The 68,737-nt window shown below is 55.4% G+C and overlaps 2 protein-coding genes across 7 annotated transcripts; one reads left to right on the plus strand and one right to left on the minus strand.

Annotated features, from left to right (window-relative positions):
• Positions 1–9,534: 9,534 nt before the first annotated feature.
• Positions 9,535–33,249, minus strand: TMEM63B (transmembrane protein 63B). 3 transcript variants are annotated; one of them, XM_070418511.1, is made up of 24 exons: positions 32,954–33,249; positions 26,595–26,777; positions 26,239–26,318; positions 25,964–26,002; positions 24,940–25,030; positions 23,532–23,569; positions 22,470–22,612; positions 22,325–22,376; positions 21,744–21,852; positions 20,887–20,957; positions 17,749–17,829; positions 17,145–17,268; positions 16,408–16,541; positions 16,130–16,267; positions 15,843–15,996; positions 14,851–14,957; positions 14,531–14,617; positions 14,267–14,332; positions 12,900–13,062; positions 12,271–12,376; positions 11,168–11,335; positions 10,817–10,932; positions 10,567–10,647; positions 9,535–10,325 (listed from the first exon to the last, which is right to left on the minus strand). In XM_070418511.1, exons 2-24 carry the CDS (start codon positions 26,751–26,753, stop codon positions 10,134–10,136), a joined length of 2,499 nt encoding a protein of 832 aa, XP_070274612.1. In that variant the 5' UTR covers positions 26,754–26,777; positions 32,954–33,249; the 3' UTR covers positions 9,535–10,133. The 3 variants fall into 3 exon arrangements, with proteins under 3 accessions (XP_070274612.1, XP_070274611.1, XP_070274613.1); XM_070418510.1 differs by lacking the exon at positions 32,954–33,249 and adding an exon at positions 32,357–32,455; XM_070418512.1 differs by lacking the exons at positions 25,964–26,002; positions 32,954–33,249 and adding an exon at positions 32,357–32,455.
• Positions 32,621–45,339, plus strand: MRPL14 (mitochondrial ribosomal protein L14). 4 transcript variants are annotated; one of them, XM_070418514.1, is made up of 3 exons: positions 32,621–32,686; positions 42,329–42,420; positions 44,838–45,339. In XM_070418514.1, exons 2-3 carry the CDS (start codon positions 42,350–42,352, stop codon positions 45,202–45,204), a joined length of 438 nt encoding a protein of 145 aa, XP_070274615.1. In that variant the 5' UTR covers positions 32,621–32,686; positions 42,329–42,349; the 3' UTR covers positions 45,205–45,339. The 4 variants fall into 4 exon arrangements, with proteins under 4 accessions (XP_070274615.1, XP_070274614.1, XP_070274616.1 ...); XM_070418513.1 differs by lacking the exon at positions 32,621–32,686 and adding an exon at positions 40,927–41,116; XM_070418515.1 differs by lacking the exon at positions 32,621–32,686 and adding an exon at positions 41,899–41,917.
• Positions 45,340–68,737: the final 23,398 nt, after the last annotated feature.

Below are 68,737 nucleotides of genomic sequence, written 5' to 3' on the forward strand. Positions count from 1 at the left end.
GTGTGTGTGTGTGTGAGGTGTGAGTGTGTGTGTGTGAGGTGTGTGTGAGTGTGTGTGAAATGTGTGTGTGTGAGGTGTGAGTGTGTGTGTGAGGTGTGTGTGAGTGTGTGTGAAATGTGTGTGTGAAATTGTGTGTGTGTGTGTGTGAGGTGTGAGTGTGTGTGTGTGTGTGTGTGAGGTGTGAGTGTGTGTGTGTGTGTGTGTGAGGTGTGTGTGTGTGTGTGAGGTGTGAGTGTGTGTGTGAAATTGTGTGTGTGTGTGTGTGAGGTGTGAGTGTGTGTGTGTGTGTGTGTGTGAGGTGTGAGTGTGTGTGTGTGAGGTGTGAGTGTGTGTGTGTGAGTGTGTGTGAGTGTGTGTGTGAGGTGTGTGTGTGTGTGAGTGTGTGTGTGTGTGAGTGTGTGTGTGTGAGGTGTGTGTGTGTGAGGTGTGTGTGTGTGTGTGTGTGTGAGGTGTGTGTGTGTGTGTGAGGTGTGTGTGAGTGTGTGTGAAATGTGTGTGTGAAATTGTGTGTGTGTGTGTGTGAGGTGTGAGTGTGTGTGTGTGAGGTGTGTGTGAGTGTGTGTGAAATGTGTGTGTGAAATTGTGTGTGTGTGTGTGTGAGGTGTGAGTGTGTGTGTGTGTGTGAGGTGTGAGTGTGTGTGTGTGTGAGTGTGTGTGTGTGTGAGGTGTGTGTGTGTGTGTGAGGTGTGAGTGTGTGTGTGAAATTGTGTGTGTGTGTGTGAGGTGTGTGTGTGTGTGTGAGTGTGTGTGTGTGTGTGAGGTGTGAGTGTGTGTGTGAATGTGTGTGTGTGAGTGTGTGTGTGTGAGGTGTGAGTGTGTGTGAGTGTGTGTGTGTGTGTGTGAGGTGTGAGTGTGTGTGTGTGAGGTGTGTGTGTGTGTGTGAGGTGTGTGTGTGAGGTGTGAGTGTGTGTGTGTGAGTGTGTGTGTGTGTGTGTGTGTGAGGTGTGAGTGTGTGTGTGTGTGTGAGGTGTGAGTGTGTGTGTGTGTGAGTGTGTGTGAAATGTGTGTGTGAAATTGTGTGTGTGTGAGGTGTGAGTGTGTGTGTGTGTGTGTGTGTGTGTTGGGGGACACGTGGCTCACACACACCTCACAGCCAGGGGAAGGCTGTGGAGGGAGACCTGCAGGCCTTTCCCGAGGAGGGTCGGAGGCGGGTGGAGAACCCGAGAGGACGAGCGTGGAGAACCTGTTGGCTTCGTTGCCTGGCCCCATCGCAGGGCTGGCAGGGCAGGAATGACTCCTCCGCGGGCCCAGGAGCCTCCCAGGGCCGCCCACAGAAGTCAGGTGGGTCAGTGGGGTCAGTGCTTATCAACTGGGGATGATCGTGCCCCAGGGAATGCTGGGAATGCGTCGGGGCGTTTTCGGTTGGCATAGCTGGGGAGCGGGGTGGGGTGCTCCCGGCATCCCGTGGGCAGAGGCCATGGCTGCTGCTAACCACCCTGCAGTGCCCGGGACAGCCCCGGGACCCTGATCCTGCACACGTGTCAGGAGCGGCGAGGGTGGCGAACCTGGGTTAAGTGAGTGGCGAAGGGCACCCACATGCCAGGCGAACTGCTCTGTGGCTGGGCTGTCCCCCGGCTGTGCAGAGGCCTCCTGGGGGCCTGGAGGACCCCGGAAGGTGCTGGTGCCAAGGGAACATCGGGGGGCGGACAAGGCGATGACGGTGACATCTCTTCCCTCATCTCCCTGGAGGCCTCCGCCCCAGGCAGCACCCAGCTCAGGAGCCTTCTCACCTCCCTCACTGCAAACCTTGCTTGACATCCTGGACACCTAGTCCCCGGGGCACTCAGCCTGCTGGCAGGGAGGACTCTCTCACACACACACGCGCGCACACGCACACACATGCGCGTGCACACACGCACACACTCCACCCCATTATCAACAAGCTTTCCCCAGAGAGGGCACAGGCCCAAGCCCTGTAGGTGGGCTAGGTGGGGGCATGGCCAGCTGAGACAGACAGACAGGGCAGGGTCTGGGAAGGACAGGCAGCCGGCGGAGCATGAGTGGCCAGGAAGCCTCTGTTCCAGCTCGTGTCCTGTCTCCCCCCTCAGACTGGGCGTCATCTCAGAGAGTGGGGGCAGGGCTGTCCCCCCATCAGACAGGACAGCTGAGGACCCACAGCTGGGAGGAACGAGGATGTTGACTGGATTCCCAGTTAGGGAGCTTCTGAGGCGCCAGGGCTGGGCTGAGGTCTGCTCCTGGGGCCAGGCCCGCACTTCCAGGGCTCAGGCCCAGGTGAGGCCCGAGAAGCTGGGCGGCGGGGCCTAGGGTGTCCCTGAGGCTGGCTCAGGGGCAGGGCTGAGCCCGCACAGGCTGGGGGGCCGCCCGCTGGCCACTTCCCTCCCACCCACAGCACAACTCAGCTCTGCCCAGCTCTTCCTTTCCCCACTGTGTAAGGTGTGTGTGTGTATCATCATCCCCAGTTGATAACCACAGCGTGGTCTGCTGTGCTCCCCGCGTTCCCCAGCCCCCCACCCGCACCCCCAGCCCTGAGGCCTGGTCCCTGTGAGCCTGCTCCTGTGGCCGCCGAGGGCCCAGCCGCGGCACCGAGGGCCTGCTTTCCAGGTTGAGGACAGTTCTCTCTGTCCCCCAAGCTTTATTTCTGTTGCTGGGGTTCCCTCACGCCGGCCTTGTCCCCAGGCAGCTGCCACAGTGGTGAGCAGTCCCCGCCCTCGCCCCAACGTCAGCCTCTCAGTGGGGACCAGGAGAAAGCTCCTGTGTCTGAACCACAGCCTGTTTTCTCCCCAACTGTCTGAGGAAGAGGACCCTCAAGGGGACACAGCCCCTTTCCGGGGGGGCCGGTCTGCAGAGCACAGGCCTGGGATGTGCCCCGGATCCTACCTGGGGAGTACATCGTTTTGGTGGCTAGTCTGGTGCTTGACAGTTGAAGGTTCTGGGGGGAGGGGAGGAGGACCCCACCCCCGCCCAGAACGCTCCAATTGCTGTGGGTTCCTAGGTCGGTGGCTCCTTTTAACAGCTGCCTTTCCGGTCTCTCTCCTCCCCACCGCCCCCAGGGGGCGCTCTGAGGCCCTCTCCCCGCAGGGATGGGAGACTCAGCACCCACCCCAGGGGGCCTCGGCCAGGTGGGCTGTCCTCATGTACAGGATGGGGCAGAAGTAGGCTTACAGTTGTTCCTAGGAAAATAATACAATAATTAACAATAATTCAAAAATAAACTGCTTTGCGGACTCATAACTGTAACCTACTTTGGCCCCACCCTGCGTATCCAATCAGGACAAGTTCTAGTCCGGCTCCTTCAGCCCAGAGCTTGTCCCTGACATCCCAGCCTGACTTTTTATCCTGAAAACTTCCTCATTTCCAAAAGCCACTTTTCTGCTGACACCGCGTTCTCCCTGCCTGTCTGTTCTGTCGCTCCTCTCACAGACGCCAGCTGTATAGGATGAGGGGTCATCCACCCCAGCATGACCAAACCTTAACCCATTCCTTCTGCAATGACCCTATTTCCAAATAAGGGCATGTGCGGAGGTCCTGAGGTAGGACTTCAACGTATCTTTTTTGGGGGGACACAACTCCACCCTTGACCTCTCTGGGGCATGGTTAGCCTGCTGGCCTGGCTGACAGGCCTCTCCCTGGGGAAGAGGGACTCTGGCAGGGAGGGCTGCCTGTGGCACAGTTTTCTAGCACAGAATGTAGGGCCATTGAGGATGGGGATTGTCCAGGTTGCCCGGTGCTCCTCGGCCCTGCCGGGCAGTGCATCAAGCACAGGGCGGACGCTCGGGCAACCGAATGGAATCAGAGCCTTGTTCCAAGTGGACTGCAGGCAAGTCCTCTCTGCCTCCCTTTTAGGTCTCAATTTCCTCATCTATAAGAATATAAATGGCCCGGTGCATGAAATTCGTGCACGGCCGGGGGGAGAGGGGGGTGTCCCTCAGCCCGGCCTGCACCTTCTCCAATCTGGGACTCTTTGGGGGATGTCTGACTGCCTCTCACAATCCGGAACCACTGGCTCCTAACCGCTTGCCCGCCTGCCTGCCAGCCTGATTGCCCCTAACTGCTCCCCTGCTGGCCTGATTGCCCCTAACTGCTCCCCTGCTGGCCTGATTGCCCCAACTGCCTCTGCCTTGCCCTGCACCTAGGACCCAGGATTCCCTTCCACTGGCTGGCTGCAGGCACCTAGGACCCTAGCCAGCTTCACCTGGGCTGGCTGCAGCCGCAGGGGACCGTGGGGCAGGCTGCTTGTCCCTATCCCGGACTGCAGCCTGGCTGGTCCCCATTCCTCTCTCACAAGCTCATTTGTGCCTGGCTCAGCCCCATTCCTCTCTCCCTAGTGTTGAGTGCCTGAGCTGTTACGGTGTGAGGGTGTGAGGGTGTGAGGGCGTGATGACCATTTGCATATTAGCTCTTTATTATATAAATTATAATTTACTAAATTCTTTGTGTGGCAAACACTGGACTAAGAACTCTTCACTTCTTGAATCCTTAAAACAGCTCAAGGCCATGGTATCATTATTCCCATTTTATTGATGAAGAAAGTGAGGTCCAGAGGTGACACAGTAAAAAATATGTATTTGGTCTCTGCCCTGGTTCCTGACCTAGAGCTCCGAAATCCCTAAGAGTTTCCTGAGGGATAGGAGCACCTTTTGTTTAATGAGGTGGCTCTTGGAGCCTTCTTGATGGCCTCAGGATGGGGGCTGTCGCCAGAATGTCTAAGCCATGAACTTTCAGCCCCAACCTCCTCCTCCAGGGAAGGGCAGGGGTCTGGGGACTGAGTTAATAAGCCATCATGCCTAGACACAAGACGGAAGGAAGATGAAGCAGCCAATGAAAAGCAGGAACGTACAGGAAGAAGAAGAAGTGGAGGCAACAGAGAAGGGAGCTAAACCCAGCACCTGATTCCTCCCTTTGTCTGGGATGCAGACCAGGGATTGTCAACCGCTGTGCCACAAGCATTTTAAAACATGCAATACCTGACTATTTAGTCAGGGCACTGGCCTCTTTTCCCTTAGATTGTAAACAATATGGCAACAGCCAACACAACAATAGCCATCCTGTGTGAATGAATAAAAATTACACCTATTTTTTTTTTGTCAGGTTGGCAAAAAATTTAATGTATTTTTTTGTGTGCCACAGAATTTTAGTAATTAGTTTATGTGCCACGTGAAGAAAAAGTTTGAAAACACCGATGTAGACGCTACCTGCCTGTTAGTCACGAAGTAGCCGTCGTGGTTATCGGAGAAAAAGAGACTACATTTACATAAGTTTTATTACAGTATCTTGTTCTAATTGTCCTATTTTACCTTCAGTTACGGTTGTTCATCTCTTCCTGGGCCTAATCCATAAATTAGACTTTGTTATGTATCGGAAAACACAGCCTATATAGGGCTCAGTACAATCTGCAGTTCCAGGCACCCACTGGGGCCTTGGACCATGTTCCGTGGATAAGGGGACGGCTGTAGTCGAATACAGTGCATATGTTATAATGCTGTTGTCACCAGGAACCAATACTTTCATTGTAAGAGACAAAGACACGGAAAATCAAAGAAATAATAAAAAAAAATCTACCTTGTCTCTGTGATGAAACCTCCATAAAACTTTCGGAAGTACTGGGCTTAGAGAGCTTCTGGGTGGGGGACGTATCCACCTGCTGGAGGGTGGCACCTCCCAATCCCACAGGGACAGAAGCTCTGGGGTCCCTTCTGGGGTCCCTGTACTTCCTCATCTGGCTCTCCCCTTGTACCCTTCATCATGTCCTTATATAACACACTGCTACATGTAAGGAAGGTGTCCCTGAGTTCTGTGAGCTGTCATAGTGAATTATGGAATCTGAGAAGGGGGTTGTGGGAACTCCTGCTTAGAGCTGCTCAGTCAGAAGTACAGATGACAACCCAGGACTTGGGACTGGCGTCTGGCGTGGGGGCAGTCCTGCGGGACGGAGCCCTAGCCCCACGGGATCTGATGCTGAAGCCTCCATCTTATAGAAAAACTGCTGTTTGAAATTTTCACCCTGCTATTTTGGCTTCTGTAAATACTTGCTTGCTTAAATAATATGGAAAATAAGCCTACTCCCATTCCAGAGAGGCCATCAACTCTGCCCCAGACAGAGTTGTCAGTGCTGGCACCAGGCCAGGCCTTGGGATATGGTCTCATGGCCCCTTCCCAGCACACAGGCCTTCTTTCTCAGGAGGCCCGGAAGTCTCATTCCAAATTTGGGAGACAAAGAACTAGGAAAAGTATAAATAGGGAAGGTTTCCTCCATGTTGGGGGCTCAGAATTTGAAAGACACATTTTTCTCTGGGCCCACGCAGAATTATAATAACATGTAACTCCCCTTTCTCTAAGTGTTGCTTGGTTTTTCTCTGGTCTTCTGTAACAATGCTATCTTCAAGGAAGACAGTCCAGAGCTGAACTGGATTGCAGGACTCCCAGCTGGTGCCTGCAGAGCTGGAGGATTGGTTGCTGTGGGAAAAGCAACCCCCTCCCCGCCACACACACACACTTTTGGCGTCAGCAGTACTTTGTGTGTAAAGGACACGAGTTCTCCTTTTTGAGACACCTTGCCCAAGGTCACACAGCTGGTAAGTGGCCGAGCCGGGATTTGAACCATTATCTTCTGCTGGCCCCACTTAGAGAGGAAATGAGGTGGGCTTTGGGGCTCCCTGTGGTCTCCGTCTTCCTTCAGGGATTCCACCATTCGCCTCTTGGCTCCTTTGCAGCACCCAGCACTAGGCTGGCACTCAATCCCTGCTCGGGAAATATTTGTCAAATGACAGTGTGGTAATCCCTCCTCGTGACCCGGGTTCTGCCCATGAGGAGGTGCCAGGGGCAGGGTGTGGGTGAGAGCAGGCGTTCTCCTCTACGACGGCCTCCCAACTGGGGCAGGGCTCTCCCGGGGCCTTTGTTCTGTCTGCTGTTGGGGCCTTACCTGGAGTTTCACGTCGGAAACACTTGAACTTGGCCTTCAGCTCAGGTGCTTCCAGAAGACCCTTTAAGGCGGGGTTAGGGGAGACCCTCCCCCGAGAAGGGAAGGCATGCTGAGCAGTGAGGAACCAAGGGGTCTAGGCTGACGGTCTAGAGCCCAGGCTGAGGTCTGTCCAGGCCAGGCTTGCAGATAGACAATGGGGCTTGGCAGGCGGGTGACGGTGATGTGCCTGCCCCCTGTATGGACACAGCCTTCGAGAGCCCCGAGGGACCTTCACGAGCCCCGAGGGGCCTTCACGAGCCAACATGCTCGGTTCACAAGCACTTCTTCAAGCCTGCCCTCCGGCTGGCACTGCGCTCCCGCCCCTGGCCTGGCAGCTCCTGCAGCCCCAGGACTTTGGGACTCGTTTCCCAGATCTGCAGATCTGGCCTACGCCAGAAGGCCAGGCCCAGCCTTCATCTCCGCTGTGTTTGGCCCACGCTTGCCCACAGCCAGCCAGCAGGAAATACTGGCCCTCCAAGCAGTTCCTTGTGCGGGTGGCTTCTCTCACCCCAGGCAGTTTGCTTCTGCCCCTTGCCGGCTCCTGGGCGATTGTTACTGTCTGCTGTCTACTGTCTGCTGCTCCCACTGCTTGCGGTCTCTCGTAGACAGTCCGCAGGCCTTGGCAGACCTGTTCCTCCTCCTCCTCTGAGCTCTCTTCTCCCCTGGGAGTTCCTAGACTCACTTTCTCCTTGTGTGGGTCCTGCTGGTAGGTGGGGGGAGGGTAAGAGGATGCCAGGGCCTTAGGGGTCACCTGGTCACTCTCCCTGATTTTGGAGGAGAGGTGGCTTTCCTGGGCTTGCACAGCGTCAGTGACAGAACCAGAGCTGGGGTCCACGTCTCCTGGCTCCTGCAGCACACACAGTGTACGCTCTTGTGCGTGTGGTCGGGGAAGGGGGTGACCACATGGCTCTGTGGGCCTCTGGAGGATGGACTACAGCTGTCACAGGAAATTTCTGTCTTTTTTTTTTTTTTTTAATATCTTTATTGATTTTAGAGAGGAAGGGAGAGATAGAAACATCAATGAAGCCGAAACTGGTTTGGCTCAGTGGATAGAGCGTCGGCCTGCGGACTGAAAAGTCCCGGGTTCGATTCCGGTCAAGGGCATGTACCTGGGTTGTGGGCACATCCCCAGTAGATGTGCAGGAGGCGGCTGATTGATGTTTCTCTCCCATCGATGTTTCTGGCTCTCTATCTCTCTCCCTTCCTCTCTGTAAAAAAATCAATAAAATATATTAAAAAAAAAAAAAACATCAATGAAGAGCCCTAGCCAGCTTGGCTCAGTGGATAGAGCGTCGGCCTGCAGACTGAAGGGTTCCAGGTTCGATTCTGGTCAAGGGCATATGCCTGGGTTGTGGATACAGGCTCCATCCCCAGTAGGGGGCATGCAGAAGGCAGCCAATCAATGATCCTCTCTCATCATTGATGTTTCTATCTCTCTCTCCCTCTCCTTTCCTCTCTGAAATAAAAAAAAATATATTAAAAAAACAACAAACATCAATGAAGAGAATCATTGGCTGGCTGCTTCCTGCACGCCCCCTACTGGGGATGGAGCCTGCAACCTGGGCACATGCTCTTGTCTGGAATTGAACCCAGGGCCCTTGAGTCCACAGGCCGACGCTCTATCCACTGAGCCAAACCGTGTAGGGCCATAGGAAATTTCTTAGAGAAGGTGCATTTGAGCTGGGTCTTAGAGGATGAATAAGAGTTGATGGAGGGTGGGAGGGGGCTTTGCGGGGAGGGCCTTGAACACTCATGAGGGTTAAGGAACAGATGGGCTGGGGGCAGTTCCCTGAGAGTCAGCAGGACCTTTCAAAATCCCTATCAGGCCGGTTTAACCTTGGGCCAACCCCAAACCCTCCCTGGGCCTGTGTCTTCATCCACAACAAGAGGAAATCCACACGACTTTGTAGGTGCTATTCATGATCATAGTATTAATTATAATGGATGTTTATTGGGTGCTTATAAGTAAGTGCCAGGTGCTGGGCCAAGTGAACCCTTGACATATATTGTGCAATCCTTGCAGCAAACCCACGCCCGACTCGAGCAAGGTCTCTGAGTAAATGCTTTACAGCATGTCATGGCCATTCAGCACAATCCTAGGCACATACTAACCCCTCAGTAAGTTGTGTAACAATGACAACAAATCATGACGACAGAATTTGGTTGACGACTGCCTCGCTGTTTTCTTGCCTCTTCCCCTCCAGCGCGGTCTGCTGAGCCCCTTCCTGGAAGCAACTTTCTTGGGAACTTCCTCCTCCAGGAAGCCTTCCTAGACCAGCATGGCACCTGAGGCCTTTCACAGCCCTTCTACCCTGCATCTCTATTCTATTTGTATGGTTCTCGGGGATCCAGAATGTTGGCCTGTGTCCCTGTCCCTCAGTCTGAGTGGTCCCACAAGCTCCTCAGGGCAAGGGATGGAGGCAGAGTGGGCAGATGCAAGGGGAGGGGGGGCAATGTGAGCACAGCAGGCCCCTCCCCTGAGACCCCCATAAGTCTCTGCACAGGAAGTCTACCCAGGGTCATGTGGGGACTCCAAACAGATCCTCCAGACTCACAGGAGGGTGGCTGGACCCCAGCCACGAGTCCAGGGCAGCAGCACAAATAGGACACCTGTCTCAGAGCTTTTCTTTCCATTTTTATTTTAAAGGAAAAAAAAAAAAAAAACCAGTGCAAAAACCCATTTTCCAGTGTCAGCCATGCCCATCCCCCACCCCAGGTCACCCCCTGGTTCAGGCCTGGCTCTTCCTCCCACTCGGCACCCCCCTCCCCTCTCATGCAACCCTCAGGGGCTGAGGCTCCATTTCCCTGGAGTGCCAGATCCCAGGGGGCCTTGGGGGGGAGGACAGAACTGGGGCTGCCCTGATCTTCTGCACGCCCCCCTCGTCTCCAGCCATGGCACCAGGTACCCACCTTGGCTCTCATTAACCCTTTTCTGACCACACGACTAGCCTGGGGCGGGGGGCACTGATCTGGGGGAACTGTGTCCACACCCCTCTGCCCCGGGGCCGGCTCGGGGCTCTCCTCACTGAGGTTAGGGGCTCTCTCTCCCCTCTGTGGTGGGGGAGAGCAGCAAACCCCCAGGTTTAAATACCTTAATGAAAGCAGGGATGGGGGAGGAAGGGGCTTTAGATCTAATAAATTATTAGCGTTTTTTTAGTGTCCATGAGGGGTGGACGGGTGGGGCAGGGCGTGGCCTCCAGGGCCCTCCCTCCCCTTACTGGTGGATCTCATTCTCTATGAGGCTGTCCTCGCAAGACTGGAAGTCTGTGTCCGTGAGGCCATCGGGTGGCATCAGCAGCTCCTCATCCTGGGACGAGGTGGACGGGGGCTCGTCCCCCGAGCTTCCAGGACCCCCATCCCCATCCCCGTCCGCCTCTGAGTCCTGCAGCACCTGAGCGATGTATTTCTGAAGGGGAAAGGAGTGAGGCGTGAGGGTGGACAGCTGCCCCTTGTGGGGAGGGGTGACGGACGGAGAGTCTCGGGGCCTGCAGGGGACGGGGCGGGACCCTGTGCCCAGGGGAGGCGGGCGGCCCCCAGTGAAGCAGGTCGCTCCTGCCCCTATCCCCTTTCTGGAGGGTAGGGGGTCAGCCAGCGCTGGGCTGTCTCCGAGGCCCCTCCCCACCCTGGCCACGGAGTGGAGCACTTACCGCAGATTTGGGGACAGCGGCAACAGTGGGGGGACGGCCATTGCTTCTGGAGTCCGCGGTATCTGTCTCTGTGTGCTCAATCTTGAGGGCCCGGGATGAGTCAGGGATTGGGGGGTGTCCTTCCCCTCAGCCACCATCACGACCCCTCACCCTTTCGGCACCCACTGCCCCTGCCCTCAGCTCCCAGCCACCCCCCTGCACGCCCTGGAGCTTCTGCCCTCAGCCGCCCCCGGACCCCCTCGCCCCACACCTTGTAGTTGTGGGCACTGAGGTATTTGAAGTGTCCGAAGCAGACGTGGCAGAGACAGATGACAATGGTGATGACCAGGACCACGAATGTGAACATGGACGTGGGGGCTAGGAACCCTGTTATGGGGGGGGGGGGCAAAGAACGAGCTGCTACCTCCCCTCTAGGCCCCTCCCAGGGGCTCCCACTCTGTTTTGCTACCTTCTGAATGCAGCCCCACACTCCCTTGTGCTGCTGCCTCTCCCTGGCCTGCCTGTGCCCCCTCCCCCACCACGGACCTTCCTGGGGCCTGCTCTGCCTGGACGCCGGAGGGAGCCCCGCGGCCCCACCCCAGCCCCAGGGGAGGGCCCTCACCCGTGCGCATGGTGGAGAAGAAGAGCAGCCAGAAGAGGCAGAGGATGGGCGCAGCCACCACCTGGTTCACAGCCCCCGAGTGGATCTTCTTGTCCAGCTTGGCCGGCAGGTAGGCGTAGTAGAGGTTGTACCTGTCTACCAGGTGCTTCAGCAGCATGTACATGAGCCCTGGGGGAAGCCACACGGGCCCTGACCTTGAACCAGTGCTGCCAGACCTCTGTGCGTCCGGCACAGGGTGTCCCGGTCCTTCGTGGCCCCTGAGGAGCCGGCCTCCCTTCTCCTGCCTCGGCCCCACACAGGCGTGTGCCCCCGGCCCCAGCAGGCCCAGGCCCAGCTTCCTCTGCTGCCCTCCCTCGTTCTGCGGCCCCTCACTAGCCACTCTACTGTGAGAAACCCGCTCGTTTGGGTCAACAAGCATCCTGTTAAAATCCACAGTTTTTTCCTGCTGCTGTTCCTAAACAGACGAGTATACATTGGGAGGCACGTTCTATCTTCCTGGAGGCCGAGGGGATGGGAGCTTTGGGATGAGGACAAGGAGGTTAGTTTGGGAGTTTGGAGCCTTCAATAACCAGGGAGGGTGGTTAATGGGTTAGGATGTTTTTTGGGGGGAAGTAGAGGCCACTCGTGAGGGCAACAGTTGAAGAGAAACTCTGCTAAATTTCAGAAAGAAGAGGGACTGGCCTAAGTCACACAGCTCAGCCAGGCGCTGGAGGGATCCAGCCCCACCCTGGACGCAGGCCTTTCCCGAGTCTACAGGGCTGTGTACAAGAGTGCCCATGGCTCCTGTGTAGTCGTGTGTGACGCCTCAGTGGGTATGTGACGTGTGTCCCAGTAGATCCCGCTGAGTGGGAAGCCCTGGTGTGGGCGAGGATGGTCATGTTGGGGTGACTGTGCCCAGGGGTCCAGCCTGAGCTGAGATGGCTTTTCCCCTCCTCCCCCCAGGCCGGGTCCCAGACTGAGCCAGGAACCGGGTGGGAGGCCGGAGGGGCCGGTCTCCCAGCCAGGGCCCTGTCCACTCGGGGCGGCCTGCCTTACTAGAGTGGAGGGCGTGAGGTCCTGGGTCCCCCCGAGCAGGGCCCAGGTCCCGGCGCGGCGGTGCCTACCGAAGGGCACGATGATGGGGCAGGTGATACTGTAGGTCATGACCACCGTGAAGACGCACATCATCCAGGCGTAGGCTGCGCCAAACTGGAACTCGTAGGCCTGATGCTGGGGGGGAGATGGGCAGGAGGTGGCTCAGGGCAGGGAGGGAGAGCCTGGAGGGGCACAGGGCAGGTGGGAGGGGAGGGGGCCAGGAAAGGCAGTGGGGAAAAGGAACCCATTTCCAGTGCAGGGCAGGGCAGGGCAAAGCAGATGAAGAGAGGAGCTGTGGCCGAGAAGGAGGTCAGGGTGGAGAGCGACAGGGCATGGGCAGGGGCCTTCAAGGGAGCAGGGACTGGCAGGGGGTGCACTTGGGAATGGATGCTCAGAGTCCTGTGGGGTTAGGACCAGGGGCCCTAGGGGTAGGGACCTGGATCTCCCCCAGCTCCCACCACAGAGCACTAGACCCTCAGAACTGGCCAGGGCCTTCAGGGTTATCTGTGTTGACTCATCACTGTTCCTACGGGAAAACTGAGGCCCAGACGGGAGGGGGACAGCCCAGCACCCAGAAGCCCCACACCCTAGCACTGCCGCTGTTTCTGGTCGGGCCCACCAGGGGCGCTGTGCAGGCCGCTGCGCCGGGCGGCCGTACCCGCTTCACGTTGCGCCTCTCCGCGGCCGAGCGCGCCAGGCAGAGCCGGATCATGTACATGAGCAGGCCTGGGATGCGCAGCAGGTCCATGGCGTTGCCGATAAAGGCCGAGGCAATGACGTAGTTCACGAAGAAAGCGCCGTTGTCGGGCAGGAACACGCACCTACGGGCACCGGGTGCTCCAGCACTGTACCCTGGGGGGCCTGGGGGCCTCCTGCCCACTGCACCAGCACCATAACCCCCCCCCCCCGACCCCCCCCCCCCCACCAGCTGCCTTGTGAGCACCAGGTGTCCCAGCTCAGCCCTCAAGCGCCTGGGTGGCCCAGTCCCCCCAGAGTGTGAGCCCCATAGGCAGACGCCAGGGTGTCAGTGACACTTCGGACACCTCCATGTGCGTGGACACCCAGAGGTGCCCTGAGAACCTGTGCCCCATAAAGCCCCATGGAGAGAGTGCTTGAGACCCCCTCAGGCCACCAGTATTCAGGGTATGACTCCCGAGATCTCCAGAGACAACCCTTGAGACCCCCCCCCCCCCCCCCTGCAAAGATCCCTGAGAGTGTGCCCCGGAACACCCAGAAGGCTCCCCTCTGTAGGCCTTAACTGAACCCAAAGTTACCCCCGAGGATGAGCCTCAGTCACCCCTAGAACACAAGCTCAGAAATCCTCCCCTAGAGATGTTCAGAGGGAAGAGACCAAGATGCTCATGACACCCCAAGTGTGAGCCCAAGATTCCCACAGGTGGCCCAGAGCAAGACCCCGAAAGCTGCACCCACAGTACAGCCATGGCACACACCCCTAAGACACCCTCCCAGGGACTCCCCGAGCAGGTGCCCAGAAAGAACGCCACAGTCACACCTCTGGACAGGAGCCTGAAACGTGAGAGGTGTTCCCAGAACTTGTGCCCCGTAAGTACCCCAAAGTGTGAGCCCGAGTCCCCCACAGATACTCAAAAGTGTGGGCTCCAGAGACCATCAAGGATACCTCTAGGGACCCCCAAGATCCCACCACGCATACCTCTCCAAACCTCCCAAGGGACACTCTAGACTCCCAGAGTCCACCCCAGAATACAAACCCAGAGCCCTCAAGCTCCCCCCCCCACCCCCACCCCCCGCTACCGTGTGGCCTTAAATACACCTTGAGGGTGACCTTGGAGTGAGCCCCAACACAACCCCAGGGACAACTCCCAGGCATCGCCTGAGACACGTGAGGGTCCTCTGGGATGATCCCGGCAGCCTGTGACGTAAGCCCCTCTTCCTCCCAGCCGCAGGGGTAGGGAGCGTTCCTGTACCCTCCCAGGGGAAGGAGGGATCTCCCAGGCATTCCCATCCTCCTTCCAGTCTTCTTCCCTGGGGGCCCCGGTCACTCACTCAAACCGAATAGCTGCCTCAGCCAAGAATTTCTTGTCAAAGAGCCAGCGGAAGAAGAGGTCCAGGCTGGAGAGGAGGAGAGGTGTGGTGGGGGGCTGGAGTAGGGATGGGGAGTCCCAGCCAGGAGCCTCTGAGGATGCCCCTAGACACAGGGTCCCTTGCTTGGGAGGGGAGGTGGGAGCCTGAACTGCTCCCTCTCCTCATCCTGCGACCCCCCCGCTCCCCATAGCTCCCCATAGCTCCCGTCCCTTCCTGCGGACCCACCTGCTCAGTCCCAGCGAGGGCAGGAGCAGCACCATGAAGATGAGGAAGGTGTAGCACTTGTGCATGGTGGTCCTGTTCTCCCCGGAGCTGAGGCCGGGGCAGAGGGGCCGAGGTCAGGCGGGCCAGTCCCCATGCTGCTCCCCCAGCCAACACAGTGTCCCAGGAAGGACCCCTGGGAAGAGGGGGCTTCCCACGGTGAGGATGCTGGCACCATCCCTTCTCTGCCAGCTCTGGGACCCCGGGGGCAGGGAGCCTAAATGGCAAAGGGCTGTCCAGTGGCACGGGTGTGCTCTAGGGGTCAGTATATGGAGGGGTCTCACCGTGTCCAGTGGGCTTCGAAGAAGGCAGAGTAGTAGACGATGGTGGGGAGCAGGGCAGAGAAGCACCACAGCAGCAGGGTGGGGAAGAACTGGGTGATGATGGGGTTCTGCAGTGGTACATGGGTGGGGGAGAGTCAGGTGAGGGAAGTCTAGTGGGTCTGCCTTGCTTTGCTTACCTGCCCCCTCCCCCACTGAGCCCTGGGCCCCATATCAGAAGTCCAGAACACCTGGAGGCCAAGGGTTGAGGATTGGGGCCAGGGCCATATGCACAACCCCAGGGTGAATATATTAGTATTTGCTGAGTTTGTACTACGTGCCAAGCACTGATCATGCACTTTACATGTATTCCTCGTAACACTATTACTCCGTTTTACAGATGAGCAAACTGAGGCAAAGCCCCCACACAGTTCAATAGCTAATCCAGCTAGTAAGCAGAGGGGTGGGGATTTGAACCTAGGTAGCCTGGGTCTTATCTACTGTGCTATTATCGCTCAGAGATTCCCAAACTATCCTCCTTTGAATGATGTGGCAGGAGGGGGGAGGGGAGACCAGGTGGAGTGTCCCCCACTCTATTGTCATCTGAGGAGCCTTGATTTTCCATATTGGGTTTCATGTAAGATTCCTTCTGATAAAAGCTCCAAGTTGGGAAGCCAACGACCTAGTCTGAACCTTCTATTCTACTGTTGGGGAGAACGAGGGACGAGGGGTAGGACGTATCCAAGGTCACATGGTCAGTTAGGACCGGGCCTGGGCTCCCTTTCTTCCCCGGGTCTCTCTGTGTGTGCACATGCAAGGGGGGCTCCCTGGGGGAAGGTGGTGAGGAACCCAGGGAAGCACACAGTGGGATTTGCAGCCCACGGTCACGGGGGAACCTCTTGGTGGCTGGGGCTGGGCAGGAGGCATTCTGGTTCCCGCCCCTTCCCAGGAGGGATTCAGAGCCTGATTTCTGTGTCTTGAGACACACAGTGGAGGGGTGGGGTATGTGGCCTCACATTGAGGTACTCCACGGGCTTGGTGACGTTGAACTTGTCCATGGTGGTGATGATGATGGCCGGGGTAGTGAGGAAGAAGAGGAGGATGAAGAGGATGACATTGATGACCAGGCAGCGCAGCCACCAGATGAAGCCGCGGATGGAGAGGTGCTCCCTGGGAAGGAAGGGGAGGCAGTCACTCCAGGGACCAGATGCCTGGTTGGTCCCCAGGGACACCTAGCTCTCCCTCCCCTCCCCTCTGCCCGCTGGAGCCCACCCAGGTCCCATGAAGCCTGCCCTCTGCTCACCAATAGATGTTCTGGGGGTCAGGGGCGTAGGTAACGGTCCAGTTGGAGATGTGCAAGGACTCGCTGCAGGACGAGGAGCGAGGCTCCCCGCGGCAGGTGCAGCCCTGGCATTTACACACGTTGAAATCCTTCAGGATACTGTGGGGATGGACACCAGTTACCGGGGCACCAGCCGGTGGGGACCCCACTGCCGACAGCTGATGAACCCAGGGACCTGGGAGTCCCTGCTGATCACTGGGGGCCTAGGCTGGGGGAGGGCAGGCTGGGAGGAGGCTCACATGGCGGTGATGGTCTCATTGTGGAAGGTGACGAAGGCCATGCCAAGAGGCTTCTCGTTCACCTTCTCCCTCTCCCGCTGGTAGTCCTCCTTCAGCTTCTGCTCCAGCTTCGTGTAGTACTCGATGGCCTCCACCTGCCAGGGAGGGGGAGGCAGATCTGGGCAGAGAGCCCACAGCACCAGCCGGCACTGACCTACAGCTTCCTACAGGCCAGGCGCTGCTTTGAGCTGTCCGTCTCTCACAATCCTATGAGGTAGGTACACTTAGCCCCATCTTACAGATGAGGAAACTGAGGCACAGAGCAGTCAAGAAACTTGCCTAGAAGCCACTGAGCCAGTAAATACAGCACAACACTGTCCTCTCGGCTCACCTCATCTGATTCAGGGCTTGAAAATTTGGTCACTGTAGGGACAGGGGGCAACCCAACCGTGGGGATGGGGCTGCAAGGACTGTAGGAACAGGCGGAGGGCCGCTGAGAGAGGGGCTGCGCCCTGCCCTGGCCTGGCTCCAGCCCGGCCTGGCCTCCTCTGGGAGTCTGTTTACCTTTGGGTGTTAAGTGCAGGGCCCGCTGATGTGTGTGTTCCTAGGGTTGTGGGACATGCATCGCAGGGAGCATCCATGTCTGCTGTGACCTGTCCCCCCAGGACCTTCCGACTCCTCCCCATGCCACCTGCAGCTTTGGGGCCCTGCGGTGTGAGCCCAGGCCCGGCACGCCCCTTGGCCAGCCCACCTCATACCTGCTCACAGCCTCGCACCACACAGCAGCAGAGGTGGCCACAGGGCTTGGGGTTGATCATGGTGGGGACGTTATCTTTGCTCTGGAGGTTTGTGAAGTACAGCTTTCCCCGCTCAGCCTTCTTCCTGTGGAACCCAGGTGCCCAGTCACAGCCTGCCTGGCTGGGGCAGGGGCGGGGGGTGGGGAATAGGGCTGGGGCAGGGCTGGTACTGGGAGGATGGGTAGGGGGCCCAGCTCAGGGATCATCTAGTCCACTCCCCAAGGACGGGGCTATCTTGCTCTTGGGTTTGTTTAGGATGCATAGTTCAAACATGTCCCCATCCCTTGAAGGCCAGAAATTCTCCCTATAGTCTGGCCCCCATTCCTGACACTGTAGTTTAAAGAAGGGTCTGTCCTCAGAGGGGGTGGAGACGAGGAGCCCCTTCCTTTTGCAACCAGCTCTGATCTCTAGGCCTCACTCTCTCCAGAGCTAAACTGATAAGCACTCCAGTGCCCTGGGAAACACCTGGCAGGGGAGCCAGGCTCCTCTGTGAATCCAAGACACCCTCCTCCATGGGCAGCAGGCCCTCGGGGGTCCCTCCCCACTCCAGTCCCGGGCCCATTACCTCTCTGCGTCGAGGAACATGAGGCGAGCCACGTTGTAACATGGGCGGGCTTCCAGGACCGTGCAGTTGGGGTAGGCCTCCCTGAAATAGAGTCCACCATCATTTTCAGCGGGGGCCCTGCCCACACGCCCCAACTTGCATGCAGGACCCCATCACCTTCAAGACACACATCCCCAATTCAAGCAACCTCTTTCCTAGTCTACACAAATGAGAGTTCTCCGAGAATACAACTCTGAAATTCCTCCTCATGTGGATCTGAGTTGGGGGAGTGTGCACAGAGGTGTGGGGGCTGTGTGAGCGCGTGTGAGCCGCCACGACTGTGGTCTGACTCTTGTCCAAGGCTGTGAACTTTACGTCGAGAGACTGTTTCTCCTCATGGATAGTTCCCTTTACCCTGTCCCCAGAACGTCTGGGTACAGTTCAACATTTAGCCTTGACCATGGACTGACCCCAACCAACCCCCAGCCCAGGCAACAGAGTGATCTCTGCCCTAAGCCCAACCAGAGATTGATCCTGAATCCTGACCTAAGATTGACCTCTAACCCTGACCCTAGATTGACCCCAACCTTGACTTGAGACTGACCACAGACTGTTCTTGGCTCTCAGTACCTGGTACCTGGCAGGGCCCACGGGGTACCTGCTGACTGGTCTTAATCCCTAATCTGGACTGAGCCCCATGAAACATTGTTATGAAGGACCAGTAAGTGTTACAGATGCATGAGACACGGTTCTGAAGCAACCAGATGGACCACACAAATACACGAGAACCTGGAAACTGAAATCTGGGGTGGGGTTCTTGGAAAGCACTTCCAGGACCTTTCCCCTGACAATGTCGTTTTCAAACCATTTTAGGGTTCCTCTTTGGAAGGGCCTCACCCCTGTGGCAGGGTGAGCCCTCATTCTCACCAGACTAATCTCTAATCCCTTAATCCCCGCCACATAGGCTCCCTGATTTTGCACACAGGATATTCCCTAACTCTGCTGGGCCAGTCCTCCAATCCAGACAGACCCCAGGCCTGGACGACAAGCCCTAATACTGTCCACTGGCCCAGGGGCTCCATGAGGACAGGCAGCCTGTGTATCACCACATACCCATGCCTGAGCCAATAGCTCGCACACAGTAGGTGCCCGATGAACATGTGCTGAAGCCTGGATCAATGAAATGGCTACGCCATAATATTCACCCCATGTATCCCCCAAACTCCAATTAGGACCACCCCTGCTTTATAGGCTAACCACCCATTTTAATCAAAGGCTATTTCCTAAACAGAACCACAGCCCGACCCTTAACACAGATGACTTGGATCACGAGTTCCCCACAGACAGCCACCATGTCTGGATCTTTGTCTTCCTGGTATGATGCACACAGTAGGTGCACAACAAATGTGTGTGGAATGAATGGATGCTTGGCTGTGGGGTTCACTCCCTCACTGCATGCATCAACTGCTCAAATGTTCCCCTGTCAGAGTCCCCCCACTCACCCCATCCGAACACCCTTCCTGACTCCTTTACTCTGCCCCTCTTCCAGCTTTGGTTTTCTTCTTTTTTAAATATATTTTTATTGATTTCAGAAAGGAAGGGAGAGGGCGAGAGAGAGAGAGATATCAATGATGAAAGGGAATCATCAATCCGCTGCCTCCCGCACTGGGGATGGAGCCCACAACCCGGGCATGTGCCCTGACTGGGAAATGAACCGTGATCTCCTGATTCATAGGTTGATGCTCAACCACTGAGCCACACCAGCCAGGCTGGTTTCCTTCTTAGCACCAACCCCTACTTGACACAGTGTCTATTACCAGTTCATTTGCTTACTGTCCTCCTCAGCCCCCTAGAATGTAAGCAGGTGAAGGTGGGGACTTCTTCTTTTCTGTTTATTGTTATTTCCCCAGTTCCTACTTCAGCGAAGCCACAGGGCAGCTCAAGAGATACTTGTTATTAAAGGACTCATCAGAACAAGCCGACAGCTGATTCCAATTGGATGGTAATATTAAGATGTCACCTAATTCTGAGCATTCCCTGTCCTTAATCCTGACCCAGACTGCCCCCTAATGCTGATCACGGCTTGAATGCCAGATAGGACCCAAATTGTTCTCTCATACTGACCAAGTTTGATTTAATGTTGACTGCTGTGAGGGCGGGCCTGTTTCTCATTTACTTATGCCTGGGGTATAGGAGGTGACTAATAGATGCCTATTGAATGAATGAGTGTTTATCTGCCCATGCTGATCACAACACAGTCATTTTCCCATAACACAGAGGGAGGAACCTGACCCTGACCAGACTCACTCTCAACACTGTCCTGACCGGGAACAGCGCCTGACCTCTGATCCCAGCCAACTGACAGTGAGTCCAGACCTCACCAAATCCCGATCCTGACACAGATAGCCCTAATTCAGACCATCAACGCCCCTTATCAACTCCTAATTCTGACCACAGACTGACCCCAGGCCACTCTGTGATCAGGCCCTGGACTGGCTCCTAGAGCTGACCTCCATACTGCGAACCCCCGAGAGTTTGTCGATCCCTTTTTCACCCGTATAGTCCCGAGGCCCACCACGCTGACTCGTGCCTGAGCACCTGAGGAAGTTTGCTGAGTGGCCAGATGAATGATGCTAGGATCCCTGATCCTGCACACAGACCGTCTGGCACCTGGGGCTCCTGGAGGTGTACATGCCCCTCCCGGCTGAGACAGCCTTCCAGAGCTGGGAAGAGCCTCAGAGAGCACACGGCCAGGCGCTCCTGGGCTCCATGATGAAGCTCTCCCCGCCAGGCTACACACAAACTCCAGACTTTATGAAAAAGCTACACATCATGGACCCTCTGGCAACAACCCACGATCCAGCTCATGTCGGAAAACGGCGGGGGATGGAGGGGTCGGGGGTGGTTGTGTGGCACAGACTGGACTCATTCTCAAGTATTTCAAGTATTTCTCTTGTGTTCCTAGAGGTGCCAATCACCCAGCCCAAGTGTTAGGCCTCCCTAGAGCCAGATAATTCTTTAGTCCAACCTCCACCCTCATGCGGCCCAGGCCTTGGAGGGAGAGGAGTGGGAGGCGCGTGAGGAGGGTCTTGGGAGTTGAAAGGCAAAGAAGGGTCTGCAGGGCCTGGGGTGGGGAGGTGGGGGGGTGTGGCTACTCACTCAAAATGCTTCTTGATCTTTTCTGACTCTGCATATTTGGAGATTCCATTGATGAAGAGAGTCCGCTTCACCTGGCGTGAGAGGCAGGTGAGAGGGATCGAAGGTGCAGGGAGGGGTGGGGAAGTGGAGAGCAGAGAGAAGCAGACAGAGGTGGACAGGCCTTGGTGAATTTCTAGTAGAAATCAGGCAGTGAGCCTAACGAAAGAGCCATCTGGCCCCTGCCCTGTGAGGGCTTGCGGCGAGGAGATGGGGTGCCAGTCTCGGGTCCACAGGCCGTGAAGACCCAGAACAATGGCTGGCACAGAGTGTGGGCGTTTGCTAATAGTTTAGGGCCGTGGTCGGCAAACCGAGGCTCGTGAGCCACATGCGGCTCTTTGGCCCCTTCAGTGTGGCTCTTCCACAAAATACCACGTGCGGGTACGCACGTACAGTGTGATTGAAACTTCGTGGCCCATGCGCAGAAGTCAGTATTTTGTGGAAGAGCCACACTGAAGGGGCCAAAGAGCCGCATGTGGCTCTCGAGCCATGGTTTGCCGACCATGGGTTTTAGGGAATCAGTGGAGAAGGGGAGGGGATTTCACAACCATGGCATTTCCTGAGTGCCAGGCACAGCACTGGGTGCTGTCCATGCATCGCCTCACCTCACCTTCCCACCACCCTCAGGAGAGGCACTGCTGTTACTTCATTGGTCGGGAGAGGAAACCAAGGAGGTAACAACTAACTTACAGGGTGGGGGCTCCTGAGCTGCTAGACCAGGAGTCCAACCGAGCTGGCCTGACTCTGGGGCTGATGTACAAGAGAGGTCTGGGGGGGAGGGAAGAGGCGGGCACGGGTGGTCCCGGCGCTGCCCCACTCACCAGGTCATCCTCCTTGTAGCGCATCTTGGACGTGTGTCTGCGCATGCTGTAGACGGTGAGCAGCAGGTACAGGAAGGCGAAGGAGGTGTGCAGCCAGAGCAGGTGGTTCCTGGCAGAGCAGAGGGCGCAGAAGCCACAGGGGCTAGAAACCCACTCAGACAGCCCCGACCTCTCGGTGGTAATCAAACCCCGGTACAGGGCCCCTCCAGGGCCACGTCTTCTGGAACGGATACCCCACAGAGCGGGCCCACACCCCACATCCTCTAGACTCTGAGACGGTCCCATTCCAACGGAAATGTCCCAGAGGTCACCTCTTCGTGCGCTCCCCCCTGGCTACGCTGCCCTCCCCCCTGCCCCCAGGTGGTCTCGCTGGCCTGGCCTGAGGCGGCATCCTCCTCTCTGTACCTGGTCCTTCTTGGCCACCCACAGCCGGTTCTACCTCTTCTGCTTCCACTCCCAGCCTCCGGGACCCACAGCCTCAGCCTCAGCCACTGTCCCCCCACACTCCCTCTCCTTCCCTCCTTGTCAGGGCTCAGCTCTGACCCGGACCCTGGCCTCACGGGCCTGCTTCCCAAACTCACCCTGATTTCAAGTTGGCAATGGTGGTTCTCCCGAAGCTGTAGGCATTGTTCTCTGGGGGGTGGGGAGAGGGAGAGGATGGCAGGGGTCAGGGCCTGTGGCCTCCGGCCCCTCCTCTCCGCCCCACCCATCCTGGCCCTCACGGACCCAGCAGGTCCCCTGAGAAGTTGACAGGCAGCACGATGCCCACGGAGAGGACGCCCACGACGACCAGCAGCCCGATGATATGCCTCTGGAAGGACAGGTAGTGCACGGCGTCGCCCCCGCACTTGTCCCGGATCTCGTCATCCCTGAGGTGCAGTGGACAGAGGCGGCAGGTGAGGACCAGGCCACCAGGGACTGACTTGCCTGCCCTTGCCCACCCCACCCCATCTCACCCCCCCCCCCGGCCCCTGCCAATCTGGCATCAGTGTGGGGCTGAAATGGGGCCTGAGTCTCCTGTTTGTTGGGAAGGGAGGGAGAAGGAGTGGGAAGGGAAAGGGGAAGAGAAGGATGAAGGGAGAGGGGAGGAAAAGGAAGAACAGAGAGAAGGAGAGGAATAACTGAGGGAACAGGAAGAAAGTTTGGAAGGAAGAGAGGAAGGAGAGAGGAGTAAAAGAAGAAGAAAGACTGCACAGAGAAATGAGGGATGGAGAGAAAGGGAAAGGAACAGAGGAAGACGGGAAAAGGGGGGTTGAGGCAAAAGGAGGAGAACCGGTGACAGGAAGAAGCAGCCGCAGGAGGCTGGAGCGGGGTTCGGGAAGCAGGCCCCTTATGGGTGCTGGTGCACGCAGTACGTGGCACACGTGGGGGGCCTGGGGGCTGCGGGTGGTGGCGGTGCTGACCTGTGCGGCTTCCTGCCTCTCTCAGCGCTCACTGCCTGCCTGCCGCACTCGCGATCTGCCTTCTGCTGGACACTGGCTCCTGCCTGCTGCTGGCGGGCTGCTCCCAGCCTGCCTGCTGCTCCCACCCACAGGGGCAGGGAGAGCGGTGGGTGGAGTGGGCCTCCCAGGCAGGGGGCACAGGAGACCATGGGTGGTCGTGAGGCTAGCTCAGGGCTCCGCGGAAGCCAGGGCCCCAGGGCCAGGCTCCTGGAGGAAGGAGGAGGGTGCTGGGCTGGCTAGGAGCGCTAAGGCCCTCAACGCTGCTGGCCTCTGGATTTTGTGGGGAGATGACAAGTTCTGAAGTTTTTCTGTTTCTTTCTTTAGAGCCTGAAGACCATTCACTTACTTTATCCTGAAGATGGCTGTCAGCCAGGAACAGAAACCCTGGGGGGACAGAGGGCCATCAGCAGCAGCCCCAGCCCCCGCCGCCCTACCCCCCCCCCCCCTCCAGGTCCCACTCACCCTGGTGTAGCTTCCACAACCTCTCCCCCGACCCCCAAGAAACTGGCTCACCCCAGGGAGGGAGAGAGGGAAGGGCCAGCCTTCAAGGAAGAATGGGACCAAGGGCAAAGAAAGGGACCATGCCCAGAGCTACGATCCCCGCAAACACCCCACAGGGCGGCAGACTGGAGCAGGCCTGCAGCTGTGTGGCCAGGGTAGGGATGGGTGGGATTCGGGGATCGAGGAAGAGCAGCGGGGACCTCCAGACCTGTAGCTAAGAAGGAGAGTTGGCAGCATGGCTGCCACAAGCAGCGGGCTGGGCCACACTGCCTGGGATCCTGCCACTTGTCTGCGGGCACACCTCAGAGGTCGCTGAGCCCCATCTCCCATCCACAAGTCCCCAGACCCGCCTTCCGGCAGAGCCCACACTCAGAGCCGGGGGATGCGGGGGAGGGCTGGGCAGGGAGAACCCTTCCCCACCTTCCTGCCAGGGAAAGGTCCAGGCTTCACACAGGCTGGGAGAGAGAGCTACCCTCTGGCCAAGATGCAGGACTGTGCTACCTGTTGCCAATGTCACCGAGTCTGGGGACCATCTGGGCGCCTCTGGCAGGCAGGTGACACCTTTGCTTAGCCACTTACCAGCAGGCATCCAATTCAGGAAGCGGACAGGCTTCTTCTGCTACAGCTATCTCAGCGGTTGCAGCCCAGGGGCCGCAGCCTAAGCGGGACTGACCAGGGCCACCCTAGGGCCTAAAGATTAGGGTCTGACCAGGACACTCACCCTGTCAGAACAACAGGGCCAGGCAGGGAATGCCAGGGTGTTGGGTCTGATGTGAAAGGGGGTCTGGAGACGGCTGTGAATCCCCAAGGACAAGCCGTATCTTCAGGGGCCCCTGCCACTCGGCTCCAATCCGCCAGCCCGTCAACTGGCCCCACCCAGCCAGCCAGCCAGCCAGCCAGGGGCTGCCTGCCTGCCTGCACCCTCTGAGCAGCACAGTGAGTTCTGTATGTCTTGTAAGCAGCATGGAAAGCTCATTATTACTTCTAAGACCACGTCTAAGGAAAAAGGGGTCCTTAGAATTAAGCAAGAGGCGGGCACTGAACGCTACAGTGGAACAAGTCTGAAATCACGAATTAAGCTGGTGCCAGCGTGGAGGCTGGCATGGAGGACAGCGCCAGGAGTTCCGGTCTGGGTGGTTATCCTGTGGCTCCCATAGCACCACAGGTCGGACTGGTCACCGGAAGCTAGAGGCTGCGGAGCCCCCCTGCCCCCGAGGACCAGGGTGGCTAAGAATTCCGGGGCGGGCACTCACGTTGTCTCTTTGGTCAAAGTCGACGGAGCTGGAGACAGACGTGAGACGCTCATACCGGTCATGACTGTCCCCGTGCATAGCTGACGCCACACTGGGGGTGAGGAGACGAGAAATGAGAGAGCCTGGTGAGTCTGAGCCCCTGGCGAGCAGGGGTGAAGCGGGTGGGCTCCCCCTCCAGAGCTCCAGGCGTTAGACAAGACACAGAAAGCGCAGTGGCTGAGCAGGAAGAAATGACTACCCTCTCCCTGCCTCCCGTCAGTCTACCTCTTCCCTTCAGCAGGGTCTGGGAAAGCAGACACAGGCCGCAGGGGGAAGGGAGGAGGGTGTCTTCATCATTGCCCCCTGGAGGTTGAAGTGAGCGTGTGAACCGGCCCTGCAGTTCCGGAGCTGACAGGGCACAGGGCAATGGGGAGGTGAAGGAAAGGATGGACTAGGAGAGCCCCAGAGGGTGGGGATAAGGGGGGGGCTGGAGTGGGGGGATGCCTCCCAGGTGGGTCCTGATCCACCCTCTTCCCTGTCCCCAGCAGCTGCCGAAATTCCAACACTAGTCCTACAGACAGAGACTGAGACGTGACACACAAAGGGCCAGACTGGGGGCTCCTGGGGCAGCTCCCCTCTCAGGCCTCCAGGAGAAGTGAGCAGAGAACCCTGGAATATGAAGAACCAGCTGTTAGGGAAGCCACAGGTGACACCCAATCTTGTCTCTGCCACCCACAGGGTGAGTGTACTGGGAATTTCCGGGAGGATGGCCCCTCCACTCCAGCCAACCAGGGCCACGAAGGCTGGGTGCACGGGGAGGGGCTTCTCCCAGGCAGAGAGCCAGGGAGAGAGATGGGGGGTAAGGCAGAGACAAGTTGGGGAGCCCCCTGCTCTGCAAAGCACACCGCCTGCGTTAATCCGAAAATGAGCCTGCAGAAGAGACAACTGCGAAGAGAAACCAGCAACTTGGCAGGAGAGGAGAGAAGCATGAGAGAAGGAAAGAGAAAGCTGGTTTAGTGGATGAGGGGGCTGGTGCCCCACATACTATTCCTGTTCCACTCGGTCCCTCTCCTGCCGCCGGAGCCTGGGGGCAGAGAACAGACAAAGTTAGGGAGGGGGGGGGTGGAGGGAGGAGGGTCCCTGGATATGGCAAGGGACAAAGGCCCAACTGCGGGTCCTCATGCCCCCCTTGCCTGCTCTGGGATGGGCCCCTCTCTGTCCCCCCAACAAGGGGGGATGGCAGAGGGCTGGCCCTTTTCTAGAGGCGTGTGGAACAAGCTGTGTGCATGTGTGTGGGGGGGAGGAGCTCCAAAGCTTTACCTGTCTGCATCTGTCACCAAGGCCAGCCGCCCATAGTCCCAGGCTACCTTCCGGAGGATGGAGAACAAGAACAGCAATGCCTGAGGGAAGAGGAGGGGTTGGCGGGTGGAGAGGCCACTCACGCGCTGGACTAGCCAGAAGAGCAGGGGCAGAGGGACCAGCATCTTGTCTTAGAGGGGGTGGCCCTGGCCTGGGTGAATGGTCAGAGGCTAGGCTTGGGCTGTGTGATGGGGATCCCTCCTGCAGCTAAGCCTGGGGAGTCAGGGTCAGGTGGGAGAGTGGTTAGAGCTCCAGGCATTAGCCAGCTCTGTACAGAGCGTGGGTGCCAAGGATGTGGGTGGCATGCGAGCACTCACGAGGAAGCACATGAAGTCGAGAGCCAGCACGGTGGGGACGCCCCCAAAGGGCAGGCCCTGCAGGACGGTGCTGCGGATGCGGGCGCTGTAGCAGTAGTCCTTGGGGTTGCTGTTGTTGAGGGCCGTGGTGCCCAGTGTGGCCAGCAGGAAGGGCAGCATGGCTGCTACTGCCGCATGGTCCTCCTGGGCAGAGGGCAGAGTGGTCAGCAGAGGCTTGGCCCCGTCCCTCTTAGAGCTCTGGCAAGGTGGGTGAGGGGAGGGGGAAGCGAGGGCAGGTCACGGGGCTCCCTGGGTGGGTGGAAGCTCTGGCCTCCAGAGATAAGGGCCTGGGAAGGGGAGGGTTGAGTCACATACATTTACCTTCACTGGCTCTCAGGCTGTGACGCCACCCGGGTCTGGGGAAGTTGGCCCAGATCTGGACTGGGGAGACTGGTTTTTCTAAGCTAGAAGTCGTCTGCGGGCCTCTAACGCCTATCACCCACCACCTCCACACACACTTGCAAATACTCTCCAAACACAGTGCCTCTGTCTCCTTCTTTCCTTGCATGAGGCAGCGGGTGGGGCTGAGCCTGAGAGAAGACGGGGAGGGGTCCTAGGCCTGAGGATCCAAGGCTAAAAGGAGGGGTCTCTAGGCCAAGGGAGGGTGGGCCAGGAGCCAGCGACCGCACCCTGATCTTCTCTTTCTACCCCTGTTAGGAAAATGGCACGTTTTCATTTGCTTAGAATTTTCAAGTGTTAATCACCTTCCCAATATGACTGACTTCAAAAATAAGATATTCATCTTTAGAGCTGCCCCCTCTGTCCCCAGAGTAGGGGGTCTGAGAATAGGGCCAGAGTGGGAAGTCGATTAAAAAGCAGGACTCCTGGATTTGCGTTGCTTACTCTCATTCCTGTCCCCCTGCCCAGGCAGCAGCTACACCCTTCTCCACGAGACTGCCTCACCTCTCTCCCATTATTTCTGCACCGGAGTCACCTGAATGGTGTGGAGACTACAACTCCCAGAGTGCCCTGCTCCAGAGGCAGGAGCAGGGCAGGCTGGGAATGCCGTGCCTCCAGCGAGCTTTTCCATTGGCAAAGGAAGGGCGAGTGGGCGGGGGCCTCTTAGCCGGCCCAAAGCCCTGGCTGCCGGGTGCTGCCATCCAGTCTGGTTCCCTGCTAGGGCTGCCCAGCCCTGGATGGTCCGACGGTCCAGGCGGAGGGTGGGGAGAAGAGAAGGGACAGGCAGCCCAGATGCCTGGGTTCTGGAAGTGCCTGGGGACGGCCACGCAGGGCTCTGGGGAGGCGCCCAGGGAGAAGTGTGGCTGTGGCATCACTGCCCCACCCCGTTTTACTGGAGGGCCCCTGGGGCCCCCTCCTGCTGACAACACTGCCGCTCTGCTTTGTGGGGGTGGGGAGGGGTGGTGTCTCCAGGGAAGAAAGGAAAGCAGACAAAGAGAACAACAAACCCAGAATTGGTGACTGCAACGCTGGGGTCGTGTCCCCACAGCCCCATGGGGTGACTCAGAGTTTTTCCTGCCCACCAATTCCTGCACACAACCAACCCCCCCCCCCCCCCCCAACACTTAAACACAGGGCAAGAGGCACGAACTCTTAGATGGAGGGAGAAGCGGGGCTGTTTATGTGTTCCACTTGGTACCCAGGAGTCTCTGAAAGCCTGGTAGGAAGGCTAAGGGAGTAACTGCCCCGTGTGATTCGCCTCCTCTTCCTTTCCAGCCTAAGTTGCCTTCCCCCCAACCCCCTCCACACACACACACACACACACACATTTAGTAATTATAGCAGGTGTCATTTAGAGTACCGATGGTTTCAAGAATACATACATGATTTCATTTAATCCTCGACAATCCTGAGTTAGAGGACACTGGCATTTTAAGATGAAAACATGGGGGCTCAAAAAGGTTAAGTAACTGCTGAAGTCACACTACTAACAAAACGATGGGCCTGGGATGCAAACCTAGTTCAACTTCTTTCTAAAGCTAGACCACTCTTCAGGGCACCACGGCGCTCCTCTGGTGTGCCTAGCATAGGGCTCCGCAGACCACGGAAACTCGGTATATGCTCATTCATTGTCCTCTGGCGAGAGAACACGGGAGCACCGTGGGTGTGCACCTAGGTTTGTAAATGCATGTTGATGTATTTATGTGTGTGGGGTGGGGTGGGGTGGGGGAAGCTAGGTGTCTGCATGGCAGCCCACAGAGATGGAGTGAGTCTTGGGCTATAAGTGGAGGTATGTATGTGGGGTTGTCTGGGAGCCTGGATGTGTAAACACAGGGTGCCCAGAACTCTGGGGTACCAGGGGAGGTTAAAGGTAGGTACAGGTCACTTGGGTCTCTGGCAGTTGAGGGGCATGTACATTAGTTCCCCCTGAACCCCCAACTCCAATGCAATCCAGAAATTAAGATAGCCCATTCCCACTCCTTGTCTGTTTCTCTCAACTCCAAGGCTCCACCAGGTCAGAAGGTAATGGGTACAAACCCCTGGAGCACCCCCCGACACGAATCTTCTCCAGTTGGAAAGATGTGGAATATTCTGGGAGCTTCTATATTAAGGGAACCAGGTAGGGTGCATGAGGAGGGTCCAGGTAGATGCTTAGTAACTGAAATCACCATGTGCATCCGGGGACTTCCTTTTTACAGTCACAAAGCACTCTGCCCCCCGCCCCCAAATTGCACTGATCTCCCCACCAATCCATGAGGAAAGCAGGGCAGGCTCGATCAGAGCACTATCCTCATTTTCAGGGACCCAGGGAGGAGAAGCCCCTCAAAGGAGGTCACAGGGCAGGTAGGATGGAGCCAGGGCTGGTGGCTCTGTTTGCTGACAGGGTTACTCCACACTCTTAATTGTGGGGGTGGGTTTGCTGGGCTGTTTCACCCGGGGCAGCTGTTTCTTCACTGAGAGCAGCACAGAGGGAAGAGAATGAGGCAGACTTTTTTTGGGGGGGGGGAGGGGGGATAGGTAGTAGGGGAGCAGGAGAGTTCCTCCACTCCATGGGGTTGCCAGAGCCAGCTGTATCCCGGAATTTCTCGTCTGATGCAGGCTTTTAGCTGGAAGTGTGTAGAGAGTGATGGAAGATTTTATTTATGGCTAACTGAAGGCTGTTATTTTACCATTAAGAAGAGTGTGCACGGCAGGGGTGGGTGAGTTGTAAGTTACAAGTCTTTTCTTACAGAGTTACTTGGGAAGATTTAATTTAGGGCTTAGAATCCTAGGAAGATAGTGTGATCTAATGGGAGGAGATGAAGACGGAGGCTACTCTGTTACTATGTAACCTGGGCCTCAGTCTTCTAATCTGTAACAGAATAGCCTCTCTCTGTTCCTACCAACTTCAGAGGGATGGGCAAAAATGTATCCACAAATGAGCAGGAAAAGAATGCATTTATCAAGTACTTCTTTAACTCTTATTCTGTGCCAGGCACTGTTCTAAGCACTTTACAAATATTAGCTCATTTATTCCACCTCACAACTCTGGGAGGACAGTGAGGTACCGAGAGGGCACATAACTTGCTCAATGTCACACAGCCCGTCTGTGGTAGATCCGGATATGGACCGAGGCAACCCAGTTGAAGTCTATGCTCTTAACCACTGCACTTTGCTGCCAACAGAGGAGCCACTTCTACCAGGGAGCTGGGGGCTGCCAGCTATCACTCTGGAAAACACCACACCCTATTTTCTACCTGTTTGCCTTCCCTCTTGCTTGTAGCTCCAAACCCCACCCCACTCAGGCCTTGGGTTTGTGATTTTAGGTTCTGGGGCAGGTGTAGGAAACAAGGCACAGAGCCAGGTGGGTAAAAGCACAGGCTCGAGGATGAGACAGATCGGGCTTGATCTGGGCAAATTACCATCCTGGGCCTCAGTTCCTTCATGCGTAAAATGGGGTAATAATGCAGTCGTGTGCTTGTTTTGAGGATTAAACAAGATGACTTACGTAAAGCTCTTAATACAGGTCAAGGTACATAATTGGTTCTAAAAAATTACCTTCTGTTATTAATAAAGTGTGGGGGAAAAAACTGTTCAAAATAAAAAGAAAAATAACACATATAATTTAATATGATAGAGCCCCTCAGTGAGGATGGGCTTCTTGTTTCCGCCTAAGGGCTTATACCACATTCGGGACTCTGCCACTGAGAGGCAGGGAATGTTCCCAAACTCTTCAATCGTACCCACTCCCTGGGTAGCGGGAGGTGGGAGTACAGGAGGGTGATGCTATGCTAGAATGGGTCAGAAGTTCAGAGAAGAGAACCCATTATTGATCAACTACCAGGCAGAGTGCCAGACTCTACCCGTGTTGTCTACTTTGATCCCCACAATAAATCTTGAAAGGAAGTGATAGCAAACACACTTTTTAATTGAAACTGAAGTTCAGACAGGTGAGGTAACTTGTCAAGGTCACACAGCTCAGGAGTGGCAGAGCCGGAATTTGAACTTAAGTCTCCAAGACTGTTATAATTGGAGGGAACTTGTGGGATGTCTAAAAGGGGGCTCCTAGCGACCCTCCACCTGCCTTGTGCCTTGCAACATCCCCACCCACCCACCCATGGGCCAAGACTGGGTCGGATGAGCTAACAGCAGGCCTCAGCATGTGCCACCTGGGGCATGTCAGGGCTTGGACCCTCTGGTGCCCTGAAGGCCAGCCATGCTGCCAGCACACCCCCACTGGAAGCCTGGCAGACACTCCCACTCCCCTACTCACAAGTGCCTGGGAGGTAGGGCCAGGGGCCCTCCTCGGAGAGGTTGGGCTCAGCCTCCTTCTTCCTAGGCTGCTGCAGACCCAGAGGGAGGCTAGAGAGTGGTATGGAGCCGAGAACCCCAGGCCCCCTCCCTTCGCCCCTGGGAAAGCGTAGTGCTCAGCGGCCAGACCTCTGCCCGGGGGACCCAGGCAGGTGGCAGCACAGAGCCCCAAGGGCAGTCGGCCCCTCTGACCTCTCCTCTCCACTTCCCAAGCGTCCTACTCTTCTGGGACACAAGGCGCCAAAGCTGTGAGCCTGTCCTCCCTCGGTGGTCAAGAAGGCCAGGAGGGACAAAGCGCGCCTCCTCCCCCCTGGGCCTTTGCCCCACTCCCGGTTCCGCGCTGACTCCTTTCTCCACCGCAGGCCCGGGCGGCTCATGAATGAACTGCACTGTGTGGGGCGCAGGGAGAGGACGCACGCTCCCGGGGCTCGCCGCCTCCCCAGCCTGCCGACCAGTCCCCAGACCGGCTGGGGGCAGCGGCCGGCCTCGTGCCAGCACCCGCGAAACCTGCGCTTCCCCGAGCTCGAACCCCTGCCCTGGGATCGGCCTCGGGGGTACTTGGCCCCGGGAGCACGAGAAAATATAAAAGAAACCGAGGCCATCGGACTTGGAGACCCTGGAATCCAAAACTCGGGGGCGGGGGCGGCGGGTTCCCCACAACGGCGGCGGGTGGACTGGGCGCAGCTGGAACCCCGGAGGGCCGCGGAGGGGAGGCGCACCTGGACCGGGCAGCAGGGAGAAGAGTGGCTCTAGGGTGGTGGGGGTCCCACCCCTCCGGATCTCCGGAGGGGTGGGGACAGAAGGCGGTGCACATCTGGAGCCCCGGCAGGGGTCGGAGGGCTCGCATCTGGCTCAAGATGGTGTGGGGTTAGGGGCAGCGCGCGGCACCAGCAGGTCCCGCGGGCCCGGGCACCTCTGGGTCCAGCCGGAGGTGGAAGGGAGGGGACGCGCAGCTGAGTCTGGGGTTTTTCCTTGGGTGGTGGCGGGATCGTCAAAGAGGAGAGAGGGGGGCTGGGGAAGGGTCGCGTACTCACCCCCAGGCGCAGACTCGGCTCCGGCTCGGAGCCCCTGGTTGGGGCGGGGCGGGGCTGGGGGAGGGGGAGGGGGAGTCGCTGGGCGGCTCGAGCTCCCGGCTCCTGCGGCGGCCGCGGCAGTGTCCCGGGAGGGGGGCGGAGGAGGGGGACGGGGCGGGGCCACGCAGGGCCCACCCCCACGCCAGCACACGCAGGGCGCGCGCGCACTCGGAGCGGGGCCCGCCCAGCCGAGCCGGGCGCAGGCGCAGGGAGCGGCCGCGTGGGGTGCGGGGGGGAGGCGGCGCTTGGCCGGAGGGGACCGCGGCGGGATATTCCGGGGCGGCGAGAGCGGTACGGAGGGGAGGCGGGGGTGGGGGCGTCCTGCTCCGAACTCTTTACTTCCCCCGCTTTCCCTGCCGGCAGTGGGGGAGGCGCACTTCCCGGGGTGGGTGAGCGGAGGCCGGAGAGGGAGAGGGTAGGCGCATTGGGGCACAGGGGCTGTGGGAGGGGAGGGGAGGGGAGGCCTCGGGCCCGGACCCTCCTCCCTCCCACCCCCACGGGCGGCGCGGGGCTCCCGTGGCTTCTGCGCCCCGCGCCCCGCGCCCGGGCGGCGCTCACCTGCTTCCCAGGAGTTTGGGGCCGGCGGCCCGGGCAGGGGCGGGCTGCGGTCAGGCCTTGGCGAGGTGTCCTTGGCCGGTCCCTTCGGCGCGGCGCGTCCCTCCGAGTTTGTCTGCTTTTCTCTTCCCCGCTCCCCTTCCCAGCTTGGATCTGGAGATAACTTGGTGACTTGTCGGTCAGGCGCTCTGTGGTGTGGAGCGTGAGTCCACTGCTTTCGCTGTCATGCGAGGAGTGCCTCCGCGGCTCCCGGGGGTTCCCTGGTTTCTCATTTCATCGGAGGCGGCGTCTGCCAGGGATTAAGGCTGGATGGAGAGCTGAGCGAGAGATGTGTGTGCGCGCGCGCGCGGGGGTGCGGACACAGGCACAGGAGCGTATCACCCACACAAACAGGCACAGAGCACCAACTGGTTCACCTAATTGTGGGTTCCTTCCTGGAAGGTTTTCTTCCCTTCAGTCTTGAAGGGGCTTGGTTTGGAGACAGAAAGGGAAGCATTGCTTTTCACAAAGGGCAGCACATGAACTTCGCCAGCCTAAGAGATGGAATGGGCTGCATTTATGAAAAGGTTAACCAAAGGGCCCATGACAGAGTCATTTGGGGTTATTGGGATATTGGGAAAGCTGGGAGGTTGGGAGATGCTTAACCCTGGGCTGCCGGACCTGGGAAGGCACTGCCTACCTGCCGGTGTCTCTGGGGGCTTTTTGAAGCGTTCGTTAGTAGCTTGTGGAATGAGGTGATCAGTTTTGATCTAGTTCTAGTGCAATTCAAACTGAGCTCCCAGTCAGAGAGTCCCATTGATTAGTTGGAAATCAGTTTAGTGGATCACAACCATCATTAAAGAAAAAGAAATAGAAGATATCGGAGTGCGTTGTCTTTGTAATGGTAAATACCGTTTCTTGACACTTGTTTCAGGTACACACATGTGTTAGTGCATTAAGAGATGTTAGAAAATGTTTCTGTGTCTAACAGAAACGCTAGAAACATATTGGTTACCTGTTTGCCCTCTTGCCTTCTTTAACCTGAGTTTTCATTAATTTAAACCTGTCCTGGAGGATGCAGTTAGCACACCAGGAATATACCGTAAAGAACAGAGTGGGTCTCCTTCAGGAGCTGACTGCCCAAGAAGAAAGACGGTCAGTCCCTCTTCGCTCATTGGAAACGCGTGCGATTGGAGAACAGGATTTTGTTGGAGTGGGAGCAAGCCGTTTAGATGAAAAGGCAGCTACTCTAGTTTTTGTTGTTTGTTTGTTTTTTGGATGGAATTGTCCATTTTACCATCAGAGCTTCTTGGATGTGTATTTCCTATGAAACTTTTCACACCTGTTGACTCTATGGCCGTAAAGCTGCCGTGATTGATCCATGGCCAAGTAGCACTTGTGACGGATATCTGGGAAGTGGAGACGGAGGCCATGCGTACCTGGTGTTTGGACCTCCGAGGATCACTTCCTGGTTCATGGGTCATTTGTTATGTATTACTACTATTTTTTAGAATGCAGTTATCAACCTGAATCTGTGGTGGGTTCCTGATCTGTTCCTGCCAGTGCCTAACTAGGGTCACCACGTGTTAACAGAGGTGAGAAGAGTATGAAGGGCATTGTGGAACCCTGGAAGGAACAGTGGCCAGAATGTTTTATTATTGCTCCTGAATAGGAAGGGTAAAAATCTCTTCTGGAGTCCATTTTTTCAGGAGGTACTCTCAGGGGCAGGCTCTCCTCAGCAACTAGAATCTTAGATGATGCAGGAGTTCTTACAGCCTGTCCTGCCCCACTTCTGTCTTGGGAATGATGACACCTGGACCCACATTAGGTGGGTTTTCCTATTGCTTTTATGGTTGTGTGAGAGTGTAGGAGGGTCTCAAAAACCCGTAATGATTTCGCCGTCTTTTTAAAGGCCGATGGCTTGTTCTGGGTTGTAGGTCACTCTGGTGCGATTTTACAATCACAGCCAGCATGTAAGAGAGAACTATGATCCACATCCCAGAAATGTTGCTCTGGTTCAGGTACTGTGCTCTCTTATTAAGAAAGGTACCAGGTTGCTTGTTATTCACGAGTGAAACAGCTCAGAGTTGGAAAGTCTCCCTCTCTGTCCAAAAAGTCAAAAAAAAAAAAAAAGAAATAACCTATGTCCCTAGAAAAGAGAGGGAGTATTTTTCCATGTTGACTTTAACTTGAAAAACACTTTGAGGCCGGGCCAGTGTGCCTCAGTGGCTGAGTGTCTACCCATGAACCAGGAAGTTAGGTTATATTCCCGGTTGGGGCACATGCTTAGGTTGCCGGCTCGATCCCTAGTAGGGGGCATGCCGGAGGCAGCCGATCAATGATTCTGTCTCATCATTGATGTTTCTCTCTCTCCCTCTCCCTTCCTCTCTCTGAAATAAATAAAAACATTAAAAAAAAGAAAAAAAAGAAACCACACACAAACTTTTAGGACGGAGTGATCTTAAAGAGACGCTAATAGTGCCGCCCTGAGAACAGGGAGTGAGGATTTGGGAAACACACTGCTTATCCTGCAGACTTGGTCCCTGGTCCCTACCTGCTCAGTGTAGACAGGGCCTCCCCCCTTTAAAAGGACCACTTACATGAATGAACCTAAAGCACAGCCACTTCCGTGCCTTTGTTCTTCCCAGTTACCCTTGCTTGGCAGAGAGTCATTGAGGCCTGGTGCTGTGGTTCCCAAGGTCACAGACTTAGCAGAGGAGGGGAGGACAGGGTGGAGGCGATCCGCTTCTATCAGCAGCATTTCCTGTTTGAGTCCAGGGACTCCTCTAGGCTTTTCCTCCTTTTGCCCATCGCCCCACCTGACAGCGCCATACACCTGGCTTCTTGCCGCTGGCCCACGAGAGGTGGTGATAGGAAGGAAATGCGTGCACGGTTGAGTAGAGCTGAACTTTGTGCGCTTTCTCTGAGTTTGCCATTACTGATTATTACAAACTTATTTTTGGACTATAGATGTTTGGATACCCGTGAAGTCGGGATCGAGGGGGAGTTTGAATGATTGAGAATTGTCAGGTATATCTTAAAAGTATTTTTAAATACTTTTGTGACAAGGCGGGGAGAGGCGAATAAATAAATACAGGACAAGAGTTCTGGGAACATTTTTCTCTGGTGAATCAAATTGAGGAATGGGGTCTTCAGTGGCAGCCCTGGCACACACAGCTCATCATGCTGACGAAGACACTGTGAAGACTCAGGTTGGCAGGGGAATCCGGTCAGCTCAGCTCTTTTCCTAGGCTGTGCTGGATGTAGTACAGATAGTTATTGAAAAGACAGCTTTTTAATTCCCGAGTTTTTAAAGATTACATGGCAGCCTCGATAGGGAAGAATGAGCCCTTGTCCTGTGTGGGGTGTGTTTTCTTCTGTGAGTTTTGATAGTGGTTGAAGCAGCATCTTAGCTGTGCAGGTGTTGTGCAGGGTGTAATAGGAACAGCCTTCTGATCTTGAACAAGTCAACAAGTCACTTGGCGTTTCGGACTTCATTTCTAGTCTGCAAGATGGTACTTGCATTACTGAGCCCCAGAACCCTTCACAATCCTGAGCTGATCCAGTCCCTTGCAGATGGTTGCTCTTTGTTATTTGTCTTCGTGTTTCCATTGGGTGCTCAGGAATGAAATCATCCAGGAAGGTAACCTGCGGTGAAAGTACTTGGAGAATTGTAACGTGCTATACTTTTGTGAGGTTAAAGAAGATTCCTGGAAGAGGGCCGCTGGACAACAAAACAGGGATGAGTTTTTAAGCAACAAATAAGAGTACTTGTTGGTCCAGAATGACTGGGGCGAAACCTGCAGGAGATGGCGGGGTCCCGGGATTTCCTTTCCTTGCTTCTTCGAAGCTGCCACACCTCTGCGTTTTTCCTGCTTTAGCTAAGAGGACACTTACATCCGCAGGCTGGTGGAGTTTCTCCTTGTGGGTGCATGCTGCATTTGATTTCTTTCTTTAAAAAAAAAAAAAAATATATATATATATATATATATATATATGGATTGATTTTAGAGAGAGAGGAAGGGAGAGGGAGATAGAAACATCCATGATGAGAGAGAATCATGGACTGGCTGCCCCCTGCACGCCTCACACTGGGGATCGAGCCCAAGACCCGGGCATGTGCTCTTGACTGGAATCGAACCGGGGACCCTTCAGTCTTCAGGCTGACGCTCTATCCACAGAGCCAAACCGGCTAGGGCTGCATTTGATTTCTTAGTGTTTCTTTTCCGTCCTGTTACTTAGTAACAGAATCTCCTGTAAGCACTCCTTTATGATTGTGGAACTTTTATTCGTTTAGTCTCTTTTCTGTAGAGCCCGTTCCTGTGGAAAGGCCTATGACATGTATGTAACATGCCTCACCTAAAGATGGAAATCGTTCATGTGGAAACAATGTATAGTTATACGTAGGGCTGTGATACTAAGTACATTTCCCTGGTCCTCAAGTAATGGTGCTTTCCAGTTTCCCACAGAGCACCCACTGTTTTTTCAGTCAGTCTCTGTGTATTAAAATTAGTTAAAAATGAGCTCTCAGTGGGTAGGAGGCCCCCCTAAGTCACTGGGAGACAGGCACAAGCAAGACCACCGATCCCCCTACACGGAGCCTTCTGGAGCTGGGGGATGAATTGCAATTGCAGATTAATTTTATTCATTTGACAGATACTCACTGAGCTGCATTTGTGTGCCAGGCGCTGTTCTGGGTCCTGAGTGTGCAGCACCATACAGGGCAGGCAGGCAGGCCCGGCCCTGCCCTCACTGAGCGCCCTTCCCATGGGACCTATAAGGTGATGCCAAGTGAAAAACTCACCGATGTGTACCTGAAGTGTACAGTCCTCCCTGGCTTCCACCACTTCACGTTAAGAAGGCAGATCCTAACGTTAAATCAGGTGGAAAATGGGCATGGTTCTTGGGTTGTAAGTAATTTATCATTTCCTTCCTTCCTTCCTTCCTTCCTTCCTTCCTTCCTTCCTTCCTTCCTTTTCTTTTTTTAAAATATATTTTTATTGATTTCAGAGAGGAAGGAAGAGAGAGAGAGAGTTAGAAACATCAGTGATGAGAATCATTGATCAGCTGCCTCCTGCATGCCCCTTACTGGGGATCGAGCTGGCAGCCCGGACATGTGCCCCTGACCCGAATCGAACCTGGGACCTCTCAGTCCGCAGGCCATTGCACTATCCATTGAGCCAAACCAGCTAGGGCTTCTTTTCTTTCTTCTCTCCCTCCTCTCCCCTCCCTCCCTCTCTCTGTCCTTCCTTCTCTCCCTCCCTCCCTCCCTCCCTCCCTCCCTCCCTCCCTTCCTTCGCCCTCCCCTCCCTATACTTTCCCCTCCCTTCCTCCTTTCCCCTTCCCCCTTTTGGAGAGGTTGTGATTCATAGTCCAAACCTGAAGGGCAGTCCTCAGTGCTGACCAGAAAGCGGCATGAAAAGCCACCTCTGGCACTGGAGTCGTCTGAACACCTGGCCTCCCTGAGTGAGAGTGTTGTAGAGGAGGAGGTATCATTGGGGTTATTTTCCGTGCACACATAAGACTCCGTGTGGAAATAAAGCATTATATATAGACTACATTTGAAGTGAATCAGGGCCTGTGTCTACAGGATGGATTTATGTTAGGAAATAACATCAAGGCCAATCAAAGTTACTTTGAAGTAAATTGCTGCCTCCATTATCCTTCCTTGATTCAAACCAGTCATTTAGTGGTGGGATGAGGTGTTTTTCTACAGTGGGCAGTGTGGGCACCAGGCCTGGGAGGTGATTCCAGGGGCCTGTAAACATAGCATGGGCTGATCCTGCCACCACGGCACTGTGGTCGTCCTAAAGCGTGTTTGCGTGTGATGTCCTGGTTCCCGATAGACAGATAAGAGCTCTACGGCAGCGGCCGCCAACCTTTCGGACCTCACCGACCACCAGTGGTCCGTGGACCACCGGTTGCTGGCCGCTGCTCTACAGTGTGTCTGGAGCCGTGAGTAGGGATGTCTTCTCTTTGGCTACTTCATTTGTTTCATTCAGCCAGTGTTTATTGCACTTCTCCAGGAGGACCTGCTGAGGTCTTTTGCTAGGGTGGGAGTAGAGGAGGCCACAGACTTTTTTTTTTAAAGGAATAAAGGATACACACACACACACACACACACACACACACACACTAAGTGAGTACATTTGGTTCTTTTGTGCTTTCAAGTTCGTAGGAAGGCTTACTGTTGTCCATTTGATGTCTTAGGCCCTTTGGGCCTGAAGATCATCATTAGGTCACCAGGAGTAGTGCAAAGTCCTTGAATCGGGCCCTTCCTTGTGAAACTGTAAGAGCTGCTTGGAGACGGGAATGTGTACTCTTGTGTCTGAGGACAGTACAATTATTCCTCATGATCTGAGTCTGTGCGGTTCCTGAATTCCTGCAGTGAGTTCAGATGCCACGTTATCAAGATTTCTGTGGTTTCTGAGTTTGAGATAGTAGCAAGAACTAGAATGTTAAGGGTTATCAGCCTTAAGAACAACAAAAAACCCCACAAGGGATATCAGCTTTATTTTTTAAAAAGTACCTAAGTTTGCCTGGCCGATGTGGCTCAGTGGTTGAGCATCAACCCATGAACCAGGAGGTCACCGTTCAGTTCCCGGTCGGGGCACATGCCGGGGTTGTGGGTTCGATCCCCATGGGGGGTGTGCAGGAGGCAGCTGATTGATGATTCTCTCTCATCATTGATGTTCTCTTCCTCCCTCCCTCCCTCCCTCCTTCCCTCCCTCTCCCTTCCTCTCTCTGAAAGCAATAAAAACATATTTTTAAAAAGTACCTAAATTTATTCACTGAGTTTGAATCCTGAAAGTTGGAGCAATGAGAGGTCTTGGCACGGGCTGCCCAGATGTCCTCAGTGCTCAGGAGGGGTACATCTGATGCTGCAGTTTTGTATGAGGCTTCATGGAGGAATTGCACTTGGAGTTGGGTCAGACTTAGCCGGGCAGAGATGGGCACAGGCTGGGGGGCTTGTGAGCAAGGCACTGCGAGGCCTGGGTGTGTTTGTGCACACACTGCCCTGAAGAGTTTAGGCACCTTGAATGGTGGGGTTTGTTACACTCAAGTCAGGAAAGTTCTGGGAAGCCCCAGGCACTTCTGCAGTTCTTGGGCTAACATAAGTGTTATTGAGGAAGCAGAGTGGTGTGAAGAGGCAGGTGTCTCCTCAGGAGAGGACCTGTGGGTTGTGGGTGGTGCTGGGCTAATCTTGAGGGCTCCGTGGAGGAGCTGAGGAGCTGCCTCTCTCAGGAGCGAGGCCGAGATGGGCGGTAACTGCAGCCTGGACCAGGACTGCTTTTCAGAGCAGGTTTTTTCAAAGCCAGTAGTCAGTTATTGCTCCAATATGGAGCTCTTGCCACCCACACCACAGATTGTCTCAAAAACTTAAATTGGGTTAAAATGAATAATTTTGACCTGATGTTCATCTATATTTCAGTTGATTCAGCAAACGTTGAGTTGGGTATGAGTAAAATGTGCATGGAACAAGGATGATTTAACAGTTGGAAAAATATATTAGTTTTTAAAATAAAGTTACCATGTTAACGCTGTTGACTAAAGAGCATGCGCTCAGGAGGCCGACGATTTGGGTTTAAGTTACAGCTCTGTCACTCCTAGCTGTGTGGCCTGGGCCACAGTACCTCACGCCTCTGGGCCTCGTTTCCTCATGCACAGCCTGGGGCCAGTGACAGGGCCTATTTCATAGAGTCGTGTGCGGCTTACATGGGATGATACTGTAAAGCGTTTAGTCTAGTGCCTGGTACATAATACTCAATAAATACTCAATAAATGTTCATAAAGGGAACAGAAAAAGACCAGATTACCCTTACAGCTGCTTCTGACCCTGAGCTTCCTTTGTGACGTGAGTTGTGTACGGTAGAGCGAGGCTGTAGGGTGTGGTAAAAGGAACCTTGGGTGGAAGCTGGGTCCACTTCTGGTTCTGGTTCTGCCCTGGGCTAGTTGTGGGGCTTTACGTAAGTCACTTCATCTCTCTGTGTCTCAGTTTCCTAATCCGTGGAATGAGATGTGACTAGATGATGATGACGATGACGACGAGGAGAGCTAATAGGTGCCGAGTGCCAGACACTGCGCCCTGTGCTCTGAATGGCTCACGCCGTGACCACCTGTGAGGATGTGTGGCAGATGGGGACACGGGAGCTCCGGTTCCTTCTGCAGGTTTACCGCGCTCTCCAGGTAAAGCCTGCCTCATCCAGTGGTCCTTAGTGCTGTGCGTTAGATGTTAGTAGTTCTGCACGTTCGCCGACTCCCTCTGCATTTAGTCTTCTGGCCATCCTTCCATTTTGGCCGGTGCTCACTGGGTTGTCATAAGGAAAACACTGGAGAGTAGGCCTGTGATCTGAGGCTGACTTGCAGTTAAAAAGCGTTTCTGAAATGTTAGATATTCCTGTGGAGGTAAATGTGGGTTCCCCGCCCCCACAGCCTTGTGAAATGAAGTCTCACTTGAGGTGCTTTGAACTTGGGCAGGGCTGATGTAAACACTTCGGTGGGGGAGCCCCTCTCTGCAGGGCTCTCGAACGAGGCCCTCTGCAGCCAGACATTTGGAGGGAAGAACGGGCGTGTTTTGCAGTTGGAAATACTAGCTGGCTGCCGGCTTTTCTTAAACACGCCCCTCACGGACGCCCAGGTGTTGCAGGAAATGGGGGTGCCAGGTTCTAGGGAGCCACTGGGCTGCGGCTGTGCAAGCTGGAGCCGTGAGTGTCGGGTCGGGGTTTGCTCTCCCGTACCCCACGGGAGCTGCAGGGTGGGGCCGGTCGTTTTTCTGTGTTATAATGTTTGGGATTCTGACCCAAATGGAGACTTTGGTCAGTGACTTGTCAAAGGCATCGTCTGGCTCCCCTTTGCGAGCCTTGAGGTGTCCGAATGTTCTGGCGTTGACGTGACATTTGGGGGAAAGGTGATGTGACAGACAACCTGGGCAGCGGCTCAGATCATCCGCTTCCTCTCAGGGAGTAGAAGTTCTGGTTTCAGGCGGCCGTGAGTGTCCATATTGTGCAGGTTTCCTCTGTGGGGACCTGAAACGGGGTCGCCGGCGGGGTGTGTAGCAGGGATCGATGCTTCCCTCCGGCCCGTGGGAGCGATGTGGTGACGAAGGCACTGTCTGTGCTGTTCGAGTCCTTATGGCGAGAACTGCTCTGGGTCATTCCGGCTCTCCGACCCCAGTTAGAATATGAATCAGCAGAATTGCAGCTGGAGTTCCAGCTAATCACCTGCGTATCTTTTAACCACTAAGATTTATATTTAGTGACTAATGATCTTGTGCTGGAAGTGCCATCTCCCACTCAAGTCCCCAACAGTCTTTTATTAAAAAACAACAACAAAGAAAACTGGCTCTGTGTAAGGCCACTGACTTAAAAATAACATTTTCCCCCTTTCTTTTTTCTGCAGGATCTGCCCTCTTGGGACCCCATGGCTTTCTTTCCTGGGCTAAGGGGCCCTTTCACCCGCATCAGCAGAGCCCTCAGCCAGCGCTATTTCAGGTAAATTTCCCCAGGAAGTTCTTCAAGCTGCATCTTTGATAAGCCTCCCTCCCATCAGGGCTGGGTATTATGGTGACTAGAACGGGAGCGGAAACTCAGGGAGGTGGGCCATGGGTCAGGAAGCTGAAGGAGTCAGACTGGGCTGGGGCCTGGTGAGGTCAGGTACGGAGGGCATGGGTACGGAGGTGACGGTGCTGTGAGGGGCGGGATAGGGAAAGGCACGTGGTGGAAGATGGAACTGTTCAGTCCTTGCCAGACTTCAGTGAATCTGACATCTCTTAACCCTCCCGTTCCCTCCCAGTGCATTGAAACCTTCTATTTTAAAACTGGAATCATTTTTTAAAAGTTACTTACTACCAAAATCTCAAGCATGACAGAAGTGTGACAGCCTGCCCTCCTTTTAGACGCTAACCCAGGGGGAGAGCACAGCTGCATTCCTGTTGGCAAACATGCCTTTTGGCCCCGTCCGTGCACTCATTTCACAAGCGCCTACTGAGCACCGTGTCTGGGGTTGGTAATAGAGAGATGAATGAGAATCGCTTCCTGCCCGGGAAGAGTTCTCACAGTTGGCCATGGGAGCAGACTTGGAAACAAATAACTGGAAGGAAATGTGACCAGTGTAATAATAGAGGTTTGTGTGGTGCTGTGGAAGGCCCGAGACCAGAGCTGCTAATGGAGGAGGAAGAGGAGGAGGAGGAGGAGGAGGAGCAGAAGGAGGAGGAGGAGGAGGAGGAAGAAGGGAGAGTGGAGGCGGCCTTCCCAGAAGGGAAGAGGGAGCAGGCCCTGGGCAGGCCTCGGGGAGGGCTGCGAGGGGCGTGTGCTTGGCGAGCTCCAGAGCTTCCCGGCCACTGGGGCACAGGGCGGGCGTGTAGGTGGTAGGAGGTGGTACCTTAGAGGGCAGGTACAACGGGGCCAGGTTGTTGACAAGTAGAGAGTGGGAAGCCATTGAACACTCCTAAGCAGGGGGGTGGCCTCAGTTTATATTCTAAAAAGAGCTGCTGGTTGGCATAGTGAGGCGCACTGGGAGCCAGTTAGGACACAGTGTCTTCATCTTGGTGTGAGAGAGTGAGCTGCTGAACCTAGGAAGTGTTGATGGGGTGCAGGGAGAGGACAGAGCTGCTGAGGAGGCAGTAACAGTAGGACGTGGCCTCAGCGGAGGGTGATGGAGAGAGAGGTGCATGGCTTGGATGCTGGAGTTTCTGGAGAAGCCATTACCTCGATGGGAAATGCAGCCGCTGGCGGAGGAGCGCCAAGGGAGGCGACAAGGTCCGTGTGGGGCCTCTTGTGCAGTAGCTGTAGGATGTGTAGCGAGTTTAGAGTGGAAACACAGGACTAGAGCAGAGGAGACAAGTGGGGCTGGAGGTGGAATTTACTAGTTGGAAGCAATGGGCATAGATAGAATTGCCCAGAATAGGCATGTGGGGGGAGGGGAGAGGACCTGGGGCTACCTGGGGAACACCAGCACGTAAGGGGCCAGCATCAGGGAAATGGAAATGCACTGTCATCAGGTTACTTAATGGTAGCTTGTCTGCCTTCAGTAGGTACCTGCTTAAAAACAAATTTCTAAAAATCTACACCAATAAAAGAGAAAGATGCAAATTGACCGCACCTTCGCAACGCCCAACAGCCAGTCAGGAGTGAGTATGCAAATTAACCCAACAAAGATGGGTTAATTTGCATAGCAGGTGCTGAGCGGCTGGGGGGTGGGGTGGGACGCAGGCATTCTGCACAGCCCCAGCTGCTCTGGGCCTCTGGACAGCGTGGGAAGGCGGAAAGGCGGCTCCGGCCAGAGCGAAGGCGGTGCTGGCAGCCAGGGGAAGGAAGGCCCATTCTTGCACGAATCTTCGTGCATCAGGCTACTAGTAAAATAATAATAATAAACAACAAATTTATTTCGAGTGGGGGAAACTGCATTAAAACAGAAAACTGTTCCCTTGACATATTTCCTGTCTCTGCTTTGTGGTGTCAACAGACTCTCTTAGCAGACCTACTCACTCATATCTCTGGTTCCCAGCAACATATAGATGAGGAAATTTGGGAATCAGTATAGTCTGGGGGAGCAGGTTTGGCAGGCTAGGCGGTGGGTGAGGCCTGGCCCATGAGGTATTCCCTTAATACTCAGAGTCCTTTTGGAAATCAAAGGCTTTCAATGAAGGCTGCCATGAAGTTTGTTGTAACAGAAAAGCGGGTTCTCTTTAAAACCCATTTGAGTGAGGTTCTTGACCCGGCAGCGGGAGCTCCTGTCTGTGCCGAAACTGTCGCGGGTACAGAGGAACCCTCCGCAGCACCTGCCTCCCCGTCAGAGCTTGGGTGGTGCTCTGTTCAGCGTGTTGTTGCTAACGTGCGCTCTCTCCCATCCCGGCCTCCGCAACGGACCCGGGGAGGTGCCGACCTCAGACTTTTCTCTTTCCCACCAGCACCACCGGGACCCTCGGTGCAATTCAGAAGATGACGCGGGTGCGTGTGGTGGACAACAGTGCCCTGGGGAACACCCCGTACCATCGCCCCCCTCGCTGCATCCACGTCTACACCAAGAATGGGGTGGGCAAGGTGGGCGACCGGATACTGCTGGCCATCAAGGGACAGAAGAAGAAGGCGCTCATTGTGGGGCACCGCATGCCTGGTCCTCGAATGACCCCCAGGTTCGACTCCAATAACGTGGTCCTCATTGAGGACAACGGGAACCCGGTGGGGACCCGCATTAAGATACCCATCCCCACCAGCCTGCGCCGGAGGGAAGGCGAGTTTTCCAAGGTGCTGGCCATTGCTCAGAACTTTGTGTGAGCAGAGCCCATCCGCCGCCGCGGCAGTGGGGCTCCTGAAGGAGCAGTTCCGAAAACTGCGCCCCTGCTGGCGGGGAGCTTGGGGCCCCGTGGCTGGGGAACAGTGTCCTGTGAGGAATAAACATTTTCACGTGTGTCTCCTTCTTGAGCTTTCTGGAATGTGGTTGTGAGGTCAGTGGCACGGAAGCAGTCACAAGGTGGCCAACAAGGTTGGGTGTTTCCTTCGCACGTCCCGCGCGGATCAGGGTTCAGGAACTGGAAGCAGAGCGGCACACAAATGAATATGAAAAGACAAGAGATATTGGGGGACCAGGCGAGTAAGTCCAACTCAAGGGGAAGGACTTCCTCCCGTGCTTAGGCCTCACCAAGCTTTTATTGATCTGGGATGCACCCCTAGCATAGCCCTTAGGCAGGTGACCCCTGGCAACAGACAGACTAGTCCATCAGCAAGGATTTACATAATAATAAATGGGGGAGTAGTTTCAGCTACCACTGTCTGGACAAACAGAGGTGGCGCCCAGCTCCGACCTTTGCTAGGGCTTCAAAGGCACCCAGCCTTCGGGGGGTTTCTCTGTCTACGCTTATCAGATAGTGAAGGCAATAAACAATTTCCCACAGCCAACCCATGTCAGGCCACAGACGGCAGCGTCTGCCCGGAGCAGCCCCCGAGCTCCCCCAGGAGCATCGGGCTCTGGGCGATGAGGGTGCAACCCAATGCCGGTCTGTAAATGTCCAGTGGAATCCGTCACTTCTGACCAGGCAGACCCCCCGTCCACAGGGTCCTGTCCCCGTGTCGGGGCCGGGCTGTACGGTGGGTGTGAAGAGGCCTGGGTGGCCCTGAGCAGGAGCAGAGTGACTTGTTGGATGTAGTGGGACGTTGCCTGTCGGCTCTGACGGGACCCAGGCAGCCATCCTTCCTCTGCTGTGGAGCGCCCCCTGCCAGGGGCCAAAGCCTCCCCTACGCCCACAGCAGGAGGCTTCCTTCCTTGCGTGTGGGAGAGGGACCAGCCCTGTGTTTTGTGGGTGACTGACCTTGGGCCTGTGCAGGTGATTCAATGGCAGTTTATCTTCCATTTCTTTATGGGTCTCCTTGGGGCGGTTTGGGGCCTCTCTTGGTTCCTTTGATGGAACCTCATTAACTCCTTTATGAATGCATTCATTCATTCATTCAACATATCGTGGGCACAAACTCATTAAATAACCCAGTGGCCTCTGAGAGGCAGAGTCGCCTAATGATCAAGAACTCTGTTCTGTAGCCAGACTGTCTGGCTTTTATGGTGACTTTGAGCCAGTTCTCTAACTTCTCTGTCCCTCAGTTCCCTTCCCAGTAAAACAGGGATATAATAATGGCACCTACTCATGGGCCGATGTGAGAGTTTCATGAGTTAGTACCTGTGAATGCCTGGCAGTAGTAAGCACGCGACAGGCATTAGCTATTTTCTGTGATCATTGCTGATCATCTGCAAGCACAGGGAAACAGGTGAGTCTAAGCAGATATGGTCCTTGTTCTTGTGGGGCTGACAGGGTCCTAGGGGATGTCGACACATCACACAGTTACATACTAGTAAATGCAAATCCCTCAGTGTAAACAAGGGCCTACGAATGAGGGATTCGACTTTTCCAGGGGGATTGTAGGCAGCTTCCTGAGAAAGGGTTGCATCAGCTGCATTCTGAAGAATGAGCAGGCATTGTGGTAGGAGTCACAGCAGCGGTTACCGGGGAGTGGGGAGGAGTGTAGACTGAAAAGGGGGCAGGAGGGCGCCATATGGGTGCTGGATTGTTTGAGGTCTGGGCGGAAGTTGCATGAATGTGTACATCTGTAACTAATTAGGAAGCTGTGTACTTCGATGCACTTTATGTACTTTACTAGAGGCCTGGTGCACGAAATTCGTGCACGGGTGTGTGTGTGTCCCTCAGCCCAGCCTGCACCCTCTCCAATCTGGGACTCCTCGAGGGATGTCCGACTGCCCGGTGGGATCGGGCCTAAACAGGCAGTCAGACATCCCTCTCACAATCCAGGACTGCTGGCTCCCAACCACTCGACTGCCTGCCTGCCTGCCTGATTGCCCCTAACCACTTCTGCCTGCCAGCCTGCTCACCCCCTAACCACTCCCTTGCCAGCCTGATTGCCCCCAACTGTCCTCCCCTGCAGGCCTGGTCTCCCCTAACTTCCCTCCCTTGCCAGCCTGGTCACCCCTAACTGCCCTCCCTTGCCAGCCTGGTCACCCCTAACTGCCCTCCCCTGCAGGCCTAGTTGCCCCTAACTTCCCTCCCTTGCCAGCCTGGTCACCCCCAACTGCCCTCCCCTGCCGGCCATCTTTGACTACATGGGGCAGCCACCTTGTGTGTTGGAGTGATGGTCAATTTGCATATCACCGCTTTATTATATAGGATACCTTAGTAAACATAAATGGAGAGGCATTAGCTATGTGAGGGGTGGTATTTCAGGCAGAGGGAAGAGCATGTGCAAAACCCTGTGGTAGGAGGGAATGGGGTAACCACCAGGGACCGAAGGAAAAGCCAGTGTGGCTGGAGCAGGGAGTGCAGAGTGAGCATGGTGCAGGGTGAGGCTGCAGGAGGAGCATGGGAAGGAGGTTTCCTTTTCGGAGGGTCTGGGGTACTGCTGTGGAGTCTTTAGCAAGCAGGGCAGGGTGGTGGGAGGGAAGCATGGTTCTGTTTGCTCTGTGGAGAGGGCTGAGGGAGGCCAGAACGGATGGGCATAGGCTTTGTTGGAGAATGCAAGAGGACGACATATGTTGGACTAGGATGGGTGATGGAAGGGAGCAGAAGCCGTTAGATGGTAGAGTTGACTGGGCCTGGAAATGCGTTAATACGGCGGGGGAGGGCCAAGAGTGGGTCCTAGGTTTCTGGCTTCCATCCATGCTTGTATGGTTGGTCCTGACAGGCCCTGAACTGGGGTGCCCTAGGAGAGGCCTGAGCGTGGGGGAGTAGGAGCAGCTGGGGGCATCTGAGTGGGGGTGCCTTTGAGACAGCCAGCAGATGTCAAGTAGGTAGCTGGATATAAATAAACTCTTAAATTGGAATAGCACTTAGCATCTATTTTGAAAGCATCTATGTGTATATGCATTTTCTTGGTGTTCCTCAGACCTTAGGTTTGGCAGACACTGGTCCTGTCTTTTAGATGGAGACACTGAGTTTCAGAGGCCACATGATTTCTTAGGGTCTCCACACCTAATAGGTGCACAGGCTGGTCTCAGAGCCCGATCCCGTGACTTCCAACGCAGGTCCCACACCGTGAGGGGGGTTTGCTGCCGAGGAGCCCTTCCCATCTCGAGTCGATTCTCACTGGCTGTGACCCTAGAGAATGATCCCGTTCTCCCGTGTTCAGTGGGCACACTGGGAGCCTCTGGCCTGCTAAGCCTTGACTGCAAGGAGGCGAACACGGGCTTTTAGCGTCTGTCTTCCCGGTTGAGCGGCGCACTGCTCCCCGGGCTTCCCCAACGGAGCTCGATTCCGAGCACGTCTGGGTATTTTAGGAGCTGACATCCCTCTCCATCTGGCCTCTGGAAGGGCCAGTAGACTGTGGCGTGGTCGCTGCAGTGGCGCCTGGCCAAGGAGGAGGAATCACGCCCAGGCCAGGCCGGCTTCGCTCACGGCGAGTGTCTCTTCAGCAGCAGCAGCTGGGCCTCAGCAAGCTCGTCCTTTCTGTTTCTGGGCTGCTTCCCAAAGCCTGCAGGAGGAGGAGACCCTGTCCCGAGGCAAAGGAGAGGTGGAATTGGCATTCTCATCCTGGCACCGTCTGCCCAGGGGCTGGGCCTTTGCTCCGACCGTCAGCTTGACCTGAGTTGCTGCCTAGCTTTGCAGGTCACTTGCCTTCTGGGGTCGGGCTCACTCCTTTCTCTGTGCTTAGTCAGCGGAACGTGTGCTCATCCTTTCACGAGTTCCCAGGCCACTGGCTGCTCAGCTGTCACCCCCTTCACGTGTTAAGGTTTACCCAAGTCACTCAAACGACTGTCCTCGCTGCCCCCGCTCCTGGTCTTCGTGAGCTCACCGCTCCTCCAAGGTGTTCTTGCTGCCCGCTGGAAGGCTGCGGTTTCCACAAAGCTGCTGGCCAGAGCCCACACTCTGACGCAGGCCCACGCCGCACACAGCCCAGAATAGCCCGAGTTACTGCTCTTCCAGCTGCCCTATCACCTTGCACACCGGGATCTAATTTGCTGTCCACCCTCCACACCCCAGTCTCTCAGCCAGTACTGCTTTCTTTGCTCATAAAATATTTATAATCACAGATTATGTTTCCCTATGAGTATAAACTTGCTTTTGTTTTTTTCCCTTCCGTGCCCTTAAGAAGCTGCCCCTGACGGGTCAACGAGCCTCCTTTCTCTGGGTTCACCGCCTTCACTGCAGTGGGCACTGAAGTGCCTGCTCCTGGTCCGGCTCCCTCTGCTGCACCACAGCGGAGGGAGTGGGGTGGGAAGGGCTGCAGACTGGAGGCTGTGGTTGGGAGACCTGGGCTGCAGTCGGGCTGTGCTGCGAACTCCAGGTGCCACTTTGGGCAAGCCACAGCTTCGGGGGGGGGCACGGAGGCCTGGTGCTCGGGACCCAGCAGTGGGGCTCCCCTCTGGAGCAGACCAGGCCTGGCTCTCTGACTGCAGCCCTTGCCCCAGCCACCTTGAAGGGCGTGCCCTTGGCTGCAGATGGGGACCCGGCCAAGAATGTGCAGAGATCATCCTGTCACCGTGAACACTCCTGGAAAAGCGGCCAGGCCGCTTCCTGGATGACAGGCAGTTCCCTCCTGGAGCTCTCGAGCTCAGCCTTGTCTCACTGTTACAGGCAGAAGGCACCCGAGGCATGAGGCATGCCGCCTCCCCAGCAGGGGGGGCGTGTCCCAGGCCTGGGGGGGGGGGGGAGGGGGCAGTGGGGTCCTCTGGCCTCGCCTGGGCACAGCCTCCCGAGGTTCCCTCCTCCACCCTCTCATCGCCTTTCTTGGCTTCTCATGTTCTCTCATGTTCTTTGAGAATTCTTGTTTTTGAAGAAAATTGCATGATACCGGAATACTTCACTGAAATTCAAATCTGTCCAGCAGCTGCATTTCTTTCCTTCCTCTAATTTGGTAATTCAACCTTTAACAAAAACGTTCGGGGCTTTGTTTTATTCTTCCCCACCTGGAGGATGGCTGTGGATCAGAGTTCAGTTCCCCTCAGCATTTTACACAATTGCTGAATTGTTTTTGCTAAATATTAGTAATTTTCCAAATTATTTGGGCTTCCGAAGCTGAAAATGGTCATAAGTTTGCTTCTCAATTTTCAACATCAAGCCAGTTTCTTTGTGTTTCAGCCAGTGGGTTCCAACCCTGACTCAGGAATAGGGATAATCAGTTGTCATTTGCTCGATATTGTGACAGGCGACCTCATAAGACATACCAGGTGTCAAGCATTCCATTTAAAAAGGAAAGGCAATTTAAACGCATTTTATTTTGAGAATTTCACAAGAGCTCTTGAATAATTGGGATGCCCTTGGATATTATGAAACCTTGATTGGCAGTTGATATTAGGCCAGATGTTTACTTGGCAAATAGAGTCACCTCTTGGTCAATTGGGACTGATCAAAGCCACCCGTCCTGCTCCCCACCGCTTGGTACTACCTCCCGAGGGCAGGGAGGAAGAGAGGAGAGGCCTTGGGGAAGCTCTCCCACACGTTGGCCTTTGCAGGGACGCTGTGCCTGGCCCCCGGTGGACCTCCTGGGCTGGGAGTGGGCTGGCCGCCCCATCCCACAGGCTAACCCAGTGCCCTTGTTGGCTGGCTCCCGCAGGCCAGGGAGCAGAGCTCTCATTTGTCCACTTACCTCACTGGCATTGTCCTTAGCCAACTGAGTTAGCATCATTTTGCTGCCAGCTCTGGTTAAAGGTTTGCTGGTGAAGAAGAATGAAACCCTTGCTTGAAATGGGGTTTTAGGGTTGTCTGTAACTTTTGTTTCTCCAGGCCGGTCCCCACAATATGCAAACACTGGAGAATCAGCTATAGAGTTCTCCATTTATTTTTCAGCCTTTGCTGCAGGTCTTCTTTCCCATAGGCTTCCCTTTGTACTTAATTAAGTTGCTCTTTGGCAGGTAACTGCTTGCAGAGAGACAGTACATGTATCCATATTTTTTCTTCCTTTTGTTACACATAAAAGTTAATTTTAGTCTTACCCATTCCCTATATAAAATCATGTATTTATGTTTTTTAATTTAAAATATTTTCATTGATTTTTTTTTTTTTTTTTTGAGAGAGAGAGAGAGAGAGAGAGACATCAATGTGAGAATGCCTCCTGCATGTCCCCTACTGGGGATCGAGCCCACAGCCAGGGCATGTGCCCTGATCAGGAATCAAACCAGCAACTTTATTTTTTGTTAATCGTGACCTGAGAATATTTTTTCCCATTGATTTTTTTTGAGACTAGGAGGGGGAGGGAGAGAGAGAGAGAGAGAGAGGAGAGAGAATATTGATGTGAGTGAGAAACATTCATTGGTTGCCTCCCATATATGCTCTGACTGGGGCTGGGGATCAAACCTGCAACCCAGGTACACACCTTTGGTGAGCAGGCCAATGCTCTAGTCGCTGAGCAACACTGTCCAGGGCTGAACTGGCAACTTTTGGTGCACAGGACGATGCCCAACCAACTGAGCCTCGTTGGCCAGGGCTGTTTTTTAAAAGCTGATGCTGAGTGAATTAGGAGTGAATTGTCATGATGTCTGCAAAAAAAAATTACCAACTGATGGATCTAAATGGGTATATGGTGATTGTACCATTCTTTCCACCTTTTTTAAGTGTGACATTTTCAAAAAACGATGTTAAGGATAAAAGAAATAGAAAGGAATTGTTGCTTTAAAAATTCTGATGAAAAACAAAAGAAATAAAAAGGAATTTTTGCTTTTCAAAAAATTCTGATAAAACCAAACCTATGTTTGAAATGCGTACCCCTGGCCAGGCCCAGGCTGGGTCCGCCGAGCTTGTAGCTCTGCACTGACCACTGGGGATTGGACAGTTCAGAAGCAGGAGTCCGGGTTGCGAAGTCCACCTGCCTGCTGCCCACACTCCAGCTCCTGGCCCCGCCTTTCACACCACCCCTCCCCTCTCCCTGTGGCCTGGGCTTGGGCTGTATTCTTTCCTTCTTTCAGTTGAGGAACATGACTATTGTATTTCTTTTAACTCCATGTTCTGAACATCTGGCACATAGTAGGTATGCAGTAAATGTCATTACTAAATTGCTTCTGTTCAAGTTTGTGGTGCATTGTTTTTTAAAAGTATATATTTTCATTGATTTCAAAGAGGAAGGGAGAGGGAGAGAGAGATAGAAACATCATTCATTGATGAGAGAGAATCATTGATCGGTTGCCTCCTGCATGCCCCTACTGGGGTTCGAGTCCGTAACCCGGACATATGCCTGACTGGGAATTGAACCGTGACCTCCTGGTTCAACCACTGAGCCATGCTGGGCAGGGCTGTGGTGAGTTTTTAAGGGAAGGGAGAACTCTGTGCTCCTAAGTCACCACTGTGAGGGGTGTGTCCTTCGTTTCCCTTTGGTGACACGTGGTTGGGACGCACAGGTGCCTTTCTCACCGGGCAAGGGCTTGCCAGAGCTCACCCACCTGTGAGTTCATTTCACTCTGACCGTGTAGAGTTGGGGACTGAGGAGGCCCCCGAATTTCCCAGGTGGAAGTAGAAGACTCAGGATGAGAACTCGGCTTTTCTGGTTCCCAGTCCAGTTCTTTTCAGTACCTCACAGCATCGGTGAGCACTATTTTTTTTTTTTTTACCACTGAGTTTAAAACACTTGGGACTAAAGTGGGATTTTTAAAATCTTCACCGTGCCTACCGAGCCCGTGGGGTGGAAAGCAGCCGCTTGTGAGGAGTCGGGAGGATCTCGGATGCCCTGCCGAGCCTGTGTTCCCGAGATGACGTGGCGGTTTGGTGTGCGTGGTGATGGGACGCGGAGCAGCAGAACGCTTGTGCTGCTGCGGCCTGAAGCCTCCCCTCTGGCCCCTTCATTCCCATGGGGATCCCCCAGCTTCAGAGCCCGTCTCACTGCTTTCTCTTCCTCCTGAGCAGCAGGGCGCTTCCTCAGGGGGTCCTTGTGGTTTCTGAACACCACGCGGCCACCTCGACCTCTGCCAGCGCTCTTCCTGCACCGCAGTCTCACCTCCGCCACTCACCTCCCGCTGGCTGTGAGGTTTCCTCCGGCCTCAGTGACACTGCGGGTGGCAGGCCGGGCTGCTGTCCTTATTTTATAGACAGAACGCTTAGCGCGCAGTGGTCTCTTTATTACTCTGTGGCCCTGCTGTGCCCACACGCCAGCCTGGCACGTTCACACCTTTGTCTGTGTCAGGCCCCCTGGCTCTGAGCAGGGCCCGGCTGTTCACTGCTGCTCCCCTCTGCTTAGTAGATGCACAAAATATTGGCAGCTCGGAAGTTGGCAAAAACGAAGACATTTGCGGAGTATTTCCAAGGACCGTTGCGGGACAGGGTTGCTTATCTCCGTGTAGATCCTTACCCAGTGGATTTCACCCACACTGGCCGGACGCCCAGTGTTCCCTGCTCATAGGATACCTCCCCATGCCAGGGCCCGACTGATAACCCTGTTACACTGGAGTGCGCATTCATGTGCAAAGAATCGATGTGTGACTTTTTGGAGAGGACCCATGGTGAGGCGTGGCTTTTGGCCATACCTTTGATGTCTGACCAGGACAAACCAGGAGGACAAGGAGCCCTTACCTGGAACTTGGTGTCTTTCTTTTCCAAATATAAAATACTGTACCTTGTCCTGGCTGGTGTGGCTCCGGTGGCTGAACGTCGTCCGGGGCTCTGAAAGGTCGCCGGTTCAATTCCTGGTCATGGCACATGTCCAGGTTTCGGGTTTGATCCCTGGTTGGGGTGCATGCGGGAGGCAATTGATCAATATCTCTCACATCAATATTTCTCCCCCCACCTCTCAAAATCAATAAAAACACATTTTAAAAAGTACTGTACCCTATCCTGAACTTGCTTTCGATCACAAACATTTTAATACCTTCAACTGTTCGGGCAACAATAAAAAAGACAGCTACGGGTAGTTGTGGGGCAGGTTTTCTGCAGCGGTTCAGAGGGCAGCACTCGCTTCAGGCTGGGGGGGATGGGAGGGTCGAAGGGACAAGGCGAATTTAAACAGCTCCATCCTGGGCTCACATTCATTGGTGTCCTAGGAGGCCGCCAGCAGTCCTCGGGCGTGGGCAGGGACAGGAAGAGAGGGAGTAAAAGTAGGAAACCAACAGGAAGATGCAGGTGATGGCAAGTGACGATGCAGCTCCGTAAGTTGGCCTCAGCGCTCTTCAGGCCCAGGTGTTGGTTGCTTCTTGCTGACAAAGCCCTGCCACCTTCCTCCATCTTATTTCCTCCCCCTCCCCACCCAGAGGACTGTGGAATAAATGTGCTGACTAATGGGCTAAAGTGGGATTGTTAGGAGGAAAGAAAGCTGTGTAAGGGATAAGGCAGGGGTCCCCAGCTGGGGACATTTGTTTGGAGACATGGTTGGTGGTTAGAACCGGGGGTGGCATCTAGTGGATAGGAACCAGGGAAGCTGCCGGAGGTGCTGTGATATACAGGGTAGGCCCCCCCCTCCCCCCCCGAACAAGGCCATCCAGCCCAGGTCCAGGTGAGGGACCCTGGGGTGAGACTAGGTGGGACCTAGTGTAGGGGACAGAGGATATCGGAGTCAGAGTGAACTGTCGGTTCCTAAATAATGGTGTAGGATTATAGGAATGCAATCCACACTAAAATCCATGAAACTGCACTTGATCACTATTTATCGCCCATGACCCTGACTTGAGCCTTAAAGGTGGAGCAGGTAAGTCCTCTGGTGTGGCTCAGTGGTTGAGCGTGGACTTATGAACCAGGAGGTGACGGTTCCATTTCAGTCAGGGCACATGCCTGGGTTGCAGGCTGGATCCCCAGTGTGGGGTGTGCAAGAGGCAGCCAATCACTGATTCTCTCTCATCATTGATGCTTTTCTCTCTCTCTCTCTCTTCCTCTCTCTCTCTCCCTCTCTGAAATAAATAAAAAAAATATATTTTAAAAAAGGTAGAGCAGGTAATGGGGAATTCAGAAGGGCTGCCGCTGACTGAAGAGTTGAGAAATAGACCAACAGCGTCAAGGCCAGCAGAGCACGGGGCATTTGGCTCACAGAGTACAGATGGAAGAACTTGGTCCACGTGAGGGCTCCGGGCGGGGGCCTGAGGTCAAGGCTGCCGTTGGACTCAGCCACCTGCTGTGGTTGGGCCAACTGGGCTGGTCACTGTCTCAGAGCTTCTGCCCATGTCCTCATTCTCTGTGACTGTCGCAGCCGTGGCACCAGCACCCTTCCTGCCTCACAAATCCTACAACGGTGGGGTCACTTGTGGCTTTGTCCCACTTTTCCTCGTCCACTTTTAGTTTTCAGGAAGTGCTGCCCGTTCTGCAATGGTAGAAGCGGCCCTCCTCCTCGTGCTCCATCTCAGGGCCCTCGCCCCCTTGCCACACTGCGGCTGGGTTCCTGTGACAGTCCCGCTGCCCCCCGTCCCCCCAGCCCAGGTCCAGCACGTGGTTGTAGGAGCAGAGAAGAGACACCAGTGCCCCGAGGGCATCCTTGTGTCTGTGTTGTGCTCAGGCTTCACACGCTCTGCTCCAGGTGGTCCTCACGATGACATGGTGATCGCTGTGCCTGACGCAAGTCTGAGAAGAGGGAGGGGACAGGCAGTGTGTGGCAGGCCCGCCTGGCCTCACAGCTCCTGCTCTTTCCCGCTGCGTGGACCTGCGGTGGGAATCTTTCCTGGTCTCGTGCCCTCCCTCAGCTATCGAAGTCGTCCTCCGGGAGCATCCCGGACGCCCACTGCAGACACTCGGTCAGCTCCTTCCAGCGGCCATGGCAGTGCTTCCCGCCGGAAGCCCCCTCCTCGCCTATGTGTCAGCACCGTCTCCTGGCCTGTCAACTTGAGCATCTGCTCCAGCCAAGGACATGGGCCTCTGCCTTCCGCTCTGTGCACCCGCCCAGCCAGCGGGGGGCTCCCTGGGCTCGGTGTGCGGCCGCAGCAGCAGGACTGAGCGGGCTCTCCCTGTGTGCTGGGTGTGTGTCCTCCTCACCTCCACGCCAGGTGGCCTCTGCTTCTCCAAACCCATCTCCCGGCTGGAACTCCCAGGCAAGGAAGGCCAGCTGCACAGCTCGCTCAGCGGCCTCCAGGGGGCGGTGGGTTTGTCAGCTCACTCTTGGTTTCCCCAACCCCGTCCACTCCACAAACATTTCCTGTGTGGCCCCCACAGGAGGCAGGCGGAGCCCAGCGCCGGGCAGGCTGCATCTATTCGGCTGGAAATGTCCTTTCCCCCTGGAGAGGCGGCCCCTCCTCCCCCGCAGCCCTGCTCAGTCATCCCCTCCGTTAAGTTCTGGTCCACTGACAGCTATGGGGCCCCGGGATTGACATCTGAATTTGTCCTCCAGGGCCCCTCATGCCCCTTCCCACCTGCTTTGTGCCTGAGCCCGGAGACTGGCCGTGTGGACTGCGTGTGGAGGCTCCAGGCCTCTGGCTTCCAGCCGGGCGTGGCCAGTGGGAGGGGCAGCAGGAGGTGGAAGGACAGGAGGAAAGAAAGGTCTTGGGGTATTTATCACTGCCCGCACCCTCTCTCCTCGCATCCCCCGCCCCCCCCCCCCCACTTGCCCCTCTCTCCTGGCAGGGCTGGCAGGTTGGTCATATGCCACCACACTCCCCCCAGGGGCCACGGCCCCAGGGCACTGCGGTCCCGCTGCACTGGCCCACACCTTTGTAGAGATTCCCTTTGTGAAACCCTCCTCAGACAATCCAACCGGAGTGGCCGGCTGTTACTGTGGGGACCCAGAGGGCACACCTGCTCCCTGCCCCGGAGGAGCTGCGGGGAGGTGCGGGGACGGGTTCACTCCACGGCGAGTGTCCGGATGCCTGTGTGCGTGACCCCGTTAGCCTGGGCGAGTCAGAAAGGCTTCCCGAGGAGATGCCCGGAAGCTGGAGGATTAGGCAGGCAGTCAGGTGACAGTCTGCAGTGCCGGCGCCTTTCAGCCCGGCCCAAGCCAGGGTGCCACCCCGTGGGAGGCACCTGGACCTGCCAGCCGTTCAGGGTTCCAGGAGGCGGCAGTGAGTGAGGTGGTGGTCGGGGGAGGGGGGGGGGGGTCACATTTAGACCTTGTCGCTGCCCGGCCTTAATGCCCAGTGGCTCCTCTTCCCAGCCGTGTGTTTGTCAAGCTTGCCCAGCGGCTGTGCAGGGGGTCCCCTGGTTGCTTGGGCGCCCCTGGTCTCCCTGTGCCCGGGCCTCCTCCCGCCTCCAGCAGCATTGCAGAGGCTATAGACCAACAGCGTCAAGGCCAGCAGAGCACGGGGCACTTGGTTCACAGAGTACAGATGGAAGAACTTGGTCCACGTGAGGGCTCCGGGCGGGGGCCTGAGGTCAAGGCTGCCGTTGGACTCAGCCACCTGCTGTGGTTGGGCCAACTGGGCTGGTCACTGTCTCAGAGCTTCTGCCCGTGTCCTCATTCTCTGTGACTGTCGCAGCCGTGGCACCAGCACCCTTCCTGCCTCACAAATCCGGGCATCCTCCAGCTTCCGGGCATCTCCTCAGTGGCCCTGTGCTTGCCCAGGCCGGCCGCAGGGGGTCAGTAAGTTCAAGAGATGATGAGAGCATCAGGGCAGAGCAAGTCAGGGATGGAGGGTGGAGTCAAGAGAAACTGGGGGAAATCGGTATTTAGCAGGTTGAGATAGTGTGGCATAGAGGAGTCAGGCTGGAGGCAGGGCAGTGGGCCAGAATTCAGGTTGGCACCACCAAGCTACTGGGGGACAAGTTATTGAGGGGTGAGCTTTGTATCCAGAGGAACTGTGTGGTGGGAAACCAACTCGGCCAGCTTGGGGGGTGGCTGGTGGTGGCCTGGGCCGAGGAGGGCAGGGGCGGTGCCCCCACATCCCTGTGGTGGGGAGACCTGCTCCCCGTCCACCGTCCTCTGTGCTTCCCGGCCCCGCCCTCGCACTCAGGAGCTGCCCCTCCTCTGAGCCACGTCCTTGGAATAAGGTGCAGCCGTGCACCCTGCACCTTGAGTGTTAAAGCTGCTGGGCCACCCGCTTGTCAAACTGGCCCAGAGATGGACGAGGCCGGACCTGGTGAGTGAGTGGAGGTGGAAGGAGGCCAGGTGCCTTCTTCCTAGGTCTCCCGGTGTGGGGTGCGGGTGGGGCCCCTCTGGGGTTCGGGGGGAGAGGCTCTGAGAGGAGGGAGTTCTTTTCTGGCTGTTGAGTTGGAGGGTTTGGGGGACAGTGGGCTACACTAAACACAGTCAGGGGAGAGAGCACGCGGGACATTTCACAGCCATCAGGACATGCATGGTTCTTGACCATGAGGTCACCGGAGGAGAGGGGAGGGAGAAAGGAGCAGTGAGCCGAGGGCAGAGCGCGGAACTCTGATGGTAAGAGGTGGGAGTGGAGCCCAGCCAGTGTGGCTCAGTGGTTGAGCGTCTGCCCATAAGCCAGTTCACAGTTTGATTCCTGATCAGGGCACATGCCCACACAGAGGGCTCAATCCCCAGTAGGAGGCATGCAGGAGGCAGCTGATCGATGATTCTGATTTCTGTCCCTCTCCCTTCCTCTCTCTGAAATCAATAAAATTATATTTTTTAAAAAGAGAAAAGAGGTGGGTGAAGGAGGAGGGAGCTGGGCAGGAGGTCGAGAAGCAGTAGTCAGGGAGGAGGAAGAGGCTGCCGAGTGGAGTCCTGGAGGTGGGGGGGAGGGGCAGGAGGGAGTGTCCCTTGACCAGATGTGGCGGGGCCAGTGATGTGAGGTCTCCAGGGGCCGGTGACGTGACCACATGGCCATCATCAGCGGAGGGCTGGTCAGAGGCACCGCAGTGGGTTAAAAAGAGGATGAGAAGGGGGTGTCCCCGGGAGTGTGAGGGACTTCTTCACGCGTGTGGGCTGTGGCTAGAGGGCCCCAAAGAGGAGAGTTTTAGGCTGGAGAGACCTGGGCACCTTGGCAGACACGCGGGTTCTTCCCCTCGCTGTGAGGGGATCTTCGGGGAGAGGTTAGCAGGTGTTAAAATAAACCGCAAACGGAGACCAGCCTCGAAGATTCCCTGAGGAGACAAACCAGTTTAATCACACAAGCAAAGCTTAATTGTAGCTTACCGGGTGAGTCTCCCGTGCCCTGTGGCATTTCCTGTTTATGTTCTGGGATTCAAAAGCAGAACGTGAACTGTTTCCTAAGGTGGGTATGAGGTATCCTCTGCCCAATGCCTGTCACTTCAGAAAATACTAACGTTGTAACCCAAATCTGCAAAGAAGAGACAGGCACTGCCTTCTCACTACATGAGCTGCTTTACAGCACAAGCCCCCGAGCCTCAGTCCGTGTCCGGTCTGCGCGCTCCCGGTTTGCGGGCTGTCTTTCTGGTGCGCGCAGTAAGTGTGACTGATGGCTGCTTGGCCAGTCAGTGGTTCACCTTCTGTCATTTCTGACTGCTGACGCTGGTGAGTGCTAAGAGGTCAGCGTTGGCGTGAGAAGACCCACTAGCGCGGCCTGTGTTTCACGCCTCCCAGTCACCCAGGCCCGGGAAGCTGACCCCTGGGAGGACCATGGAACAAACCGCCTGCTGGCGAGACGGGCCCCGGGGGGAGGTGGCAGACACCCCAGGAGGGATGGATGTGGGGGTGCATCTGACTTAGACGGAAGGATGGCTGGATGGGGACAGTAGACGGCCATGCGGTGCCACCCTCAGGTTCTGCATCCTGACCCCCAATGACCATTGGCGGTGCCTCATGCCCTGTCAGACACTGTGGGTGAGCCTCGGGGTTCAAGCAACAGCAGGCACAGCCGGCGCACACCCGCCCGCAGCTCCCTTCCAGGGGCTCACGTGCTGATACCACCTTGTCTTCCCAGCGCCGTAGGTCTGTCTGTCCCCCTGGGTTTGCCGGTGCTGCAGATGCGGGAACCAAAGCTCAGGCCGGTGGAGTAACTGTCTAAGGTCCCAGGGCGGGGGGCTGGCGGTGCTGGGGTGCTTAGCCTCTGCAATGCTGCTGGAGGCGGGAGGAGGCCCGGGCACAGGGAGACCAGGGGTGCCCAAGCAAGCACAGGGCACCCTGAGCTGGAAGCAAGCACGGGGGGGGGGGGGCAGGAGGTTGTGCACCCCAAAGGCCTTGGAGAGTGAGGCCGTCCACTGAGTGTGGGGATTCAGAAGGAGGGAGAGCCGAGGATGGAGAAAGGTTTCCCACCTGTGCACTGGAGCGGGCTGTCCAGCAGGGCTCAGTGGCCGCCTCGGGGTGGGGGAGGCGAGGGGGTGGCTGGGTCATCCTGGGTCAGGGTCTGAAGGGCCCCGCAGGGAAGCGCCCCTCTCCCCCAACAGGTTTGTGGCCCCAGGACAGTTAATGCCAACTCCTCTTCTCTCCCTGTGTCTGAGTTTGTCTGTTCCTGGGCACCATGCACGGAGCTGTGCGTGTTGAAGTAGGACTCCAGGGCAGCGTCCTGTCAGACTCTAGAACAGTGGTTCTCAACCTTCTGGCCCTTTAAATACAGTTCCTCATGTTGTGACCCAACCATAAAATTATTTTCGTTGCTACTTCATAACTGTAATGTTGCTACTGTTATGAATCGTAATGTAAATATCTGATATGCAGGATGGTCTTAGGCGACCCCTGTGAAAGGGTCGTTCGACCGTCAAAGGGGTCGCGACCCACAGGTTGAGAACCGCTGCTCTAGGAGGAAACATAGAAAAGGATGTGCCTTGCTCTGTCGCCAGCACTTGAAAGGCTGCTAGCACCAGGGGGTCTCGCTTACCCCCAACTGTCCGGTTTTTGTCCCCTGGGGCCTCGTAGGTGACCTCAAATCTGTCCCGCCATCCTGGGGACTCCTCAAGGGTGTGGACACAGAAGGGCCACATGCTAACCTGACTAGCTCATGGAAGGCCTTGCAAACTCAGAGACTTTAGGTAGCCGCAAAGGATGGTCCGAGATGAAAACTTTTTAACTAAGAGCAGTTTATGTCCTAGGCCGGTATCTTCCCTGAAAAAGGTCAATCTTTACCTTAACCGAGCCTGTCTATTGTCTTTTTGCATCTACGATAACACATCTTTGGATGTCAAAGTAATTCTCCCTTTTCCGGACCCCTCAAAGCACAGGCACCGCTCTGCAGAGGCCACACATCCCCTCAGTGTCACTGAGTTAATTGTTGACTGCTAACTCTCCCGCACCCACCTATGTAAAAGACGCATGTGTCTGTTGTTTTCCTCTTTATCCCTGTCCCAGAGGTTTCCCCCCTTGGCTTTCTCCCGCCTCCCTAATCTAGCACCAACGGATTGCATGTAACCCACATAAGTCTCCTCTTTTGATTGTAGTGTTAAAACAAGGTGCAAAACTGCCATTCTCCGGAGCAGTATCTCAGTCCCTTGAGATTCTGCTTCCCGGCAATTGTTGGCAGTTTGTTTTCAATAAACTCACGAAAATTCTTCACAGGTTTGAGTGTTTCTTATGTTCACAAGGGGAAGGGCTGGGGCTTCTGTCTCTCTGGAAACCCTGAGGGACAGGGTTTGGTCTCCTTTGGTCTCTGCTTCTCCCAACACATCCGTGCGCGCCCATACACACACACACACACACACACACACACACACACACACACACGTAGAGCTGCCCGGAGCAGGACCTCTCTGGACCCAGGGCTTGTCCCAGGCCTCCCTGGGGCCTCACTGTGGTGTGACCCAGAGCGGGCGGGCAGGGAATCTGCTCCCGGCATAATCGCTCCTCAGTTTGTCCATGGCAGGTTTAGACTGAGCGTAAGGGGCTGTGGGCTCTGGGTTAACCTTGATGCCTGCCCTTGAGAAGGTTGTGGTTGCCTACAGGGCGTGGCCAGCAGTGAAGGAGTCCGAGGGCAGGGACACACAGCAGCACCTACTGTGTGCTCTAGACGAGTTCATTCACTCCTCATACCTGTGAAGCACGTTGTAAAGTGGAAACTGAGGCACAGGTGTTAATTAGTTGCCCACGGGAGGAATGGAGCCTGGATTTTGGCCTCGGTCTGGCTTCAAAGGTCCTCTCAACCCTAGATGGACTTCTTGTCAGCAAAACCGCTGGGAGGAAGAGGCTCCGCGGCCCACCTTGTTGCTCTGAGCACATGACACGCCATTGCTACAGAGAGGCACAGAATTAACAGGGGCCAGTGCTTCTTAGCTGTTAGGGCCCTTTGGAAACCTGGAATCTGGTAGGGATGACGGACCCTCTCCCACAACAGGCCATCACGCAGAGGCACGCACAGATAGCTTTGGGTACGATTTCAGGGGTTCGAGGCCCCCAGTGGTTCCCAGGTTGAGCGTTCCCGTGAGAGGTGTTCCTTAGCAGCGTGATAGACGAGAAGAGGTGACAGTCCATGCCCCGCACAGGACACGCATCACAGTGCACGCGGAGGTCTGTTCACGCGCACTCATTTCAGCCCCGGTTTTAATAGCAAGACCTGGAACCAACGTGATGACCACCAGTAGTGGCCGGTTCCATAAGCAAGCACCACACACAGTTCCGGGAAAGGATGGCGCAGGCACAAATAGAGCTGCTCTCCCAGGCATGTTGTTGAGGGCAAGGGGGAAAGCATGTTGAAGCGTGATACGCACACACATCATTTATGTAAAATAAAACACAATGAAAGCACTCAACAATAGCACTTACTTCCTACACATGCGGAAAAATATACGTGAGGGCATGTATAATGGCCTGGAGATATCCGGGACGCTGCTAATAGCGAGGGTACTTTAGGGCGGGTAGAAGGTCCCGGACAAAGGTGACAGCCTGTCTATCGTGCTCTAAATTTTTTATAAGGAGAATACACTGAGTGGCCAGATTATTATGACCACCCCATCAGTACTTCATTGACACTTCCAAAAATACTGAATATTGAAAAATCTTCTACGCAAATACTCTCAAGGTTTTATTATTATTTGCATAACTAATTCACTTCATTGTACTGATGGGGTGGTCATAATAATCTGGCCACTCAGTGTATATCCCTTTATTATTCATATACTCAAGATTAACTTTATTATTATTTTTTTAAATCTTTATTGTTCAGATTATTACATTTGTTCCTCTTTTTCCCCCCCATAACTCCCCTCCTTCCAGCTCCCACCCCACCCTCCACCCTCACTCCCCACCCACTGTGTTCATCCATAGGTGCATGATTTTAGTCCAGTCACTTCCCGCATCTCCCACACCCCTTTTCCCCCCAAGAATAGTCAGTCTATTCCCTTTCTATGTCCCTGATTCTATTATAATCACCAGTTCATTCTGTACATCAGGTTATTTATTCACTTGATTCTTAGATTCATTTGTTGATAGATGCATGTTTGTTGTTCATAATTTGTATCTTTACCTTTTTCTTCTTCTTCCTCTTCTTAAAGGATACCTTTCAGCATTTCATATAATACTGGTTTGGCGGTGATGAACTCCTTTAGCTTTTCCTTATCTGTGAAGCTCTTTATCTGACCTTCAATTCTGAATGATAGCTTTGCTGGATAAAGTAATCTTGGTTGTAGGTTCTTGGTATTCAGCACTTTGAATATTTCTTGCCATTCCCTTCTGGCCTGCAAAGTTTCTGTTGAGAAATCAGCTGACAGTCGTATGGGTATTCCCTTGTAGGTAATTGAGCCTCTTTCTCTTGCTGCTTTTAAGATTTTCTCTTTGTCTTTTGCTCTTGGCATTTTAATGATGATGTGTCTTGGTGTGGTCCTCTTTGGATTCCTTTTGTTTGGGGTTCTCTGCGCTTCTTGGACCTGTAAGTCCATTTCTTTCTCCAGATGGGGGAAGTTTTCTGCCATTATTTCTTGAAATAGGTTTTCAATATCTTGCTGTCTCTCATCTTCTGGCACTCCAATAATTCTGATATTAGTCCGCTTAAAGCTGTCCCAGAGGCTCCTTACACTATCTTCACACTTTCGGATTCTTTTTTCATTTTGCTTTTCCAATTGGGTGTTTTTTGTCGAATCTTTTGTTTGATTCTTGTGCTCCTCTGGTCTGCTATTGGGTATAATATTCTTTATTTCAGTCCGTGTATGCTTACTTTCTAATTTCTTTATTGTAGCATAGAGGGTCTCATTAGTTTTCGTGAGGCTCTGCACAATTTTATGGCAAGCCCTCAAAATTGCGATTCTTAGCTCCATATCCTCCATTTCTGTCATGTTTTTTTGTCTCCGCATCTTTTATGCTTTCTTGGTGTACCCCCTTGTGGTCTCTGTGCACAGTCTTGTTCTAGCCAAGCCTTAATTGTTGTAGTTAACACTAGAGGGATTTGACCACCAGGCCGACTGGCTGTAAGAATCAGCTGTTTGGAAAGCGTCTGTCTTCTGGGGAGGCGCTAGTCCAGCCCTTGCCTGAGGCGATCGGCAAATGGCTGTGCGCAGGGTTTGGGCAGGGCGGGCTCAACAGGGCGGGGGGAGGGAGCAGCTATGGCCGCTCTCAGTCCTGTCCCAGCAACCACTGCAAACCTCGGAGGGGCCGTAGCCAGACAGTCCCGCTTCTCCCGTTTGAGTCTGAGTCCCTAGAGACTCGCCCGGATCTGTAGCCCAGAGTCTGAGACTCACTCCTGATTGAAAACGACAACCGCGCCCTCAGCCACCAGCCCGCTTTGCGCGCGCACCGCCGCACCACCGTACCTTTAAATTTTCCACACTGCGCCTCCTCTGTGCGTCGGAATGCTGTTGTTTTTGCTTCTAGTTGAAGAGTCTCTCCTCAGCCAGCCTTCCTGTGGTTCTGGTTGATGTCCGTTCCGACTTTTAGTTGTATTTTTGAAGTGGTTGTTTACGGCGGCAGTCTCCGGTGTTTACCTATGCCGCCATCTTCGATTCCCCTCTAAATTCTCAATGTTCAACTTTATTTTTTATTTCAGAGAAGAAGGAAGAGGGAGAGAGAGATAGTAACTTCACTGTTGAGAGAGAATTTATTGATTAGCTGCCTCCTGCACACCCCACACTGGGGATCGAGCCCACAACCTGGGCATGTGCCCTGACCGGGAATCGAACCTTGACCTCCTGGTTCATAGGTTGATGATGCTCAACCACTGTGCCACACCAGCCAGGCCTTAATACTAACTTTAAAATGTGGCACACACAATGGGTATATGGGAAAGGGAGAAGGGATGCTGAAAGAGGTAGTGGGATAGGGAAAAGCTTTCATGTTGGACAACGTATTCCAGTCCTGACCTTGACAATTACCTGCCAGTGACCTTGGGCAAGTCATTGGGCTTGAACTTTGAGTTCTTGAGGCTTGAGGTTGAACTCTCTGAGCCTCAACTTCCTCATCTGTGTAATGGGATAATAATGTTTGCTTTTCAGGGAAAAAGAACTCATAGCACATAGTAGGTACTTGATGAATTATAGCCATTATTGTTATTTCAATTTTCAGCTGAAAAGATATGAGCTATTACTAGGTGACAGTTGGGTTAGGACTTAGGGACCATCTGATTCAATCTGAGATGACTTCCTGGAGGAAGAGGAGGAGTTTGAGCTACTTAAGGGGGAAATAGGACAGCAGTGAGTCAGAGAGAAGGCTGTGTGCAAAGGCCAAGAGGGATATCACAGACAAGGACACGTGGAGTTTCTAAATTAGTTGCCCATAGACACAGAGTGAGGAAGTGCAGAGCTGATCATACGGAAGGAGTGAGCTTAGGAGGAGGACTTGGGAAAATGCAGAAACGGGGATGGTTCTGTGGGAGGGAGAAGGGGGAAGAACGGGCTTTGGTACCAGAAAGACTCCCGAAGACAGGGGTGTGGGGCATTGAATGGCCAGCGCGGCCTGGGTGAGCACTCCGTGAGGGTGGGGAGGGCCGGCCCAGGGAGACAGCAGGACCTAAGGTCTTACATTTGCAAGATGCGTTTGACAGAGACCCCGACCAGCAGCCCTCCCGCTCCCCTGAGGCCCGAGCGGGAGGACTCGGGAGGCATGCCCCGTCCCGGAGGCTGCTGTCTTTCCCCAGGAACCTCCCCAGGTGGGTGAGTTGAGCGCTGGCTGGTGGTGCTACACCACCTTCAGTCGACGTGTACCCCGTGACCTGGCAATTCTGCTCCTTGGTTCTCAGGCCCACAGGAGCCACATGCAGTGGTGCTCACGCCAGATTATTGAAGGCTGTTGAGGGAACCTCGGTGCCCAGCACCCACAGCGTGGAGGGTGCCCACCGGGCACTAAATATGCCCATCGCCACAAGGATGGGTTTTTAAATACTAAAACTGAAAAATACGTGCTCATGTTTTGCAAAAACGCATACAAATGGTTGGCTATGGGGTGGGGTGAGGAATGGGGACAGAAGTGAGATAAACACAAAGGGTATGTGGTGAGAGAATCAGTCTTTAGGTGAGAGGGGAGGCAAGCCCTCATTTCTGTGTGCATCTCGCCATCTAGTGGGCATGGTGGCTCCCTGTTCCCTGGGTCCTGGAGTTGGTGTGCAACCTTGGTGCCAGGGCACCCTGGGGCAGCGGGGTGGGAGGGGGCGGGTGGGCTGGCTGGGTTTGGCTGTGAGCAGGCTTCCAGGTCGGGGGTGGGGGGCTGCACCAGTGCAGGGTGGGAGAGGGTGGACGGGCTTGCCCTGCTTCCCCCGAGGGCCCTCTGCGCCAGGGGGCCACCCCAGCTGTTGCAGGCAGGCAGGTGTTCCCGAGGGGCCAGAGCATGAGGCCCAGGTGCAAACGTGTCACACACAGCCGTCACTCTGGCAGGGTCGTCGTGAAAGCAAAGAGCGGCGAGGAGAGCGGGCAGAGACGCTCAGAGCCCAGCGAGAACGAGGGCCGAGGAGCGTCCATACCCGGACCCGGCACCAGGTGGCCAGGGTTCCAGCCCCTTGGACAGTTTCCCCTCCTTGGAACACGATGGTGTTTACCTCGTGGGGATGTGGTGAAGATGAAATAGGTGAGAGTAAAACACTGAGATCAGGCCCCCCTCCGAGAGGGCTGTTACGGGCTGGCTGCTATCAGTATCTGAGGGTCACCCAACCCTGTGAAGCCGACACCCCACCCTTTATGCTCCCAGATAATGGGGCTGGGCCTGAACGGACAGCTCTGGGCTGCTGGGGGGTCGCTGGCACAGGGCCTGGGGCTATTGGCTAAGAATGGACGAAGGACCCAGGCCAGGCCTGAGGTGGGGGTGGGGTCCCGGACTGTGGCACCCCAGATTTGGGGTTTGCAAAAACCCCTCCTTCCCCACTGCCGAGCTCCGAGCTCCGCTCTCTCCCAGGCCTGCCAGGCGTGGCGGTTAAGTGTGATCAGGATAATACACCACTGTGGGTGGGGACTAACAGTGCTGGTTATTTTGGGGTGTGAGGGGCCCACCCGGCCTCCCCACCTCCCGCTGCCGTTCATGACTCGCCACTTGGCTCTTTCCTTCTCTGCTTTCCTTGTTTACTTTAGCCGTCCCTCCCCCAGCCCCAGCCGGGCCTGGCTCCTGCACCCAAGGTGCTTTCCTAGAGCACAGACTCGCTCAGCCGCTGGAGGGCCTGCCTTTGCTTCTCACTGCCCGCGAGTCAGTTCCGACGTCCTGACAGGCATCCAGGTCCTGTTGTCTGGCCGAGGGCCCTCCCACACCTGTCACCTTGACGTCCATTCTCCCCAGCTCATCACCTCCACCCTCCAGGCAGGGCCTGGGCCCCATCTCTGCCTTTGCTCGTCTTTCCACCTCCTCCCCACGTCTCACCTGGTGAAGTCCTCCTCCTCCGAGGCCCGGTTCCATTGTCAGCTCCTCCACAGAGACTTCCCCGCACACTGGCCACCCCGTGCCCCCGTCGTTAAGTCAAGCGTCATGAATCACTCACAGTCACCACATTTGGAACAGCCAACCCAGTGCCTGCTCAGAGGGTAGAAGGAGAATAATGCGTGTGCTTGGACGTCAGATGGCAAGGTGGGGTCTCAGCTTGGCCGCTCTCCAGCTGTGTGACCTTGGGCAAGGTTGTCAACCTCTCTGAGTCTCGGTTTTCTTATCTGCTAAATGGGGATAAAGCTCTTATGAGACGACCTAAATTCGCCTGCCCCAGCTCCTTCCTCTCTCGCGGGTTCTGCGCTGCAGCCACGCCAGCCTCCCCGCTCGTCCTGGAACCGCGGAGACCTTCTGGCCTCCGGGCCTTTGCCTGCCGCTCTCCACCTAGAACACTCTTCCTCCTCAGCCTCCTCCGCCTCGTGTTTAATGTCACCTCCTCAGAGAGGCCCTCCGCAAACACCCTCCAAATCCCCGCCTGGGCCGCACCTTCTCTCTGTTTCCTCCTAGGGCTTTCCCAGTCCGCACTTTTCCTTCTTTTTGAATTGGTTGTCAACTCTGTGAGGATGAGGCCATTGTCCCTGGGATTATGGGGATGAACAGACTTGATGAGTGTCAGTCCTGGCCTCGCCCCTTCCACCCACTCATCTCGGGTGTGTCTCTTGTGTCTGCATTTGGGCACCGGGCACCGGGCACCGGGCCTGGCCCAGAGTGGGCCCTCCATCTGCCCTCTCATCCTCTTTTCTCCCTTCTTTTCCCTTCACGCCCCTCAAGGCCAGCTCATGGCTTCTCATGCATGTCAGGCGGAGCCTGGCATCTC

Source organism: Myotis yumanensis, unplaced genomic scaffold (assembly GCF_028538775.1).
Source record: "Myotis yumanensis isolate MYYU_CA2020_CCGP unplaced genomic scaffold, mMyoYum1.0.hap1 SCAF_6, whole genome shotgun sequence".
NCBI classification, from domain to species: domain Eukaryota; kingdom Metazoa; phylum Chordata; class Mammalia; order Chiroptera; family Vespertilionidae; genus Myotis; species Myotis yumanensis.

Coding starts and splice junctions, on each gene's coding strand:
- MRPL14 (XM_070418513.1), top strand. CDS start 41,027: ATGGCTCACGCCGTGACCACCTGTGAGGATGTGTGGCAGATGGGGACA. Junction 41,117..42,328: donor AGGTTTACCGCGCTCTCCAG/GTAAAGCCTGCC, acceptor TTTTTTCTGCAG/GATCTGCCCTCTTGGGACCC. Junction 42,421..44,837: donor CTCAGCCAGCGCTATTTCAG/GTAAATTTCCCC, acceptor CTTTCCCACCAG/CACCACCGGGACCCTCGGTG.
- TMEM63B (XM_070418511.1), bottom strand. CDS start 26,753: ATGCTGCCCTTCCTGCTGGCCACACTGGGCACCACGGCCCTCAACAAC. Junction 26,003..26,238: donor TTGGTGACAGATGCAGACAG/GTAAAGCTTTGG, acceptor CTCTGCCCCCAG/GCTCCGGCGGCAGGAGAGGG. Junction 10,933..11,167: donor CTTCTCCACCATGCGCACGG/GTGAGGGCCCTC, acceptor CCCCCATAACAG/GGTTCCTAGCCCCCACGTCC.